Source organism: Onychomys torridus, chromosome 5, assembly GCF_903995425.1.
Source record: "Onychomys torridus chromosome 5, mOncTor1.1, whole genome shotgun sequence".
Lineage (NCBI taxonomy): Eukaryota > Metazoa > Chordata > Mammalia > Rodentia > Cricetidae > Onychomys > Onychomys torridus.
Genome location: NC_050447.1, coordinates 42369837 through 42441925, shown reverse-complemented (window position 1 = coordinate 42441925; position 72089 = coordinate 42369837). Strand labels below are relative to the sequence as shown.

At 43.8% G+C, this 72089-nt stretch overlaps 2 protein-coding genes across 2 annotated transcripts in view; both read right to left on the bottom strand.

The window, feature by feature from the left end:
* Positions 1–12400, bottom strand: part of Wwox (WW domain containing oxidoreductase) — a 934838-nt gene extending 922438 nt beyond the window's left edge. Inside the window, exons 1-4 of the mRNA XM_036188074.1 lie at positions 12177–12400; positions 7433–7497; positions 6169–6226; positions 2923–3101 (exon numbers count right to left, since the gene is read on the bottom strand). Of these exons, the coding sequence (XP_036043967.1) occupies positions 2923–3101; positions 6169–6226; positions 7433–7497; positions 12177–12283 (409 nt within the window). The 5' untranslated portion in view covers positions 12284–12400. The remainder of the gene's footprint in view (positions 1–2922; positions 3102–6168; positions 6227–7432; positions 7498–12176) is intronic.
* Positions 12401–38185: 25785 nt separating this feature from the next.
* Positions 38186–47909, bottom strand: Clec3a (C-type lectin domain family 3 member A). The gene is made up of 3 exons (XM_036187003.1): positions 47795–47909; positions 41544–41627; positions 38186–38577 (listed from the first exon to the last, which is right to left on the bottom strand). The coding sequence occupies exons 1-3, from the start codon at positions 47907–47909 to the stop codon at positions 38186–38188; spliced, it is 591 nt and encodes a 196-aa protein (XP_036042896.1).
* Positions 47910–72089: the final 24180 nt, after the last annotated feature.

Sequence of the window (72089 nt, the reverse complement as noted above, 5' to 3'; positions counted from 1 at the left end):
TCAGATTACACCCAGGGGCTGCAGTTGACCTACACCAATCTAGACAGCTGAGTCCAGTCAACAGGTAAAGCTGGCTAACAACTGTAATGAGAAGGGCTGGGACCTGGGTGTGGTGGGACACATCTATAATCCTGGCATAGAAGGCAGGAAGATCAGGAGTGATATAGCAAGCTCAAGGCAAGAACACAGGGTAAGACATTGTCTCCAAAGCTAATTTTTTTCATGCTCCCCTTGTACTTCTGTATTGCCTCTGAATCATCCTACACTGCAAAACCATCCTGGCCTTTTCACCCTGCATAAAACTGAGAAGTTCTTCAGTTGCCTTAGAAATACCAAGTATCGGCATTCAAAAGTTAGCTCTGCATTGCTATGGCCAGTGTGAGAAAGTCAGTGACAGACCAGTCTGCTCAGAGCTCACATCAAAGGGGACAGGGCCCTAGGAGAACCCGGTCAATTGGTCAAGGGACCACATTCCTCCCTCCACCTTGAGGAGGGAGTGCCTGGAGGGGAGCATGGAAAAGGCGCTGATGCAGCACTCACGGTCCTTCCAATCACAGGGGACCGTGCTCAGAATCAATCCACTCAGCTTCACAGGCTAAAGACCCAACTGCTGATGCACACAACAGTCTACCCGCTGTGGCCCAAAGAAAAGGATGCTGACGACCCTGGCAAAACTTTCACAGAGGGTGACACCAGTGATCCTGGGAGCAGACGCTCACTCCACGCTGCACTCAACTTAAAAATGAAGCAGTGGTGGCCCACTTAGCAATTGTACTGTTCAAGAGAAGGAAGCCTGTGATCTACAAGCCACAGATTATCTGGGCAAGAACACTTTCCAAGACTTCCTGGAAGGACACAAAAGCCAACTATGTTATGACGAAAAGCCAGGTTCCTATCAACCTCCAGCTTCTTCAAGTCCGACATGCCTGCTGAAGAGGGAGAAGGATCTGTACAGATTTGATTACCTGGAATTTGCAATATATTCTTCCAAAACTGAAGAGTCAAAATCTGCAGCACTAGCACAGGCTCATGCTTGCTGAAGCAGAAAGGGAGAAGGAGTGACAGGCAGTGGTAAAGTCAGTCCCTGAGGGAAAGCAGGGGCTGGGAACTGCTGGCTTTCCTATAATCCCCCCCAATCCATCTTGACCTAACCCTGTGACTAGACACATGAGTGAGACCATGCACACCTCCTGCAGTGTCCACACAGTAAACTGTGGGCACAAGAAGGAAGTGTCCTTGTCTCTCTATATCAGAAATCACCCAAATACGAGTCTCATCCTGTCCTCAGCCAAGTCCAAGTCCAAGATGGCAATGCCAAACACCCGGTGCTGCAGATCTTTGCCAAGACAACAGTTGGATTCAAAGGTCTGCTAGCTAACATCAGACCAAGCACCTGACAGGAACCAGTCACACACCTCACTGATTAAAGAAAGTCTATCCTGGGGACTGGAAGGATGGCTCCCTGGTTAAGAACTGCTCATGCAGAGAACCCAAATTAAGTCCCAGCACCAACATGGCAGCTCACAACCATCTATAACTCCAGATCCAGGATATCCAATGACCTCTTCAGGACTCCAAAAGTGGTGCGCATACATACATGCAGTCAGAATAGGGATACACATAAAATAAAGTAAGTTTTAAATAAAAAAAATGAGAGAAAAACTGTGCAACTAAAAGACCAAAGGAATGATGAGATCTTTTCATTAAATTCCTAGTGAGATGAGTGTTAAATAAACAAAGGGGTTTTTCTTAATCCCTCAAATCCTTCTCTAAAACTTACTCTATAGTACCCTGGGTCCACACCCAGAAATGAACATTATAACCAGCACTGCAGCTCCACTGACAGCATGACCATTATCCAGACTTTAACCCAAGGCAGAGACTGAAAGGCTGGACTGAATGTATTCTGAGCTCAGCTGAGGTTTACGAGGGGATTTTAAGGAAATCGCTTCCCATTTTTTAGACAAATTTCCTTTGTCCCTTTACCTTAGTGCAAGTATGGTCAAGACCCTGTCTGTATCTGGAATGGCAATCTCAAGCTCTGAGAGCCTGCCACACCGCACAGTGGCTGATCTGCTGTAGATGGTACTTCACCTCCTACGCTTGCTGGAAAAGGACACTGGGGTCTTCAAAATCAGGAAGGATAGAAAAAAGGTCATGAGAGAGGTCACAGGGGGGCACTATGATAGACAGACAGATGGACAGAGAGAAACCTGACAGAGGACAAGCCAGAGGACATCTGGATGCAATTCTATTATTTAATCTGAAGATGCATATCCTATCTCAAAGCAATTCAGATGCTAATGTCAGATGTCAATGGACCAAAACAAAATAAATCTCCATCCCTCAGGATGGCACAAGTGCCCACTGACCTCACCACAGCCACTGTGGTTAAAGAGCATCAATTAGGAGGGTTGCTGCAGAGGTGAGGACAAGGACAAATTCTCCAGTTTTATGAAGAAATAAGATACGGTTACCAGAAGAAAATGATAGGCTCAATGACCAGTGGAAACCTGCAGTACCCTTGGATCCAAAGTCACAATCTGCTGTTGTCCAGTATCCCATTACCAATCAATTTTGGTTTGAATAACCCAGGTAATTGGAATACATCCATGTACCACACAGACCGGGTCAAAACTCTTAGCCAGAGCCTGTTGTCTCCAGCCCCTGAATACCAAAATAGCCACAGCCTTTTGCTGACTTCTCAGCTTTGAGCAACTTCAAGGTCAGGCCCCACACAGACTCCCACTGTAACCCTGGGATTGAAAGAGGCTGCAATTCTAATGAAACAGCAGCTGAAAAGGCTATGAGACCATCTTTAAACTGGAGATTCACTACCAAAGTTTCATTAGTTATATTTAAGTGAATTCACCGCAGCACTCACCAAAAAAAAGGAAAATAAGATGATAGTAAGTAACTTACCTATTCCTGAATTCGCTCCGGTAACCAGGACCACCTTCCCTGTGAAGTCCCGGCCCTGGAGGATCTCCATGGCAGTGGTGCTACCGTCATATCTCTGTCTGGTGGTTGGCTTTGTTGGATTATCATCCACAGTAAATGCCAATCTTGGGTCCAAGTAGGTAGTTCTTTTATTTATATGGCTGCAAAGAACAGGGAGGACATTGAGCTCTATACAGCAAGGACCAGCAGCTCCAAATACAAGATACTCAAATACTTCAGGCACAGACTATGGTTCATGCACCAAAAGGCTTACTGTCAAACATGGAGAGATCCAGAACCCATTTGATCTATCTTCTAACCTCCAGAAGGACTGTACCTCTGCCTGAGAACACAGCTCTGGAAGCCTCTCAGAACTATCTGAAGGTACTAGGATACACTTGGCCCCTTGGCTCTCCTAACAGCTTCCTGAGAAGACTGTAAGTTTCTACTGAATTCATGTTAATATAAATTCAGCTGTAAGATCTGCCAACCACTCTCATCAATACATGTCCAAGTAATTTCACTGGCCTGTGCAAAGGCCTAAAAACCCTGCTACACAAGGAGAAAGTGGAAATGATGGAAGTCTTTTTTTTTTTTAAAGATTTATTTATTTATTATGTATACAGAAGAGGGTGCCAGATCTCATTACAGATGGTTGTGAGCCACCACCATGTGGTTGCTGGGAATTGAACTCAGGACCTCTGGAAGAACAGTCTATTTGACTCTTAACCTCTGAGTCATCTCTCCAGCCTGATGGAAGTCTTAATAACTATAAAGCAAGCCAAATAGCAAAGTTTCAATGCTTTTCATTTTAAGACCACAGCCAAGCCACCTATAATAAGCACTCTACTTTTGATTTGGAATTGATCTAGAATTTACAGAAACAACACTAAAATATACTGGCACATATAGATTATTAAATTACTCCTTTTAATACCATTTTTACAGTTTAAATGTATTCTTGGGCTGTCAAGATATCTCAGCAAGTAAAGGCACCTGCTACAGCCTGATAACTGAGTTCAATCCCTGAACCCTATGTGATGAAGGAAACAATCAACTCCTGCAAGTTGTCTTGATGGCCAGGTATGTGTGTGCCATGATGTGCATGCACGCATTCTAAATATATAAAATATAATACAAAAATTATGTGTATTCTTGAAATCTGAAATAAAGACCTTGAAAAGTCATAAACATACCTAAAACTATTCAGAACCCTCCTGATACACACAGAAGACTATGATGTAAAATGTGTCTGGGCTTCATGGCATAGGCCCATAGCATTAGTCCCAGCTAACAGGAGGACTGCAATTTCAAGGCCAGTCTGAGCAACTAACTGAGACCCTGTCTGACAACACTGACGTCAGCGGTGCTGGCTGTGCTGCCACTCTGCTCCTGGGTCCCCCTCGGTAGCCTGCAGCTGGCACTGGTAACAGCGTTTGCACATGGAAACCAATCTACACTTCTTTTCCCTGAAGAGCTGGTTGTTGAGCATACACCAGCACACCCCTGCAGCAGGCTAGAGAATAACCAGTCAGGGCAGCCTTGTTCTAGCTTGCTTCCAAAATCCATACTCATTCATTAGAGCAGCACCTGCTTCTGTAGTTTCATCGGGACACAGCAATGGCCATCACTTTTGTATTAAAACAGAAACCATACCCTAAAACACGATGTCTGATCCATTACAGGAAAGTTCAGCTGACCCTCTCTAGAGTAGGCCAGTCAAAGCAGCAGAATTCCCTGGAGGGCACAGGCTGCCAGCTACCACTACCAACACACCCCAACTTGAAATTCAGGTAGCAGGGGGTCTGAGTATGTGTATATCTAATAAGTTCCCAAGAGTTGCCAAAGATAACGATTGGAGAATCCCCCCCTTGGAACCACTGCTCTGAGCCAGTAAAGAGGAAAGCACCCCAGAGAACAGGTTCACAGTCATGTGTGTGCACAGGAGGAGCATACACAGGAGGAGTCTGGCTTCAGGGAGGCTAACAATTTCTACAGCCACGTTCTCCAAGAAAAATGTGGAAAAGGATATTCAGAAAACAAAACTAAAAGAATAATATCCCTATTTTGATAAGGGAAAAGATTTTTATAAATCAAGGGAGAGGAAATCCTTTATAATCTAATAGGCAGCAAAGGATATCCACCCACCCACCCATCTGCCAGGGAGGCTTCCCAGCTGGAGCTCCAATGACTGCTCATTCTCCAAAGCAAGCCCTGGCCTACCTGCTCCCAGTGCCGGAGACATACCAAGAGGGCGTTCATTAGGTTTGCTGACAAACCTTTTACTTCAGGTAAGCCTGTTACTATAACTATTACTACAGGGGTAGTAATAGGTGAGGCCAAAACAAACTGTCACTGTGGTTGTGCAGATCCGAAAACAGAATTCCAGAGACGGCACCAGTTAACAGCCCTTGTTGCCTAGTCATGAGGACTGGAGTTGGGAACTCAGCACCCATCGAACAGGCCAGGAATTCCCTATTTGCACATCTGTAAGCCCAGCTCCAAAGATGGCAGATATAGCAGGATTGCTGAGGCTTACTGGCCACCTGAGCCAAGAAAAAGCAAGTTCCATGTTCAGGTTAGAGACCCGACCTCAAAGGAATTTATAGAAATGATAGTAGATGGACCTGATGTCCGAATACAGTCACAAAGACACATCAATCAACCCTTTGTAAAAATTTAGGAAGCCTCAAAGACAAACCGCTTAAAAGAAAAAAAAGAAGGAAAGAAAGGCAGGCAGGGAGGAAAGTGGAGGGAGGGAGGGAGGGAGGGAGGGAGGGAGGGAGGGAGGGAGGGAGGGAAGGAAGGAGGAAAGGAGGTAGTAGTTCAATCAAACACAATGAAAACATAAGAAAAATTACATAAAATCCCCAACTGCATGGTATCAGACTCTCTGAAAAGTTACTTCTTTGTTTAACCTTAGGGAACGATAGTAGAAACTGTAGCTGTTCTATCAGGGTGTGCACAGGGAATACCACACCATAATCCATGTGGCGGGCTGGAATGTGAAGTGGGGAATCTGGCCTAACCCCAAAACCTTAGTGTACAGAAAAGGGTGAAAACCTGCAGAATGGAAGAAAAAAAATCAGACAGCCAGCGAAGGTGGTTACTCATGCTGAAAAAACAGGTATATATGGCTTCATATTTTTCCTACAGTCAATATAGGAAATTATAATTTAAAATTCCTCTTAAAGGCTATCCTGCCCATGTTTCTACACAGACACTTACTCAACAAAAAACACTTGTCCATTCTCGTCAGTCTCTTGTTCCCATCCATATGGCAAATCTGAAACATAAGAAAGATTGACAGCTGTACATGTAGTGGAATGACACCAAGCCACACCCCAAGGTCAGGAATAAGTTTCATCCTTCTTATCCCATCTCCTAAATGCTCTGGACAGCTTCCCCTGATCACAAGATTCAAGGGTGGCAGCCACAGAAGGCCCAGTATCCCTTCTGGAATCCACATTTCTGCTTCCTGATTTAACAAAAATCCTGTTACTCTCTTGATCACTCTTAAATGTTCACTCAGCTCCTCCTTTTACTGCGAGCCTCAGCAGATGCTCCCATGTACATGAATTCCCGAAGCCCACAACCAGGTCTGCAAGTACACCAGACACTGACCAGTGGAGTGCTGACTTGGCTGCCATGCACCATGTTATAGAGCCATCCATCATTTTCATGTACCAGCTCATCTGTCTTCAACTAGATCCTAAACCCACAGAGGCCAAGGAGCTTCAACACCTTTTGTCTTTATTCAATATTTCTTTTCTTTTTAATAAATAATTTTTTTCTTTATTATTATGTTTTAAATTTTATACATCAGCCATGGGTTCCCCTGTCCTCCCCCCTCCCATCCCCACCTTTCCCCCCCAGCCCCTCCCCTCCATTCCCATGTCCACCAGGATCAAGGCACCCCTGGGGATTCATTTAAACATGGTGGATTCAGTACAGGCAGGTCCTGTCCCCTCCTTCCAGGCTGAGCATGTGTCCCTGTGTAAGCCCAAGGTTTCAAACAGCCAGCTCATCCACTAAGGACTGATCCTGGTCCCACAGACTGGATGCCTCCCAAACAGATCAAGCTATTCAATGGTCTCACTTATCCAGTGGGCTTCTATTCCATTGTGTACTTGTTTGGAAACACCTAGAAGTCACGGTTTTCTCTGTAGGTTTCTGTAAAGCACTGCCATCTGCCTACGCCAAGAGCGATTACCCACAGGGTGCAACTACAGCGAAACGCAACAAGTCAAAGGCCTCAACTGTTTCAATAATCCTTTGTTTAAGGCTATAAGGCATCCTGCTGTCCATCTCAACATCTCATCTCCTCTTCTGCCAAATCCCAGTAGACTCTCACACTGAGAGTCTTGTTCCTTGATGGTCACCCAGACAGCCTTCCCAGGACAACAGGGTCAACTGCTACCTCACCACTGTGACATCTTCCCCAGCTAATCAATGTTTCAGACTCAGGATTCTGGGCTTCTGCCATACAGACCTCCTGCAACTCGTTTTCTTTTGCCGGTTTTCGGATGTTCCCACTGGGTCTTTTCCTCGGTGTGGCTGTAACAGAGACCCAAATAAAAGTAAGTTAACCTGGCTAAATACAGTAATACAGTAATCACTGCGCTAAATTTGACTCTCCCAGATAGAGCTGGAGTAGTAAGAACAGGCCGGGAAAGACATACTCAGAGTCGAAATTTTCCTGGTTACATCAGGTCAGAGACCCCAGGTTGGCAGCTGGAATCAATCCTGAAGGAATTTTGCAGGCCAGGTGGGGAGAGTGGTGGGAAGAGAGCAAGGAGGGACTGGGTGCCAGCTATGAGTCAACTTTACAAAGCTCTGTGAAAGCTCTGTGAATCACAGAGTTCTAGACAGACATTTTTTATTTCTTTTCCCTTCATTTAAGGATATACTGACAAACTTCAGTGTCTGGTTTATAATGCTCATATTTAAATATTAAACATAGCTTAAATACAGCATTGTTAATGTTAATCTGTTTTAGATGTTTATTTTCCTTGTTCTTTTTGTTTGTTTGATTGTTTTTTGTTTGTTTTTTGTTTGTTTGTTTGTTTGTTTTTGTTTTGTTGGTTTTGTTGCTGTTTAGTCTAGTTGTTGTTTTTGTTTTTTGGAGACAAGGTTTTGTGCAGCACGGGCTGGCCTAAACTCACTACATAGCCATGGATGACATTAAACACTTAATTCTTCTGTCTCTACTTCCTAAGTACTAAAATTACAGAAATGACTTTAAAAATGTACATTCTGAGCTGGCAAAATGACTCAAGAGGTAAAAGTGTTTGCCATGCAATCCTGACACAAATCTGCTGCCTGGATCCAAGAGTAGACATAGAGAATGAGCTACTGAATGTTGTCCTCTGACCTCCACCAACACACCATGGCATGCATACACCCTCTCACACACACACATACACACACACACACACACAGAGTTTTAAATGTGTATTCTATCCCCAGGTGTAACTTCAGTGTCTCATTAGTCACTGGGTCCTGAGCACACCCAAAAGGACATTACGAATGCAGTAAGACAGCAGCATAGGTCATCTGCCTATGACAAGATGACCATGGATCTACGAACACCAGATCTGACAAGACCATCCCTGTGCACCACTAGTCCGTCCACTCGCTCCAGCTCTCAGCAGTCACTTCCTGCCATCTGCAGAATGGGGCTATTGAGGACACTGTGCAAACCTCTAATGGAGCAACCATTACAATAAAATCGTGAGCTGTAATACATTCTATTGGTAAACTGGCATGTGCTGTCCAAGCTCACTGAGAGCAGACTCTGGTATCAAGGAGGCTCCCTTACCCCAGGCGCTAGTGTGTTTCTTTCAAGGGTCCTCCAAAAGCCCTCAAGAGACTGATGGGCTCCCTAGTCTGTGACAGGAAGAAAGGAAAGAGCAGACAGCTAAGGGTATTAAAGAAACATCCTGTCCTTGGACACAGCTAGAAGATTCCAAAGTGCCTTCCCTCAGCTACAATATAAAAATGTCTGTAAGGGGAAGCTTGTCTACGGAGAGCATGTACGGGCGATGGGAACACCAAAATTACCTCTCCACAGGGCTCCCAGATGTCTGCTTATGTTGTACACACCTGACTCAAAGCTGCAGCTTTACTTCTCTCTCAGTTGGGTTCCTGCAGTCTGTTTCTGATGGCTCCTGTGAGTACTCCACCAAATAGTGTTTGCTATCTGTGGCTTCTGTCTATCGGCCACTTGGTATGTATTCTTCTACTTTGGCTCAATTCACATTTAATAAACTCATTCCAAACCTAAAGTACAGCTACAATCGATCATTCTCATACAGGGCATGGATCAAAAGCTAGAACCACCTGTCACCAATGACAAAGATTCTACCATCAGGGAAACAGCAGGACACTGAAGGAGGCTTTCGAAGGTGACGCTTCATTTCCTCTCTCAACAAGAGAGTAACTGTATTACTTTATCACCAACTGACGAGATGCCTATTTGAGATGCTAAGGACTAAACACAGTGATAAGTACAGGTGGCTGGAACAGTATGGACCAGTGAGGTCTCGAGGGCAGAGACTCTGCACACAGAGGTCCGGGAAGGAGCAGCAAATGCAGGAGCACTAGCACGCCTATACCCCTGCGCCTCCTGCTCATACAATCCCCCGCTCCCCCAGAGCCACTCCTTCCTTAGGCTCAGGTCGCTCCTGGGCTCCAGGTCATCAGTAGGCTCCAGAGTCGGACAGCAGAGTCTCAGGTCCTCAGTAAGGCACAGAAGGGCCTCTGCAAACAGATTCCCTCCTTGACAGTGTCAGACTTTACAACCTTGCACCACAGACAGAGGCCTGCCTGCGGTCCCTCCTTCCACTGTCCCCTCCACCTGCCTGACTTCCTGCCCCACGAATCCACCTTTACTTGTGCTCTGAGACAGAGGCCAAGTGACAGCTCTCTGAGGCAGCCTCTTACCCACTCACACACACCTCCTGCTGGACAGACTAAACGCACTGGAACCATCTAATTACAAATCATCTGCCCGGTCTTGTGGAGGCTCCTTAGGTTGACAGCTGCAGCTCACTTAGCTGGACATCACCAGTGCCCACCAAGGGGCCTGGCTCTTCAGGGCTATACACCCTTCAACTAATGATTTCTCCGGAGCTTTTCTGGTTTCCGTTTCTTTCTACCTGGCCAGCAGGGGCAGCAGTGACTCATACCCTTGCGTAGCTGAAAATCTCATGGGGAGTTTACAACCTATCAATGGAGAGACTCCAGTGTAGAAACTAAGTCCTAATTTGATGATTCAGGAAAGTTATCTTTTAAATTTTTCTTGAACCAGGTAGGGGTGGAGCAAGCATGTAACTCCTACCTGGAAGGTGGAGGCAGGAGGCAGCAGAATCAGAATTTAATGTCATCCCTGGCTACATAAAGAATTCTAGGCAAGCATGGGTTACAAGAAACACACTGGACAAACAAAACTGTAGCACACGCCACACTAATCCCAGAAGCTAGAGGATCTCTGTGAGTTTGAAGCCAGTGTGGTCTACAATTAAAAAACATTAAATATTAAAAACTAAAAACATAAATTACAGGTGTAATTACAATTTGTTTTCTGAAAGCCAAGTGATAATACACTCATGTGTAAAAAGATTGGTTCTCCTAGTTTTTAAAAACACAAAGCTAGGTGTGCTCCTGCACACTTGTGAACCCCAGGCAGCACTCAGGAAGTGGAGACAGGGGAATCAGGAGCTCAACCTCAGCCACATATCAAGTTAAGGCCAGCCTGGACTACACGAGTCCCTATTTAAAAAGTATCTTACAAACACATAAGAAAGTAGAGGGTAAAAGTATTTGAGAAGAGGAAGAAAGTGGGGGTGGGAAGAGTAATGGGATACTGAATTCTCTGAAAGTGCCCCATATACATATGAAAAAGGACATCATGAAAGTCAGGGACTAGGAGGTAGGAAGAGGGGGCATGGCTAGGTAACTAAAGGCCAGCTTCTTCCTCACCCTCCTTGCCTTAGGCCCCTGCTAATGCTCAACAAGTTCAAGGCCAAATCTGGGCATGTTACCCAAGAGTTGTGGGCCAATCAACCATCTTATCTTTCTTCACACTGACCAACTCTTATATTAGGGGAGGAAAACTCTTCAAAGACTTAAAAAAAAAAAAAAAAAGCCCTCAAAAAGAGGCTGGATTTTTTGGCTTCCAGAGTACCACTCTCTTGCTTTGCAGAGGATCTTTTTTTCTGTGTGTGTCTGCAGTGTGAATGTGTTTCCTCAGACCCCCCCCCCAATAAATGCCTTTCAACTGTTGATTTCTGCCTACTGCTATTTGAGGTATTGGCGATTCTTCCTGCCTTTTAATTTTTTAACTGGCAGAGAAAACGAACCTGATCAACACCCCTAACTGTATCAAAACCCATCATTTTGTGCATTACATATTTTAATTTTGTTAAAAAGAGCAGATTCCCCCAACTACAGAGTCAGCTGCAGTACGTTCTCCATGAAAATTCTGTGTATACCCAGATACTGGGGGTGGGGTCACCCAGGCCAACACACAGTGAGACCCTGTAAAGGCAAGTGGATCTTTGAAAGTTCGAGGCCAGCCTGGTCTATATAGAGAGGCCCTGTCTCAGAAAAGGGGAGGGGAGGAGAAGGAGGGAGAGACCACACAGGTAATTCCAACATCAGGCCGAAGCATCTTTGCCATAGATACAGTCCAACTAATGCCGGCCTGGGCGGGGGAGCTACAACCCACCAGCGTCTACACAGAGTGCCTTATGCACAGCACTGGATTCATTCTTGTGTCAAAACTCATTTTACTGATGGGGAAGACAGACTACCAGCCAGGGCTTTCAGTGGCCCAAGGTCACTGTTAGTAATGGAGAAAAGCTCTGCTACGGCTTCCAACACTTCCCTGGGAGACCACTGTGAGCCATCCAGGACCTCTGTTCAAAAATACAGACTGCTGGGCCTCCAGCCCAGGTGCCCGTGGCGGGAGCTGGGCATGGAAGTTTGCTGGATTTCCTCTTGAGGAGAGTTCAGACCTAAGAGCCATCACCGCATAGTGCAGTGCCACCTAGTGAGCAGCAGGGGGCGTGCTGCAGGCGGCCAGGGGACTCGGTCTTGACCCTGAGCCCACAACGGTGGGGAACCTGGGACAGGTGGCTGGTCATCTGGATGCGCATGCCCGCCGGGCTGGCCGCGCAGGGTCCAGGCCTCGCAGGACACGGGTCCCGGGAGCGCCGCTCCAGGCCGCTTACTTGGCGTAGTACACCCAGCCGTCCTTGGTGGTTCTCTCCTCCCAGCCCGGAGGCAGCTCATCCTCGCTGTCCGTGTCATCCAGGCCCGCGTAGCGGAGAGCTGCCATGGTGGAGACAGAAGTAGTCGCCGGGTGTCCTCAGCAACTCACTCAGCCTTCAACCGCGCCGCGCGCGTCAGGGGCCCTGGACCGCTCGCGCCTGCGCACTGACCGCCCAGCCGATCCGCGGCTGTAATCCAGTTTCCGGTTTTCGCGGCGACGGGCGGGAAAGGGGGCGGAGCCTGAGAGGAGAGGAGGTGGAAGCGCGGAAGAGACCGAACGGCCGTGCGGCTGGAAGGAAAGACAGGAACGGCTCAAAAACTGGATTAAGCTTCTTCACCCTCCTGGAAGGGGCGTGCTCACCCAGTCACGGCGCAGGACTCCGCCCGTTGCTGGGCGACCCGAAATCACTTCCTCATAGTTATACCCAATCATGAATGAGTCCCAGCAATGGGGTATCCTGGGAAATGTAGTCCAGACTCAACAGGACTATAACGTACAGTAAAAGAGAAAGGGTTCTGATGAGGTTGTCCTGGGTTCCAGTCTCTTCCCTTGCAAGCGTGAATGTTCAACCTTTTGACACTGCGACAAGATACTGTGTGACCTTGTCATATACAAAGTTTACGCTGGAGAACCGCTCAATCGAATTCCAAATAGGAAAAAGAAAAGAAAATTTTACAATATTTGAAGTTTGCAATTTTTGTATCGGGCCATATTTATTATTATTATTGCTTTTTTTTTTTCTGAGACAGAGTTTCTCAGCGTAGCCTTGGCTGTCCTGGAACTCGCTTTGTAGGCCAGGCCGTATTTATTATTATCCTTGCCCACAAGCTCGCATGACACACCTGTGAGAATAAATGTCCTGACTTGATACTGTGCAGGGTTTCTCCATTCACAAGCTTTGTTGTGCATGTAAACACGACATTTAGAAAGTATCTATACTGTGGAGAACTTAGAAATACAAGATCTAAACAGGTACAGTGGCTCATGAGTGTAATCCCAGAATTTGGGAGGCTAAAACAGGATTACCAAGAGTTTGAGGCCAGCCTAGGCTATATAAAGTGAGACAATATCCCCAAAGATACAAAAGGTACAAATTCTCATTCCTCCAGATTTCCCAGTAGAGAGGACGGTCTTCCAGCTATAATGTGGTTCTCCTGTTCACAGGCACCACCTAATTACAAACTCACAAAGTAGACTTCACAAGAATCCTGTCTGTGAGTCCTATGTCCACAACTTGAAGCTTACCCTGCAGCTTGACCTTGCTGAAGGAAGTTTTCAAAACACACCCTACTGATAACTTGTTTCCCAACCTTGGGTTACAAAGAAGACTTTTGTCCCAGGACTGAAAGGACCCATGCCTCCATCAAAAGACTGCGTATTTTATGAGTAGGTTAGGGATGCTGTCAGGGTTGCTTCTGTCATCTAGTCCTGAAAATGATCATTGCTGTGGGATAGCTCCTCCCTCTCCATCCTCCTTAGGGGCAGACCCACTTCCCTGAACATAATGAAATTAAAAGCTCACTTAATGAAAACAACATTTAGGTTTTTTTTTTTTTTTAACCCCACATGTGTATGTGTGTAGTGTGCATGTGTATGTGAACACGCATGTGCACACGCTTGAGGAGCCCTGGGGTTGGTAAGAAGAGTAATTTCTTCAAAGGCTTGTTCATTGAAGGAGTGTCTCAGTCGTCTGCTAGCCAACTTGCTCCAGGGATCCTAGTCTCAGCCTCCTCAGCACTGGAATTACAGAAAGACACCACACCCACCCTGAATTTCTGTGGTTTCTGAAACTCCCACTTGGTCCTCATGCTCGCATGTCGAGGGCTTGAACAACTGAGCCATCTCCTCATCCCAACCACTTAGTTGTAATGTCACTGCTCTCCCATTTGATTCCTATGAGAGCATGGTTTTCTTCAAATGTCTGTGCATGTATATCTGCTATTGCTAATCTACAGCACCTCTGCTTACCCTTTCATCTCTCACCTTAGCCTACTGATTCCTCTGATATGAATAGGAAGTGAGATCACAAAGTCCATTGATTGTGCAGAGAAAATGAATAAGGTCCAAATGAAGAATCTTAGTTTCTCTGGTGACCTGTGGCCTTTACTCAAGGTCTGAGGGCTCAAGTTGACCTTGGATTGCCCTAGACAGACAGAGCCTTTCCTGTCACCTGCTTTCAATGATATAATATCAAGCTGTAGATATTGATAATGTATAGTGTCCTTCTGCTGCATTTTGATTCTGAAGAATCCCCAACAGGCTCATGATTTGAATGCTTGGTTTCCAGTTGGTTGGAGCTGACGTTTTCTCCAGTCCTGCCTGACCCACAGTCAGGACAAATCTCTCTCACCCACCAGTCCATGGCCGCTCAGACCCAACCCAGTAAACACACAGAGACTTATATTGCTTACAAACTGTATAGCCGTGGCAGGCTTCTTGTTATCTAGTTCTTCTATCTTAAATTAACCCATTTCTGTTGATCTATATGTTGCCACATGCTGCCTTTGCATGCTGCTCCCTTGGACGGCAGGCTGGCATCTCCTCCCTCTGCCTTCCTGTTCCCCCAATTCTCCTCTCTGCTAGTCCCACCTATACTTCCTGCTTGGCCATTAGCCAATCAGTGTTTTCTTTATCAGTCAATCATAGCAACATATTTTTACAGCATACCAGGGCATCCCACAGCAGTTAGTGGTACCATTTTGGAAGTTTCTGAAAACGTTGGGAGGTAGAGAATAGCAGGAGGAGGTGGGTTGCTTGGCAGGGAAGGTCTAGTAGGAGTATTATGCTCTCCTCTCCATCCCCTCCCTCAGCCCTGCTTCCTACCTTGCTCTTCTAGTTAGTTTTTATTATCAGCTTTACACAACCAAATATCACCTGGCAAGAGCCCAGATGTGATTAGATGATGGCCGTGTCTGTGGGGAATTGCCCTGATTATTTATTGATGTGGAAGGGTCTAGCCCAATAGAGGGGCAACTATTCCTTGGTTAGGTGGTCCTGGACTGAGCAAAACTGGTAGCTCCAAGTGAGCCAGTAAGCAGTGTTCTTCCATGACTTCTGCTTCAGTTCCTCCAGCTCTTGCCCCAACTCTTTTCAATGATGGACTGTGACCTGGAAGTGTAAGACAAATAAACCTGTCCTCTCAACATTGCTTTTGGTCATGGTGCTTGTTGTAGCAACAGAAAGCAAACTAGCATGCTCATTATGATGAGAAGTGAACTACCCCATCATGCTTTCCCGCCTTTGTCTGCCTAGTCCTCTGAAATTTCATCCATTAAGTTGTTTCTGTCAGGGATTTTCTTCACACTGGTGTGAAGTAGCTAATACATAATATACCTACAAGCTATTGGTTCCCATGTGTGGTAGTTTGAATATAATTGGCCGCCATAATCTCATAAGGAGTGGAACTATTAGGAGGTGTGACTTTGTGGGAATGGGTATGGCCTTGTTGGAGGAAGTATGTCACGATGGGGATGGGCTCCCAGGTCTTTTGCTTAAGCTTTGCTCAGTTGTAGTTGGAGAACTTCTCTCCAGGTGCCACCAAGCCCCCGCGGACCCACAACCTATGTATAAAATAATCACTCAGATGCTTATATTATTTATAAACTGTATGGCCGTGGCAGGCTTTTTGTTATCTACTTCTTTTATCTTAAATTAACCCATTTCTATTAATCTATAACTTGCCACATGGCTTGTGGCTCACCTGTACCTTACATCTCACTTGTCATGGCGGCAGCTGACAGCTCTCTCCTCCCCTTCCACTTCCCAGAATTCTCTTCTCTGTTTGTGTGGCCTATACTTCCTGTCTGGCTACTGGCCAATCAGCATTTTATTTATACAGAGTGATAACCACAGCACTCAGTGTTACAGTTAGTTCACTTTCTGTTACCTGCATGATATGTAGGACTTTCAGTTGCTCCACAACACACCTGCCTGCATACCCCCTTGCTCCCCATCATGATGATAATGGACTGAACATCTAAAACTGTAAGCAAGCCACCCCAATTAAATGTTTTCTTTATAAGAGTTGCCATGGTCATGGTGCCTCTTCACAGCAATAAAACCATAACTAAGACACCATGGTAGAATTAGAAACTTCTGGAAGAGTCTGCTGTCCTACCACATTAATAATCCTCTCCAAGGTTCTTCTGTCACTGGCACTAGGATATCTCAACCTCAGCACTACTGACATTTGGGGCAAATTGTAGTGTGGCTATCCTATTCATTGTGAGATGCTCCAATAGCATCCCCTCTCCCAGTTATGACAATGAAAAATATCTCCAGATAAATATATAGTGTGGCAAGCCTGTAATTCTATCACTCAGGAAGCAGAGGCAGGAGGACAGACTGCTGTAAGTTCAAATCCAACCTGGGATATATAGGAAGACCTTGTCTCGAAATACTAAACGGAAAAAAAAAAAAAAATGTGTTCCTAAGTTGCTGTTTGGGTCCTAGTTAAGAAGCATGCATTAATCCAGCCAGGCATGGTGCCACATGCCTTTAATCTCAGCAGAGGCAAGCAGATTTCTGAGGTCAAGACCAGCATGATCTATAGAGTGAGTTCCAGGACAACCCGGGCTACACAGAGAAGTGCTATCTCAAAACAAACAAAACAGAATGCACTTATGTTTACAGTAAGCAACTTGTGTGATATGCCAAGGGTGCTATCTATTCCAAGCTTTTAGTTAAGGTATCATAGAGCAGATTTCTAACAAGAGTTTCAGGATGGTATACCACCCTTGAGGGCTATATTACAGGTTCTGAATGCAAAGTTCTGTAGCATTATCCCATAGATTCTGAGACCCCCTGCAGGACAGAACCATCTGACTGGCTGTTCTACACTCAGATAACAATTTCAGATGACTAGTATGATCTTGTCTTCTTTCACATTCCTTCATCTTATTTGTTGACCTCTGTTTGAGGACTGACAAAGTAAAATATGAAGCCATTAGCTGGGGCTGTAGTTCAGTGGTAGAGTGTTCAGCTCCTGATAATGACAAAAGAAAAAGCACTGGGCCATGGAGAGGGCTCAGTGGGAAAAGGAGATGTTTAATTTTCAGTGTATTAGTTCCTTTTCTATGGTTGTGATAAAACACCATGACCAAGGCAAGTTTTTGTGGAATATTTATGTGAAGATGTGTTACATTTGTTTATGCTGTGGAATATTACTTTAACCGTATGTCTTAGTTTGGGTTTTATTGCTGTGAAGAGACACCATGGCCATGTCAATGCTTATAAAGAAAAAGTTTAATTAGGGTGGCTTGCTTATAGTTTCAGAGGTTCAGTCCATTATCATCATGATGGGGAACATGGCACACAGGTAGATGTGGTGCTGCAGCTCAGAGTCTTACACCTTGCAGGCAACAGGAAGTGGACTGACTGTCACACTGAGGGAAGCTTGAGCAAAAGAGACATCAAGGCCCACCCCCACAGTGACACACTTCCTCCAACAAAGCCACACCTCTTGATAGTGCCACTCCCTTTAGGGACCATTTTCCTTCAAACCACCACATTTCACTCCCTAGCCCCCAAAGGCTTATAGCCATATCATAATGCAAAATGCATTCAGTCCAACTTCAAAAGTCTCCCTGGTCTCTCACAGTCTCAACAATGTTTATAAGTCCTAAGTTCAAAGTCTCTTCTGAGAGCCATGCAATCTCCTAACTGTAATCCCCTATAAAATCAAAATAAAAAATACATATCACATACTTCCAATATATAATGGCACAGGATATATATTACCATTCTAAAACAAGGGAAAGGAGCATAGAGAGGAAACACTGGACCAAAAAGAAGACCAAAACCCAGCTGGGCAAACTCCAAACTATGCATCTTCATGTCTGATGTCAAAACACTCTTGAGGTCCCCAACTACTTTCAGGTTTGTTGGCAGCATACACTTCTTTCTCTTGGGTTGGTTCTACTCTCTGTTAGCAGCTCTTGTAAGCAGGTATCCCACAACTATGGAATCTCTAACATCTTGGGTCCTCCAAGGTAATCCAAGCTTCAACTTCAGGGTTCATGCAATGGCCTCTCTACTAGGTCTCCATTCAGTGACACCTCTGACACATGCCTGGCCTCAGTGCCTTTATTCCATAACTCCTTTCCTATATCCTTAACTCTAAATTCAGAACTGTGTGGCCCAAGCTCCCAAGTTCTGCTGCTTACTATTAGGGTCCTGAAGAAGTCCTATAAAAGTCCACCCTGGCGATGACCCTGAGAGAAGCTCACAAGTTACTTTTAAGCACAACCAAGGGGCATTCCTAGGACAGTTAGGTTACTTTAGATATGATTGACTTAAGCAAGTAGCAATCATATTAGTATATTCTAATTGGCCAGGGCTAATTAGGGACTGGTCAGGGCTACAGTTTTCCATGTTGGGGGCAGGCCTAGACAATTCCCAGACTTTGTCCTTATTTGGTTATTACCTTGAGCTTGATGACTGTGGCTCAGGCCTGAAATATTATACACAGCAGGCCTTTTTGTCCTTGCTGTCAAGGGTGTTAGAGATTGATTGTCCTTTGTTTGTGGCTCTTTCAGAAACTGTTTGTTTAGTCTCAAGAAACCAAAATTGAGGCTTGATCTCCGAGAGAAGACTGGGCATCCTGTTATGGAGTCTGCTCAGTCATCTCACTTACTGGGGCTAGAACATGGCCCCCTCATTCAATTACATCTTCACTAGCTTTCTATTTTCCTTCACTGCCTAAGATTGGCTACCTTGGAACTTTCTCTGTAGACCAGGCTGGCCTCAAACTCAGAGATCTGCCAGCCTCTGCCTTCCAGTGCCAGGATTAAAGGTGTGACCCACGGCTCCAATCTCTAAGCCTTTCTTCAGTTCCTTTTCAAAAATTGGAAACTTAGCTGGGTGGTATCTTGCCTCAAGGTCATCATTCCCCTTATTCCATTTCTTAATCTGTTTATCTCATTGAACAGAGGATTTTGTTCCATTCTACTTTCTGGGAAACATGGTGGCATAGAGTTCATGTAGTACTAGAGCTCAGAATCCTACATCTTACAGGCAACAGGAAGTCAACTGTAGTCACACTAAGGGAAGCCTGAGAAAGCAACCTCAAAGCCCGCCCCCACAGTGATACACTTCCTCCAACAAAGCTACACCTCCTAATAGTGCCACTCCTTTGGGGGTCATTTTCTTTCAAACCACCACACTGTGTAAAGGTGTGTTACATTTGTTTCTGCAACTTTTGTTAATGATGTAAAGATGTGTTACATTTGTTTACACTGCATTTGTTTAATTATGAAAAGATGCATTGCTGCTTAACCTTGCCCGACTAAGGCACCTGATTGGTCTAATAAAAAGATGAAAGGCCAATAATGAAGTAGAAGAGGGATAGGTGGTATTGGTATACAGAAAGAATAAGTAGGAGGAGAAATCCAGACTCAAGAGAAGAAGAAGAGAGGCAAGAACATGGGAGAAAGAGAGGAATATGCCTGGGGCCAGCCAAGAAACAGCCAGCCAGTAGACACAGAGTAGAGCATACAGAAAGAAAGATAAAAAGTCCCAAGGCAAAATGTAGATAAAGAGAAACTGATTACATTATAAGAGCTAGCAAGAAATGAGCCTAAGCTAGGCTGAGCATTCATAAGTAATAGTAAGTTTCCGTGTCAGGATTTGGGAGCTGAGTGGAGGCCCAAAAAGAAAAAGCCTGGTAGAGCAACTTATAAAAGACAACGTTTAACTGCGTTTATGGTTTCAGAGAGTTAAGAGTCTATGATGGTGGAGCAAAGGCATGGCGGCAGGCAGCTGCAGCAGCAGTTGAGAACTCACATCTTGATCCACAAGTAGGAGGCAGAGAGAATACTAGGGATAGGAGGAACCTTTTAAAGCCACAAAGCCAACCCTGTGACACACCTCTCCCAAGAAGGCCACACCTCCCAATCCTTCTCAAACACTTCAACCAACTAGAGACCAAGTATTCGAACATATGAGCCTTGGGGAGGATATTCTCATTCACACCACCACAGTTAGGGAATGCCAGACTTGGTCACTTACAGTTTTAGCTTCATGGCACACTTAGTTTATTCCTTCCTCTATTTCCTTATCATCTCTGGCTCCTAGCCTTCTTTTTATTTTTGTCTCTGATCCAATATGGATCTGTCAGTAGGTAAGTAAGGTGTTACTGAGCTTGAAGACGTTCAAGAGAAAGCCAAAGTCCTCGAAATCTAACCCTAAGATGAGCAGACCACTGGCTTGTTTCTGCAAAAACATCTGAATCACAGTGCTTATTAGATAAGGATTTTTAAATCTCCAAGCATGTGGTTACCAAGCTGCAAGCCAGATGGCTCTATCTGCCCGTGCTTTAAAAAGCCTGCTTTCCTGCTTTCAAACAAGGATGTCTGCCTTTTTTTTTTTTTTTTTTTTTTTTTGGAGTGATTACTTCTTTACTGGCTAGGAATTTATGATAAGATGGACTCATTTTTGCTGAATAAAATTTGACACCACTCAAGAAACAAAATGTTTGCAAGGGGCACAAATTTTAGTAGGATATTCCTACTAAAATACATAGGTCTCTAATGTATCAATACCAGGAAGCTGGTAATGTCAACACCCCCACTCCCCAAACACTCTGCAGACCTGATTTAACTTGAATCATGAATCCTTATAAAGTCAAGCTTAGTGTTTTGGTGCAAATGAGATCTGGGCAGCTTCTGATGTCTCTGGCTAGTCAAAAAGAATATTGAAGCTTAGAGAGGTGGTTCTCACCTGCAATCTCAGTACGTGGAGACCACAGGACTGCTGCATGTTTCAGGCTAGACTGAGCTTCACAATGAGTTCCAGGTCAACCTGGGCTACAGAGACCCCGTCTCAATAATAATAAAATAATAATAATAATAATAATAATAATAATAATAATAATACAGGATGGCTAGGAAAACCTTCTAGTCAGTGTGACCTTACTTAGAAATGTCACAGGTGCAGATTTGAGTCTGGAGTTTCCAGGTCCCTGTACCTCTTCATAATAAATTTTACAGAGACACACATTTATTACAGGAAAGGGACTCATTTATTAAAAGCAAGATTCTGAGGAGCCTGGAGGTGTGCCAGGCCTCAACCTGTGGCCTGCCTCCAAAAGAGCAATAAAGGGAAAAAGGCTGAGGCAAAGCCTGGAGTCAACTTTCCTGGGCCATTGACAAAGTACCCACTTGTCCCAGGCTCACAGGGCTTCTCTGAGCATGCTCTTTTGGTTGAATGAAGCTCAGGTAACTTAAGGGCTCCTGGTCTTTCCTTCTCCACTGTCACACAATGAGGGCATGGGGAGGGCCATCTGAGACCAAGGCCAAAAACAAAATAAACAACAAAAAAGGATAATGGCAGGCACAGTGGCTACACCTTTAACCCCCTGCATTCTAGAGGCAGAGACAAGCTGATCTCTGTAAATTTGAAGATAGCCTGGCCTACATCGTGAGTACTAGTTTAGCCAGGACCTACACAGTGAGATCCTGTCTCAGTTAGAAAAGATAACCCAGTGCCTTAGTTTTCTTGTATTCCGAAAGAAATTAGGAAACAGAAACACATAATGGAAAATGTACCTGTGTACAGTTCAGTAAAGTCTCCCTGCCACCTGTGGCAGTCTTATTACTTATGGAACACCGTGACACAAAAACCAGAAGCTCTGTGGATTTTGCTGTGAGACAGTTTCAACTGTCCACTGGGAAAGGGCTGATATTTAGGTCCGTGTAGCCCTCCTTCTCAGAAAGCTGCCTCCTGCTGCCTGGATTCTCAGAATGGGGAGGCTGTTATATTTTAGCAGTCAACTCTATTGCAAGGTGTGGTGGCAGATGCATGTGATCCCAGCAATCTGGAAGCGGGTGGAGGCAGAAGGGTCAGCAGTTCAAGGCCATTCCTCATTTACTATATAGCAAGTTCAAGTGCCACTTGGACGACATGAGCACATTGCAATCAGCTATGATTACAGCATGAGGGTTCCAAGAGAAGGGAGCGTCTCAGTACTGGGGTTTCCTGTAATTTGTCATTGGAATCTGATCAATGACACATATGAGGTGAGTGACAGTGACCAAGCCCCAAACTTCTCTAAAAACAGTATAGGTGGGGCTGGAGAAATGGCCCAGCAGACAAGAGCAGCCCACAGTTACTGAAACTCCAGTCCCAGGGCCTCCAATGTCCTCTTGTGGCCTCCATAGGCACCTGCCCTCATGTACACACACATAATTACAAATAAAAAGAAATCTTTAAAATAATAAAATAATATTACTGCCTTCCTCAAGCCATGCTGTATCTGTCTGAACTCAGTCAAGAAAATAAACTAGTGTTTCAATAGAAATTTGGAATTTAAAGAGCACTAGAGGCATCGTCAAAGAAGGACATTCTGGGCAAGCAACAATCTTGAACTTGAAAGAGAGAAAATCTCCTTTGTGTTAGTGGTGTGTGTGTGTGTGTGTGTGTATGTGTGTGTGTGTTATACACAAGTGCAAACCTCTGTACATGTGGATAAATGGGGAGGTCACAGTTGCTATTGGATGTCTTCCTCAACCACGTCTCCAATTTACTTTTTGAGACAAAGTTTCTCAATAGACCTGGAACTCACTTTTTCACTAGACTAACTTGCCTGTGATTACCTGGATCAATCTGTCTCCATCTAGTGGGTGCTGGAGTTGTAGGCATGTACCACTACGCTGATTTTTACTTGGGTTTTGAGGGTGTGAACTCACATCCTTGTGCTGTGCAGCCAGCACCTTATCCTCTGAGACAACTCCCCTGCCCAGAAATCCCCAGTTACATATTAGTGTACATTCTTCCTGCTATCTTTGGAGCCCACTTTCCCTATGCCCTGAAGAACATGTCTATTGCATTCTGTATTTTATAGTAATGTTCGTATTACTTTAGCCTCTCAAAAGCCTTCTTTGTTGAGGTGTGTGTGTGTGTGTGTGTGTGTGTGTGTGTGTGTGTGTGAGATTTATAGTACAGTGAGTTCTCTATAGTACTAGTAACACAGAAAATGTTTAAACCTTAAGCTGTTCTTTTGCCAAGGAGGAAAAGTCAACACTGATGGTCATATTAAGATTAGTATGTTAGCAATGAACCAGTAACAGCCAAGATTGGATATAGTCTCAGGTGTCCCTCTGCCAATGCCAAGGGCATAGGTGAGTGATTATGAACTCCATAGGTGTTTATTCAAGCATGTTCAGCTTGATTCATCTAGAGCTGTTGGTATTTATTAGAAATTATCTACGTTAAGAAAGTGACTTTTGCAGGACAGTGGTGGTGCACGCTTTTAATCCCAGCACTAGGGAGGCAGAGGCAGGCGGATCTCTGTGAGTTTGAAGCCAGCCTGGTCTACAGAGAGAGATCCAGGACAGTCACCAAGACCACACAGAGAAACCCTGTCTTGAAAAACAAAAAACAAACAAACAAACAAACAAACAAAACATACCCAAACCAAAACCAAACAAAAAACCCAAAACAACAACAACAAAAAGGACAGTGACTTTTACTGGCCATGGTGGTGCACACCTTTAATTCCAGAACTGGAAAGACAGAAACAGACAGGTCTCTGTGAGTTTAAGGCTAGCCTGGTCTATATAGCAAGTTCCAGGCTAGCCAAGGCCACAACATAAGGCCTTGGTTTTGTCTTTTGTTTGTTTTTCTTTAAAGTATTTTTTAACCAAATGAACTTTGTAGCAGTCAAAGGCCAAACAACAAATTTAAAACACCAGTAGCCATAAATGACCGAATAACCACCAACAAACTAGATAGGGAGGTGATTTCAAGCTGGTAGCTCTGAAAATCACTAAGTGATTTTGCCATTAAGCTGTAACCTGAACTGTCTGCTCATCAATAGAAGTTTTCTCTGTTTCAGCAGTGGTAGTGGTTGTTGGGGACTGAGAGAATCAGCACCATAGATATCATAGAAATGCAGAAAGGTTGGTCTGAACTAAGGGGAGACAAATCCAGGCACACATCAAGAATCCTTTAGTAATTAGTTAACTAGAAAACTTGTCCAAGTTCACCAGGGAAAATTAACTTCTCCAGGGTTCATTTTCTCTTTGTAGAGGTATATTTTATAATGCCTCTCTAGGTTGATTATGGACTGAATCAGTGTCTACAGACTGCTTAGCAGATGCAGAAATACATGTGATGATGCAAGCTCTTCTTGCCTCTTTGCCTGGATTTTGTGACAACAAAGGTTTTACCAGGTGAGGGAGGGGGCATTTGCACAGAAGGGAGATAAAAGTAGTCTACCCAGTTGTGGATTCTATGTGCTAACTACCTAGCTATCAGATCAGATATGTCCACTCCTGTAATAGTGGCATGATTTTATGTGGCAAACTTTTTTCTGATTGAATGTGAAGCCTGTTGCACAGGATGGAATTTGTGTCTAGAGTTGTAATCCTGGTTAAAGGCCTATGGCTGGGGAAGTTTGAGGCATCAGTGGGGAAGCAAGTATTATTATTTTGCTAAATAGACTTAATGTGCTTTACAAACAATGTTCTCAACATTTATGTTTTTACCCCTAGAAGACTGTCTTTGTCATCCTTATTTAGTCGTGGAAGAAAACTCCTTTTTGCAATGAGAGGTATATTGCAGAGACAGATAATTAACAGTCAAGCTCCTGAATAACAAATGACTATGGACGTGGCATAATGGCCCAATGCCTGGTCATAAATGGAGGAAAATCTTCAGACATTAATATCATCCTCTTCAAGGCTCAGGGAGCATAATGATAAGAGCTAGAGGAAAGAAAAGAACACATATAGTGACTTTCTTCTGAATTGAAACACCCTATCCTGTACTGAAGTTCCTTAAGACTCAGGAGTAAACAATTGACAAGTCTCAGAAATTTCCTGAAGCTTAGAAAATACACAAAGCCACTCCCCAGAGTTATACAAGCAGTACAAAATTTCTGGGGAGAAGAGATTCTCTGACCTGTTGAGCTATTTGGTAGTTGTGCTGAGAGCTCCAGAGATGCACCTTATGTGAGTCACCCTCATACTGGAATGGTTTATCTACAGCTCTTGGTATTTGTTCAAAACTGACTATGTTAAGGAAACATTTTTAATCGAATGAGCCTTATAGGGTAGTCAAAAGTCAACCAACAGCCACCCAGAATGAGTGAATAATGACCAGGAAACATAACACCAGGGAGGTTATATCAGGTTGACAGCTCTCTAATTAAAGTAGCTCTTCCATTAAGCAATAAAATGTACTTGCTCAAACTGCCTATCAACAAGAGTTTGCTGTGCTTTAGTTATGGGATTTTTGGAACTGTGCTGGCAATTTTCTTGTAGCTTGAGACAAGCTAGGAAAAGAGAACCTTAACTGAGAAAATGCCTCCATAAGACTGGCCTATGGGTAAGTCTGTAGGGCATTTTCTTAATTATTTATTAACATGGGAAGGCACAGCTCACCATTGGTGTTCCACTCCTGGGCAGATGGTCATAAGTTATATAAAAAAGCAAGCTGGTCCAGCCATAGAGAGCAAGACAGTACACAGAACTCTTTTTTTTTCCCCCAGAGATTTATTTATTTATTATGTATATAGAAGAGGGCACCAGATCTCATTACAGATGGTTGTGAGCCACCATGTGGTTGCTGGGAATTGAACTCAGGACCATGGCCTCTACTTCAGTTCCTGGCTCCTACCTTGAGTTACTGCCCTGATTTCCCTTCATTAAAAAAAAAAGAAAAGTGTTGTTTTAACTTATATGTGTATATGTCACATGTGTGTGAGTACCTGTGAAGGTCAGGAGAGGATAGGAGATACCTTGGAGCTAGAGTTACAGGTGGTGGTGAGCCACCTGATAAGTGTGCTGGGAACTGAACCTAGGTCCTCTGGAAAAGCAGCAAGCTCTCATAACAACTAAAACATCCCTCCAACCCCCTGACTTCTCTTCATGATACACTATAAGGTGTAAGATGAAATAAAGTCTTTCTTCCTCAGGATTATTTGAGTCATGGTGTTTATTAAGAAATAGAAAGCAAATTAAAAGTAAGTAAAAGATTTTAAAATTAAAGAAGCACAAAACATTGACATTCAGATGCTTAAGTAAAATTTCAGCTATAAACGTATTCCAAAAAATGCACTCACACACATAGAGGAATGTTATGGAATTTGTAGGAAGTCATTATAAACAAGACAGAAAAAGTACTTATGGCTGCAAGTGAACAAAAGCATGAGATAATGACATCCATATGGGTCATCTCTCCAGCTATCCGTGGGTGTTGATAAACTTAAGTAGTCATTGTTGGATGAAGATACTGAACAATGTGAATTAGATAAATGAACAAAAAGACCAAAATGAAGGATAACCTGCACTCTGTGTGTGTGTGTGTGTGTGTGTGTGTGTGTGTGTGTGTGTTTCTGTTCTTCAAAGTGTTCTATAATGTGATAGATATATGTATGTATATATAATGAAACAGTTCTGGTTTGCTTTCTATTGCTGTAATAAACACCATGATGAAAAGCAACTTGAGGACAGAAAAGCTTATTTGGATTATGCTTCCAGGTCATTATCATTATTAAAGGAAGCCAGGAACTTAGATACAAGAGCTGAATCAGAAGCCAAGGAAGGACACTGCTTATTGGCTTTCTCTCTTTGACTTGTGTGTTCAGCTATCTTTCTTATATACCCCAGGCCCATCTGCCTAGGAATGGTACTGCCCATAGTGGGCTAGGCCCTTCTTCATTAATTAGCAATAAAAAAAAAATGGGGGGCTGGAGAGATGGCTCAGTGGTTAAGAGCACTGGCTGATTTTCTAGAGGTCCTGAGTTCAATTCCCAGCAACCACATAGTGGCTCACAACTACCTGTAATAAGATCTGGCACCCTCTTCTGGTCTACAGGCATACATTCAGGCAGAACACTGTATACATAATAAATAAATCTTAAAAAAAAAAAAAAAGTCCTGTGAATATGCCTACAGAGCAATCTGCTGAAAGCAACTCTTAAATTGAAATTCCCTCTTTCCAGCTTGTGAAGCTGACAACCAAGAACAGTCACCACAGGTGACGTTTCTTGAGTGTTCATACATTGTCAAGCTAAATCTTATTTCAGTGATCTGTCCTCACTGGTTGATGAGGAAGTAGGAGCTGAAAGTTCATTCTTATCTGCAATCACACCAGTAGGGCAGATTCTAGCCCTTCTGATAGCATGTGTCTTGCCCTTGTTGACTTTGAATGTAGTGTTATAGTCCAGTCTCCAAAACCAGATTCTAGCTCCCTATTGCTCCCCACTTGCTTGAGGCATTTGGAGGTAAAGAATTTCTGTTTGTGTTTCTATTTTTATCTTGGTTTCATGACCTGATATGTCATAGGGATCTTTCGATTGAGTTATTTATTCAAAGAGCAAAGAGGGATGTCTGAGGATGATTCCCTAGTTTGCTTTTCTGTTGTTACGATAAATACCAGAACAAAAAGAAGCTTGGTGGAGGAGAAGGTTTATTTCAGTGTGTGATTCTTGGTCACAGTTCCAACCTTGAGAGAATTCAGGGCAGGAACTTAATGAACTGGAGCAGAAACCATGGATAATGCTGCTCAGTGGATTGCTCTCTCTCACTTAAGCTCAGCCAGTTTTCTTATATAATCCAGGACACTTGCCCAGAGGTGCTACCACCCACAGATGGCTGGCCTCACTACATCAATCAATAATTAAGATAATGCTCCCACAGACATAGCCACAGACTAACCTAATCTATATACTCCCTCAGTAGAGACCCTCTCTTCGCAAGTTATTATAAACTATGTCACACTGACAATAAAACTAAGCAGACAGATGACATTGACCATCCTGTCTGTCTTAGATTCCTTTCCACTACTGTGACAAAATACCATGGCCAAGGCAAATTATAAAAGACAGCATTTCATTTGGGCTAATGGTCTCAGAGGGTGGGCATCCATGTTGATGAAGCAAAGGAACAGAAATAACTTAGAGCTCACATCTTGATCACAAGCAGAAGGCAGAGAATACAATACTCAGAGAAAGGCATGAGTCTTTTGAAACCTCAAAGCTTGCCTGCAGTGACATACCTACTCCAACAAGGTCATATCTTGTAAATCTCCCCCCAAAGTGCCATTAAATGGGTACCACATGTTCAAATGCTCTAGACGATGGGGCACATTTATCTTTCAAACCTCTACAACAGTGTGGTGGTTTCAATGAGAATAACCCCCATATGTTTGAATACTTGGTTCCCAGTTGATAGAATTGTTTGGGAAGGATTAGAAGGTGTGACTTTATTTGAAGAGGTGTGTCATTTGGGGGTAGGCTTTGAAGTTTCAGAGCTTCACATCATTTGGAGTTTGCTTGCTCTGTTTCACACCTGTAGTTAAAAATGCTGAAACAATGCTAATAATTGCTTAGTTTTGACGTTTTGTAATAAGATGAAGAAAAATTACTATTTTATCTGTTCTTGCTTTACTCTACAGTATAGAGGGTCAAGAAAGCAGTATGCATCACAGGCTGGCTTTCACCTTGTAATTCTCCTGCCTTATACTCTTGAATTCGGAGATTACAGGTGTGAGCCACCATGCTCATCTTGACACTGTGTGTGTGTGTGTGTGTGTGTGTGTGTACTTATCTGTTTATGTACCACTTGCATGCAAGAACCCATGAAGACCAGCAGAGAACATTTAGTTCCCTGGGACTAGAGTTAAGAACCACTATGTGGGTACTAGGAATCAAAGCTATGTATCCTGCAAAAGTAGCAAGCACTCTTAACCGCTGAAGCCATCTGTCTGGCCCCCCATCTTAGCTTTCTAACCTAAGTATTTCATGACATAAATTATTCTCAAAATGCTGCTTCATTTCATCTCATGAATTTTGATATATTATATTTTCATTTTTTTAACATTTTCTAATTTCTCCCTTTCTGTTTTACCTGTTGTTTATAGAGAAATATGTCATTTAATTTCCAATATTTAGAGGTTTTTATAACAATTGTTCTGTTATTACTTTCTAGTAACACTGTGGTCAGAGAATATACAGTTTGTTTTGTGGTTTATTTGTGGAAGGCTTCTGTGCTCTTGAAGAGAAAAATGTATTTGTCAAATGAACACTTCTGTAAATGTCACTCAGAGCCAGTTGATTGACAGTGGTGGTGATTGACAATCCTGCAGATTGTTTATCTGTTCAATCAATTACTGACAGTAAAATTGGTGTCTCAAGCAGTCATTGGGGGTGGTCTTTCTTTCATTTCTATAAGTTTTTGCTTAAAGCATCCTGTGGTTATGTTATTAAGGTTAACATCTCATTCTAAATGTTAGAGTCCTGAAATTTTAGTTTGTTCTATCTTCATGGTGTCTATCAATACCTTTATTGTGATGCTATGTATCTTTGACTCCTGTTGCGGGCCACAAGAATATATTATAGAGATTCATCTGTATATTAAAGCTATAACTAGAAATTTCAAGGCATTTTTTTCTACAGGAAGCCATCTATCATGGAATATCGGGTGTTATTTAGCTTTGAATATTTCAGCTGTCTTGTGGGCCCATATACTTTATTGGCAAACAATGTAAGCTTCTCAGACACTGATCCTCTAGGTAACTAACTATCCCCCCCACCCCCATAGGGCCTAGGAGATAAGCAGGTTGTAGATGCATAGCTTCGCTTCTTGTGCAAATGAAGCTCAGACCATCCCTAGCCTTCAAGCCTAGTGGCATTCCAGAGTAATTGACTGAGGACAATAGGACTCTTTGCATAACCAGGTGCAGTAAGAACTGGAGTGGAATTCCAGAGAGTGGTGTGGCAAGGAGAGGAAGAACAAGGCAGTTTTTCTGTAGATGATAGACAGAGCTATGTGGCTGGAGAGAAGAGAGAAAAGCAGAGATTCTGTAGATGGTAAGGCAGACCTCTTGTAGAGTTTTCTCAAGCCAGGAGTAAGGAGCAAGGAAAGAAAGATGCAGGAGGAAGGAAGAGAGGACAAAGATGAGGTCAAAAGCATAGGAGCTTACTAAAACCATGAGGACAGGAAAAGGGGGCACAGAGAAGAGCTGAATGTGAGGATAGAGCTGAAGCTGTATAAATAGAATTTTGTCATAGAGGAATAAAGTAAATGGACAAAGAACTTGGAGTACATAGATTCTTTTCTGTCAGGTAACCCCACACTGGACTTAGCATCTTCCCCAGGACTCTGGTTCTCAGGACAGGGACTTGGGAAAATTTTGTTAGACCCCTGGTGTTTTCGTGGCTCTCTACTCAGCCCATACATTGTCTTTGCTCTCTGGCTGATGGTTTTGCTCTGCATCCCTATGTGTTGTTGAATTTCAGTTATGAATTCTTTGACTCATTGCTTGTGTTTACAAGTCTCACATCTACATGAATTTCCCAGTTTTCCTTCCCTTACTCATTTCTAGACTGTAAAAAAGCAAATGATATACTTCCATCACCATTACAAAAGGGAGGGAAAGGGGTATAGTAAGCAACCACTCCACCAAAGCAAGACTGAAGCCCAGCAGGGCAAGCTCCAAATTCTACAGCTCTATATCCAATGTCGGAGGGCTTAAATGACTCTTTGGGTCTCCCATTCCTCCCAGCTTCCCTGGCTAGAACACTTCTCTCTCTTGGTCTGATTGGCTCCATTTCCTTGGCAAGTATCCCACAGCTGTGGCATCTTCAATATCTTGGCAGTCTCCAACGCAATCCAGAAAGACTTCACCTTCACAGCTTCATGCAATGGTCTCTCCCTGCATCCATTTTGCAGATCGGATGTAAACTCTCAGCTACTGCTACAGAACCACGCCTACTTACCTGCCTGCCTGCCACCACCATGCTCCCCACCATGATGATCAACGACTTACCTTCTGAAACCGTAAGCAAGCTTCCACTTACGTTCTATAACTTGCCATATGTCAGGTGTCTCTTCATAGCAATATAATAATAACAAGTAACTAAGATGATTCCATAGGGATAGGAGTACATCTTGGCAGGGAGGTATGACTGCAGACAGAAGGTATGGTAGCAGGAACAGGAAGCTGAGAGATCATCCTCAACCATCACCATGAAGGGCCAAAGCAGCCTGATCAGGGATGTTAAAGAGGGTGCCTTATGGATAAAATACTGAAAGACCCTGAGCCTTCAGGTCTACCCACCCCACTTGGGAATAAGGAACTAAAACCTGTACTAAAAGCAGAATTGCTAAACCATTGTTCCACCACAGTTAACATTTCTGTTAAGATATGTTCTGGGAAAAACAACTGTAACCTTTGCCCATGCCCTGATGTGTAGCCCACGCTCCCAGAAGTTCTTGAAAAAAACCTCAACTGAACCTAAGGTAACCTTTAAAGTAACCAATCCTGTAGAGTCCTACAATCTTATGTAAAGCTTGTGGTTTTGGCATATAAAAATTGTACGTGACTGCAGTTCGGGGCTTCTCTTACTCTGGAGAGGAGACAGCCCGTTTGTACAAATACCTGAATAAACCCTCTTGCTGCTTGCATCAACTGGACTGGAGTCTGGGTTCTTGGGGCACCCACCTGAGAAGGTAGCTCCCCAAGTCTGGGGTCTATCAATACGTGTTGGCAGCCTGCTCTGCCATTGGTCTTTCCCCACACCTGCTCCTGATTCCTTACACATTTTTCTAATTCAGTCTGTCCTGCGTCCACTGTTGTGGCATACCAGGCCCTTGATCCTGTCTGTCCTTCTGTCTTCCCTGACATCAAATTTATCCACAATCCCTAGTTCTCTTTTGACTCTCCCTTCTCACCCTATTTCTCCACTTAGGGCCTCTTGGGGTTTTCAACTCCCATAGATGAAGACCACAGCTGAGGATCCTCCAATTTCTCTCCTCCTTCAGGAGGGAGGGAGTCTCCAGCACCAATGTGTATAAACCTCTCCTACCTTTTCCTTTCTCACTTCTCCTCTAGTCTATACCCCTATGGACCTCCCCGAGTCCTTCCTACCCCAGAAACTCATGCATCCCAATACATGGTGCTGGATATGGACACAACTGCCAAATCTGAGGCAGATACTTTGCAATTGCACCCACAAACACCCTGCAGCACAGTGAAGAACACTGCCCCTGCCCATTCCCCATTCCCACACCCTTGCTTCCATGCAGCAGAGGTTGGCTGAAAATGTCACTTTCCATTGGCCAACTTAGTGCTCATCCATTCTAGGTTCACTTCAAACTTACTGTGTACCCGATGATGGACTTGAACTTCTGATTCTCCTGCCTCACTCTCTGGAGTGCTGGGATTGCTGGTGTATGACACCATGCGTGTCCAATTAATGCAGTGTTGGTGTTTAAAACCCAGGACTTCCTACTTGCTAGACAAGCGCTTTACCAACCTTGCTATAGCCCCAGCTTCAGAATTATCATTATTATTAGGATTTATTTTTAATTATGTGTATGTGTGTGTATGGCTATGTACATATGATTACCTGTGCCATTGGAGGCCAGAGAGGGCCTCAGATTCCTGGGAGCTGGAGGTATAGGTGACTGTGAACCACCTGGTCTGTGGGTGATGGGAACCAAATTGGATCCTCGGCAAGAGCAAACTGTTCTCTTAACCACTGAGCCATCTTTCTATTCTCTCCAGAATTATTTTGATTGCAAGTGACACCCCCCAACTGTTATCAAACTTTCAAGTTCTTGAGGTGGGGCTATAGCTCAATTGGTAGAGTGCTTGCCTAGCATGTGTGAGATGGCACACACCTGTAATCTCAACACTCAAGAGGTGAAGGCAGGAGGATTAGAAGTTCAAGGTCACCCTTGGCTTCATTGGGAGTTTGAGATCAGCTGGTCTTCATGAGACCTTGTTCATAAAAACAAAACAAAACAAAACAAAACAAAACGCTAACCCCAAATATTCCAGGTCTCCCCCTGCTGGTGTATTTTGGAATTGCACGTGCATTCCTCCCTGTGTAAACGCTGTTTGTCAGACTGCTTACTGTCTACAGAGCTTGCTTTTTCTCCGTTTTGCAAACTGGCATCATTCCACGCAGTTTCTCTTCCACTTGCTTGGCAGCTCACCCTCAGCAGAACCCCATTTAACACACACTCACATCAGGCTGGCCTAAAACTCACTGGCCTCAACCTCTCCATCCTCCTTCCTCCATTAACCCCTGAGCATGTGGCTTTATTTTATTTTATTTCATTTCATTTCATTTTACATAACATTTTTATTGATTCTCTGGGAATTCCACATCATGCACCCTGATCACATTCATTTCCCTGTCCTTCCATGTCTGTCCCCCACCCTTGCAATCCTCTCCCCCGACCCAAAAAAAAAGCAAGCAAGAAAGTGTAGCCATGTTCTGCCTGAAAGCTTAAATCCAGCCACATGTTCCCGCTTGAGCCAAGTATGTTTTTTCTGAGGCCCAATAGAAAGATGGAAGATGAAGAGGACCTAAGAGGGAAGAGAAGCCCCTCACCCTGGGATCAAGTTTCTTTTCTGGCTGACAGCCAAGTAACTGCAACACAGGTGACAAAGCCCAGACTGCCTGCTCTCCTAAGGACATCGCCAACAGTGAGCTATGCCGACCCAGGGCCAGCTTCTTGGTAGCCTTGAGTTTGACTGTTATGGTATCTCTCCCTCATTGCTAACTCTAAATAATAAAACCCGTTTATAAAATAATTATTAAGAAAAGAAAAATAAATTGGGCTAGGGAGATATTTCAACTCATAAAGCACTTGATTTGTGTGTTTTGATCCCAGGAACCCATTTTTTTTAAAAAGAAATAAACTGGGCGGTGGTGGCACACGCCTGTAATCCCAGCACTCGGGAGGCAGAGGCAGGTGGATCTCTGTGAGTTTGAGGCCAGCCTGATCTACAGAATGAGTTCCAGGACAGGCTCCAAAGCTACAGAGAAAAACCCTCTGGAAACAAACAAACAAACAAATGAAAAAAATCAGAGCAGAAACAAACACAGTTTGTTATCCCAGCAGAGGTAGAGACAGGCAGATGTCCAAGGCTTGCTAGTCACTCAGCCTGCTCTAGCACCTTATTTTAAGGGGAAAAATTAAAAACCAGTAGACAGTGGAATAGTACCCGAGGAAGGGCACCTAACATACTCTGACCTCCACAGTCATATGCATGCTTAGGCACACATGAACACACACACACACACACACACACACACACACACACACAGAGAGAGAGAGAGAGAGAGAGAGAGAGAGAGAGAGAAATCAGTTCACACATGTTTATTTAACTTTCAAACTTTACTTACATTTTATGTTTTCCTTAATCTTTAAGCTTATTGTAAATTACATCGTTTGAAGAACCTAACTTAGAAAGTTACAGGTTCATATACACAGGCACTGTGAAGACAGGAAATGTGACTTTCTCTCGAGACGCCTACACCCTTGTCTTAGGATGTGTACTGCCCTTTGCCTCTAGGACCCTGTCTAAACACTTAATAGTCACTAACTCTGTTCCATTCTGATTCATCATGACATTCTTTCCACAGCACAGTAGCCAAAGATCTCACTTTAAGTGAATGGAGTTCTGAAGGGGAAGGGGAATTCCTCCAGCTGCCAATGGTGGCGCTGCTGGCTTGTGTTTTCTAGTTGCTGCTACTACTGCTTTGAGTTCTTGCTTCTTGGAAAGGATGATTGATCCTATCTGACACAATCTCTGGCAATCCAAACTCTGCCATCTACATGTGGTCCTTGACTCCTTAACCCAGTCCTTGCAAAGGGGGTCAAGGACAGCAGCTTCAGAGTCAATGTCTTCTCAAGGTCATCTGTCTGCCCAAATTATGACCCTAAGTAGGGAATCTGAGCCATGAATTGGAATCTGTCCCATCATCTGTTGGGACAGATTTCACCAAGTCACAGCCTCCACGGTTGCTGAGGGTGTGGTGAGTTGGCCTCTACTTCTGGGCCTGTGATCTGGAACTGCTGTCACCTCTCTCGTTGTGTTTTTCTTCTATATAAGAAAATATCTCTGGAGCCTACTTCCCAGTGTTGTTCTGAAGGAAACTGAAAATTGTGTCAAATTTAGCGCAGAATCTGGGATGTGTTGAGCATGTGCTGTTCATTCATGTCTGCTCCATTCATTTCTCTCTTCCTCCCTCCCTCCTGCCCTCCCTTCCTTCCTCTCTTCTCTCTTCCTCTCCACCTCGTGTGTGTGTGTGTGTGTGTGTGTGTGTGTGTGTGTGTGTCTGTGTGTCTGTGTCTGTGTGTGTGTGCAGGTGTACATGAGACACATGTGGAAATCAGAAGATAGGTGGATGTTGGTCCTCAGGAGCCTTTCCGCATTTCTGAGGCAAAATCTTTTATTGGCCTGAACGTTGCCATGTAGGCCATGCAAGCTCGTCCACAAGCTTCCAGGCATCCATCCAACTCTGTCCTCCATTGCTTAGGACTGGGGTTACAGGTGCATAGTGCCACACTCAGCCTTTTATGTGTCTTTCTAGGTCTGAACCCCTTGAAGTAAGTGCTTTAGCGACTTAGCTACTACCAACCTATTAATGTTATTTTTTCAGAAGACAATGATGATGTTGGGGTTGGTGGGATCAACTAGATATAATGGCAATTGGGTATGTTTAAAGTCTCCCCATCTCAAGACTGTGCCTCTTCAAGGCCAGTTAAAATTGTTCTTCAAATACACCAGTGTAACCAGTTTGATCAAATCCAAGCATTTTTCCCTCTTAAATTCTGCCCAGTTTAATATAAATATCATAATCTGAATAATGTAATCAATATCTAAACACTTCCAGACTGATCAGATTTGGGGCTTTATTGTGCAATGAAAAAGCAAACCTAAAATTTAATTCTAAGCATATGCAATTCAGCTCTTGGGAGCAAGACATTATTCACAAAAGAGAAAAGATATTTATTTGAAGGATAGAATATATTCTGAATTGTTTATTTCTCCAAAACCCATTTCCCCTAAGCCTGAAATTTATGCTGCTGTTCTTAAGCAATGAAGTTATTTTTATAAAATCTAGTTAAGCAATTTAATGGAAATAGCATTGTTTGAATAAAAAAATTGCACACATGTGTAACTCTGAAATAGTATTATTTAAGCCCAATTTTTAGCTTCTAATGACAAATTGACCCACACAGAGTGAAATACATAATGATAATCGAAGAAATATATATATATATATATATATATATATATATATATATATATATATATATATATGTAAAGAAAGTAAAAAATATTGTTATCACATAGAAAGGGAGACTATAAGGACACATAAGTGAAGGGAAAGAGGCACTTTTCTTTTGTTGTCTAAACAGGACCTGGTGTATCATCGTAGGTTGCCTTTAAACTTGCAGTCCAGTTGATAGAGCATGACCTTGGATTCCTAATCCTTTTCCTCCACTTCCCCAGTGCTGGGATTATAGGCTTAAGAATCCTGTTCATGTGAAGCCACATCTTCCTGCCTGCTAGACAAGCACTCTGCCTACTGAACTGCACCCCAGCCCTGCCTTGTCTTTCTCTGATTTCTTTTCCTCACCATCTGTTGCCCTTCTCCTGCCTTAGTGTTGTATATTGGCTAGAAGCTGTCATAGAATGCTGAGAGCAGAAATTGATCAAATATGCTGACTCACTTTGGGGAGGCAGTCTTGACTGAGACCCTCCAAGAAAGCTGGAGTGGGAAAATTTGGAGAGTTAGATGAGAACCTCTTTAGACATCCCTGCTCTGATGTCATAGACAGGATCCACATCCCACCAGGGGATGTGACATCTGAAAGCAAGGACCATAGGCTAACAGGGTGGATGAAATTAAACATTGTGCTAGAAAGGTTATGAATTACAGAGCACCTAGAACATCCAACTTGGGAGTCTTATCCACCAACTATATCCACGCACTGCACAACATTTTGACCACTAATAAACTGCATATTTGATGGTAGTCCCAAGGGCTGTGATGAAGCTGAAAAATTTCTGTTCCCTAGAGACATTTTTGGTGTCCTCATGTAGCAAATTATATGTAGCACTCCTTGTGTTCTTGGTGACAGTGCTAAAAGCAAATCTAGCACACCAATAGCCATAAAGTTTAACAAAATGATCAAGCACAACATGTAATACTTGGTAACAATAACAAATGGCAGTGTGTTGGTAATATATCATACACTATAGCTGAAGATCATTTGACTGCTTCTGTCCCCTCAAGGCCCCTGATGTGACAATTTTCAAAGGTATTATGTACCTTAAGGAGATGGATCCGCCTAGGATGTCCTTGGATGATTGGGGACACTCCTTGGAAAGGAGACCCTGCTTGCCATCTCTCTTTCTGCTCTGGTTTGAGAGGCTACCACCAGTTCCCACTAATGATTGGCCACCCTTACCATTGGCCAAGTCACAGGGGTTGCTTAATCTTTGGCTTTGAGCCACTAAAACTACAAGCTAAATAAACATCACAGCGCTTCATATATGTCTGTGTCAGATATCTTATTATAGCGATGGAAAGATAGTATCCTCCACTGTGTTTTCAACTGTTTTTTGATTATGTGTTTATACTTAGAAAGAGACCTATATTGTGAAAGCCTGTCACGTTAGACCAGCAGAATCCACACATAGCTTGTGTCTACTACTTGTCTTAGGGGCATTTAGAGGCCTCCTGAAGTTTTGCCCTACAACATAAGAGTTCATGCAGGGCATACTACAATATTCACACAACTGAAAAATAATCAATGACACATTTCTAAAAATGTATTTCCATTATGACTAATTTTAAGGAGAAATCTTCCAGGCAGCCCAGTCTTGCTTTCCTGTCTTGAAGAAACACATGGCTATTATATTTCTCAAATAGGCCAGGCCTATCCACACCTGAGATGTGGTGGGATTTGACAGCCCATTTTCAGAAGTCCCTTTCTTAACATGAGTCATTCTTTTCTGATCGCCTTTGCTACATGAAGGGTAACATCACAATGAGCTATAGTAGAAACATGGTCTGACTCTATATACCTATGGATATCAATACTGGCATTGCAATTTTGCAATTAATAAATGCAATTTTGGCTTAATTAGGGTGACTACCAGCTTATTTATCATGACCATTCTTACTTGGAAGGGATATTTGGGAGGGGCTTGCTAAGGGATGATAAACTCACATATGTACCTCTTGCTACTTCGACAGGCCTCGTCACTCCATTTTCCCTGAGCTGACTGGGAGAACAGAACACAGTTCTCCCGCTTGCCACCACTGGGCTGGGCACGATCCCAGTTGAGAAAGGAGACGGCAAATCCATGGACATCGAGGAACTTGCCTTCTGTGACCATGTCATTTATGCCCAGCCAAAAGTCATTGACACCTGGCAGACTCCTCTTACTATAGTCTCGGAGGGCGTTGATTTCGTCGGAATTCCTGGGGACAACTAGGGTTCCTCCCTTGGAAATGCAGTCTTCATTGGCTTCATGGTAGTGCTTCAGGCCTTCTGAAGCAAGGTAGCATTTCTTATGGACTTTGGTGCCTCGAAGACAGACTGTGAAGATGGGAAATTTGATAATGTAATAAGATTCCTTGTGTGTGTGACACGCCTAATACTGGTCCAAGCAAGCATTGATAGATGTTTGTGTAATGATTGATGTTTTGGCCGTGATGAGTTACCATTGATGTTTTTATCATGCCAGCCACAATAATAAGCACTTGCAATTTCAACAACCCCACAAAATTGTTACAACTTAACATGCCCCAAAAGAGTTTAGAGAGCATATAATGAATTCATACCCACAAAAGACTCAAAACATAACCTTAACCTAGGTTTCTTTGATATAATTTGTATTCTAGTTTATGTAAGGAACTATATGGTGGGTTTCCTTGGGACTTTTAGAATGGAATGGAATTTAATAATAATTTAAAAAGCAAACACAAACCACTTATGATGGCACATGCCTATAATTGTAGCATTTGGATGGTTGAGACAGAATGCTTGCTATGAATTTGAGGTCAGCTTGATCTACAGTTCTAGGCCAGACAGCCCTACATAGACAGATCTTATCACAAGAATAATAACCAAAAAAAGAAAAACAAAGAAAGACAAAAGGAAGGAAGGAAGGAAGGAAGGAAGGAAGGAAGGAAGGAAGGAAGGAAGGAAGAAAAAAGCAGACAAAAAGTCATTGAGAAATGTGGGTTTCCCCATACTTTGGTTTGTTTGCTTGCTTTTTGACACAGGATCTCTCCCTCTCCACCCCCCACCTTGTGTGTGTGTGTGTGTGTGTGTGTGTGTGTGTGTGTGTGTGTGTGTGTGTGTGTACGTACACCTGCCACAGTGCATTTGGCAGAGGACAACATGTGGGAGTCTGTTCTCTACTTTCATTAAGTGCGGTTCAGGAATCAAACTCAGGTTGTCAGGCTTGGTGATAGGCACCTTTGCCTGCTAAGCCATCTTGCCATTCCTCACTGTGGTTTTTGTAGACATGGTCTCATGTAGTATGGGATGGCACCAGATTCACTATGTAGCTCGGGATGACCTTCAGCTCTGATTCTCCTGCCTCTACCTCCTGATTCTGTGGCATTAGCAGGCATGTGTCACCACACCCTGTTTTTTTATGCAGTGCTGGAATGGGATCCAGGGCTTTGTGCTTGTGAGGCAAGCATTCGATCAATTCAGTTACAGTCATGCCCTAAAAAACAAGACACAGATCCCAGGCTGGCATGGAATTCCCTCTATAGCCTAGTCTGGCCGTGAATGAACCTGTAACTTCTGAGTGCTGGAATTACAAGGCATGCACCACCATGCCCAGCTGGAACTGTGTTTTTCTTATGAAGAGAACTGGGGGCTAGTAATATCGCTTAGGTTATCCAGGGTAAAATAAACCCCCATGTAGTTTAAGGGTTTAGACTGTTGAGCCAAGCTCCAGAGCCATAGTGCATGATTTAAGTCTCCCTCCTCACATTTTAGTATGAATTATTGGGGAAGTCAGTATAAAGTGACTATTCAGCATATATGTTGGAAAATTAATTTTTAGGTAGTAGCCTGGTATGGTGGTACATGGCTATAACCCCAGCATTTGGGAAGTGGAGGCAGAGTGATTGGGAGTTCAAACTCAGCCTCAGCTGTGTAGTGAGTTTGAGCCCATACTGCTCAACATGAGACCCTATCTCAGAATAAAGTATTAATGGTGTCAGAACACACAGAAAAAATAATATTTTTTTTCTCATTGTACAGGATCATTTGCCTTTACTTTAACTTTCCAATTATGTATCCCCAGAAAGCTAGTGAAAGGAGTGTTATCACCTTTGTTCCAAGGCACCATTGTGTATGGTGAAGGTGACCCTGGTTTGGTAACTAACTTGGGTGTAATGAATACTTGATGAGAAGCTGTGATTTCATTTGCCTGAAGGTGCAAACTTTAATAGGTAGGCTTCCTACAGGGACCCTCAAAACTCAACTCTTGAAGTTGGTATGAGAGACTTTGACTCCTGGTATCTTTATAAGCCAGGACTGCTCTGGACCTGCGTATTCTGCTCTCACTCATTCATCTTCTTAGAGCACAGCTCCTGGCCAGAAGTGTGTGCAGCTAATAGGCTGTGGAGTGCTTCTCTTCAGACAAAGTCTGTTAGGAAGCTGTGGCCCTAGCCAATATCCTTCCATGTGCATCGATGTTGGGTGTAGCCTTGGAGAGCCTTGTGGACCTGTTTCAGTCAGATCCCAGTGGCTCCCTGACAGCACTCAGCGAACATCCAGTAATGCTTCATTTGAGTCATTGAACACTCACTTCATTATGTTTCTCCACCTATAGGGAAGGTAGTTAGGGCTGGGCATGGTGATGCATGACTTTAGTCCCAGCAATCTTTGTCAGGGTGAGGCCAGCCTGGTCTATATGGTTAGTTCCAGGAGGACAGCCAGAGCTATGTAGTAAGACCCTGTCTCAAACAAACAAACAAAGAAACAAACAAACAGAAAGTATTTAAGACCTGGCCTTTAAAGTATCTTCTTGTGTGTGTTTCTCTGTGTATCTGTCTCTGTGTGTGTGTTTCTATGTGCATGAGTTTCTCTGAGTGTGTTTCTCTGTGTGTGTTTCTGCATGGAAGCCAGAGGCTGAAGTCATGTGTCTTCCTCAACTGCTCTCCACCTTGTTTTTCTAGTTTTCTAGTAGGTATTTTGCTGTGCCTAGAGCTCCGTGATTCAGCTAGACTGGCTGGCCAGTGAGCCCCAGGGATTCTCCTGTGTTCTCACCCCCAGCTTTAGACCTGGCTGTCCTGGAGCTCAGAGAGCTACCTGTCTCTGCTTCCTGAGTGCTGGGATTAAAGGCGTGTGCTAGCATGTTTGGTTGTCAATGTTTTGTTGTTGTTTTGGTTTGGTTTTGCATCTTGTCTTTTTTTTTTTTTTTAATGAACAGACAAAGCCCAGAACTCAACATGCAATCTAGATGAGTTCAATCCTGGGCAATGCTGAGTCTCACCTGTTCCCCTTCCAGACTAGCCCCTGGTGACTAGCTGTCTCACCTGTCTGCAGAGCCTGCATTTCCTTCAGGGCATTCACTTCTCGCCACAGCTTTTCAACTTGAGACTTCAGGTCACCATCCTTTTCTGGGAGCCGTTGTTGAGTGGGGTAGGGGGCAAGATGGAAAAATATTCAATTAGATGTAATGGAAATGTAAAAAACAAAACAAAAATCAGAATCTATGGGGGATATAGAGGAACCAGCCATCTCCTGTAACCAGGCAAGACTTCCAGTGGAGGGATTGGGACACCAACCCCGACACGTAACTTTCAACTCACAATTTGCCCTGCCTACAAGATGTGCTGGGGTAAAGGTGGTGCAGAAGTGTGAGAGTGGCCAGCCAATGACTGCTCCAGCTTGAGACTCGTCCTGTGAGAAGAAGCCCATCCTGATACTGCCTGGAGGTCCAGGACCCAGAGGCTGGACAGCCTAGAGACCAAGGATAGAACCAAATAGGACTGGGGAAAAAAGTCAATGAAATGATTCCTACTGATACTCTGCTGTACTCAGAGATAGGTGCCTTGCCCAATTGTCATCAGAGATGCTTCACCCAGCAACTGATAGAAACAGATGCAGAGACCCACAGCCAAACATTAGGCAGAGTTCCAGGAATCCTTTGGAAGAGAGGAAGAAATGACTGTAGGAAGCACAGGGTTTAGGGATACCACAAGAAAGCCCACAGAACCAACTAACCTGGGCTCATAAGGGCTCGCAGAGACTGAATCAGCAACCAGGGAGCCTGCATGGAACTGACCTAGGCACTCAGAACATATGTGACAGTTGTGTAACTTGGTCTTCTTTTGGGACTCCTAACAGTGGGAGCAGGGGCTGTCTCTGACTCTGTTACCTGCTTTTGGGACTATTTCTTCCTACCGGGTTGCCTCATCTAGCCTTAATAGGAGAAGAGATTCCTAGTCTCACTGCAACTTGATATACCATAGCTGGCTGACATCCATGGGAGGACTGCCCTTTTCTGAAGAGAAATGGAGGAGGAGCGGATAGGCTGTGGAAGGAGGGGCTGAAAGGAGGGGGAAACCACAGTTGGGATGTAAAAAACAAACAAAATGACAGCTTTGGAATGCAGAATCCGAGGGAGTGGTGGTTCTGATGAAGCCAAGCCAAATGTTTACTGAAAACAATACTCAAAGAGAACCTGGCTGAGAAGGTTCATGGAACTTTGCAGATGGTGTCTGCTCTCACCTCTCCATACCAAGCTTAACTGTGTATTCTAAGCAGACTTTTCTGATAACCCTGGAAATTAGCATCTCCACTGCTAATCTTTCCCAAATCTTATTTATTTTCTTTCAGAGCACCATCTGTATTTTACTTACTTCATTTCCTTGGTTTTATTATCCATGATTCTCCCTATGCTTGGCACAATACTGCGCATGAATCATGCTTGCATTGGGGGCATACACTTTGGATATAAAAAGGTTTATCTTACTTGAATGTTTATGGGAGATGAGTGCAGTGAGCTGAGGGTCATGGGGGATAAGGCCAGGACTCAGACTTCCTGGGACTCACTTCCCTGACCCTGGCATCTTTTCATGACTGATGAGGTATGATGGAGGTGCAGAGGCTCCTGGTGGCACTGGGTGATAAAGGACCATTGAAAACTTTTGTACGGGAACTGATATCACCACCTACTACTTCTCCTTATTCCCTGTTCTCTATCCACCTCATTCCCTTCTTTCTTCTCCCTTCTTTTCATCCTTCTCCCCCTGCCTCTTTCGTGGTATTAGAGATTAAACCCAGGTTATATATCTTACGCATGCTAGGCAAGGGTCCTACCGATAACTATATCCCTAGCCTTAGTTATTTATTCTTTAATGTTCTTAGATGGGGCCAAAAAATCCTCACAATTGTTTTCGCTTAACCTCAGTTGTGTGTAAGTGAGTAGCTGTGGCTGAATCTAAATTCCAGAACCATTTTAGTGATCACTAGGAACTGTGACAAGCTGTACCAAATACTGAACATGTATATATATATATATATATATATATATATATATATATATATATAAAGATATTGTATGCACTAGGCTGTGAGATCATTTCTTTCGCTGTCTCTGAAATATACACTCTAGTCTAGAAGCTTACAGAAGAGAGTGCAGAGAAACAGAAAGCTGAATCCACCCACTGAAGGTCTCCCAATCGGTAAGACACAGAGCTTAAATGTGGGTGTCTCTGGCTTCCAGCCTGTTCTCTCCCATTCCTCTGACCTGCTTCTGCAAAGCAGCTGTCTCCACCTCCTTGGTCCCCAGCACATGGGTTTAGACAGAGATGACACGTAAAGGTGATTATGAACCATCTCCAGCTGTCTCTTCGTGGGCCTGCCATACAGAGACTCTGCTTTGTGGGCTGGGAAGGTGGCTGAGCCAGGAAAGTGCTTGCCAAGTTTGAACTTCCAAAATCCAAGTTTGACCAATGAAGCCAGGCATGGTGGTGTGCTAATAATCCCAGCCTGAGAGGCAGATACAGGCAGATACCTGGGGCTCCCTGGTCAGTCAGCCTAGCCTACTTAAAACTACAGGCCAAGAAAAGACACTTCTTTAAAAAAAAAAATCAAAAAACAAAACAACAACAAAAAACAAGGTGGATGACACCTGGGAAATACTAGAGGGTGTCCTCTGGCCCCTACATGCTTGTGCACACTTGTGAACACATACTGCCACACACGTGTACAGGCACACACACAAAAGAAAATCAGTTTTGTGTCCCTGTGAATTCTCAGGAGAGTGTAAAATCCAGTATCTCAATTCTCTGTCCCCTTAAACTTGTGTTTCACAAGCAAGATGTTTCCACATGTAGGCTAGGAAATTGCATTCTAGGGTATTCAGCACCCCCTCCCCCTACCTCTGTTTCACTTGACATTGTTCTTAAGCATCCAACAGCTCAGCTCAGGAATACAATTACACAAAAAAAATTTTTTTTCCTGTGAGACCACTCAAAGTGGAATAAATAAAAGGGGCATTTAGATGCAAACCCAGCAGCTACTGGGGCCAGGTTTGCAAAGGCCCACTGAGGTCTGGCTTCTAACGTAGAAGCTGTCAGCCAGACACATTTCATCTCCCTTCCTTCCTGCTCAGCTTCCAGCTTCTTCCTATTTAAATAAGTAGCTGTAGACACTATCATTACCACAAAGACACATGTGTCCCCATTAGACTCCTGGGAGATCATTATGGCAGCCATCATCTGGGGGTCTTGGTGGCCTCCATTCTCTGTTGCTCAGGTGGATGAACAGAAGGAATACCCTGAGGAGCTAGCTCACTCTAAAAGGTATATTTTATTCATTAGTATAACATGTAATGTGTAGAGACCCATGAAGTAAGTAATCAGGGAGCACTTGGATTTGGTGATTAACTGCTGTTGCCACTTAAAAGTTCTCCTATTCTTTTGTGATCATACCTGTGTGGCATCAGATCCAAGAGAGAAAAACAAAAAAACATTTCCGGTGGAACCATGGTAGGGTGTTAGGTTGTCTAGCTGAGTGAGAATGGCATAGACTGGTGCTGTCATTTGAAGAGACAGTTGGAGAGTCTGGTTAACAGAGAATGTCGTTTCTAGAAGGTATACCACAGCCTTTTAGCACAAGAATGGACATATGTGCACAAAGGTCTCCTGTGGAACACTGTGTCAAAGAGAGACATATCAGAAACCACATAAACATTGCCAAGAGGGTTGGGGATTTAGCTCAGTGGTAGAGCACTTGCCTAGCAAGCACAAGGCCCTGGGTTCGATCCTCAGCTCTGGCAAAAAAACAAAACAAAACAAACAAAATTGCCAAGAATGAATCAGTTAAGTCAGAGCCTCCCCAAACAATAAAGTAACATATGCAACTGTTAAAATGGGTAAAACATGCCTCCACTTATAGCTATTCAAGACTGAACTCATAAAGTAAATTTATTTACCTGCCAAATATTTGCAATGCCAATCTGGGTGATATTTATCTACTGTTATTAGCCGGTAGATAATTCTGGGTAAGAATTGGAGGGGAAAAGATGGATTTTACTTTTTTACTGTTGTTGGTTTTGTGGTTTTGAGACAAGGTCTTAATGAAGCCCAGGGGAGCTGGAGAGATGGCTCAGAGGTTAAGAGCACTGGCTGCTCTTCCAAAGGTCCTGAGTTCAATTCCCAGCATCCACAGGGTGGCTCACAACCATCTGTAATGAGATCTGGTGCCCTCTTCTGGCCTGCAAAGATACTTGCAGGCAGAACACCGTATACATAATAAATAAATAAATCTTTAAAAAAATATTGTTTAAAAAAAAGGGGCTGGAGGGATGCCTCAGAGGTTAAGAGCACTGACTGCTCTTCCAGAGGTCCTGAGTTCAATTCCCAGCACCCACATGGTGGCTCTCAACCATCTGTAATGAGATCTGGTGCCCTCTTCTGTATATATAATAAATAAATAAATTTTTGAAAAAAAAAAATGAAGCCCAGGCTGCCCTTAAATCTGCTATACAGTTGAGGCTAGTCTTGAACTCACGGTCTTCTGCCTCCACCTCCCTAGCACTGGGATTACAAATATCTGTCACCACGCCTGCCTTGGCTTTCACATTTGTTCTATAAACTTTGGTATTATTTCAAAGTACTCAAAATATTAAAAAAAAATACGAGTGAATAGGTAGGAAAAGAAGCAACTGGCAAATCTAGGCTGATTGCTTTACCTTTTGTATACCTGACTTTCATTAGACTTGAAGGCAGAGATTATTACTTTGGGTCAGGGGGATGGTTAAGATGTGTTTGCAACAATAAAATAACATACCTGCTGGGGGTGATCTTAGGATAGGAGAGAGAGAGCAAGAAGGAGCTAGAAAGAGCAAGAAACTCACATGTATACATTTTTTTACCCTCTCCCCACAGTTCCCACTTCAATAAAGGAGAGGTACAAAAGTGTGCCACATCACTCAGTGTCTTCCCTCTCTTCTGTCCCCACCTGCCATGATATACTTCACCCCCTCATGAGAAATACCTGAAACTTTCACTTAAAGAGCTTGCAAGGATAGGCAATACTTTATAAGGAAAAGTATCTCTGCTTAAGAAACCTTCCCTCAGACCAGGCTTTCATAAACACCCCTAGGAATGACCTTTGAGAATAAGAAAACAAAACAAAACAAAACAGAAAACCCACAAACAACAACAAAAACCCACAGGGGGATCCATCATCCACTTGTGACAAGTGGAATCTAGGCTTTAGTGGAGGTTTTTTTGCTTGTTTTTTTGTTTTTTGTTTGTTTGTTTTTTGTTTTTTGTTTTTTGAACTAGGGACTCAAGAAGCCCTGCCTCAAACTCCCTAGCCAAAGGTGACTTTGAAGTCCTGATCCTCCTGCCTCCACTTCCCAAGTGAGCCAGCCACCCATGGCAGCTTAGCTTTGCGTTTAACAAACTGGAAGTGGTGAGGAAAGAGCACCACATTTATGTTGAAACACCCTGTTAGGAAAATGGCTCAGAGCCCGAGGTAACAAGTCACTGGACCCACCCATTGCCTTTCTCTTCTGCCTTGGTTTCTACCTCAGGCAGGCACAGTCCCATCATTTGTGTTCTTTGCAGCTGTGAAGTTTTTGTCTCTTAACCTAGTATAAACCCACTTCAAATCTAGCTATGCTTGACGAGTGAATTCCATGTCAAAATATCTTTAAATTCTGTCTGATTTCGTGTTGACAGGTTCTTAAATTAAAGAGACATCCAGCACTCCGTGAGATGAAAAATGAGGCACACGGTTTCAACAGCTGTCCCGAGGCTGGTAGAGATGGTACAATAAGCCAACAGGATAGCCAGTGACAAAAGGGAAGCCACAGTTGCCCCAGCCACCTGACTTAATCAGACTACAGTGAGCTTACAAATATATTTGAATGTATTTATACCCAGGAGATCACAGGGCACCGCTAATCAGTGTCTTGCTTTCCCATCATCCATTAAGCCCTATGTCCACAGGTCCATGTGAGCTCTAGCTCAGAAATGTTCCACATTATTGAAACTCATTGGACCAGAGACACACAATAGGAACTGTTTTCATTATGAGAAACTTTTTTCAATAGTAATAACAACAGTAATAATAATTAAAAACTTAGTACATGTTTTCTTTAAATAGCAAACTCCCCAGAGATTCCAAAAGTCACCAGATCCCCTGCAAAGCCACACACCCACAATGTACTGATGGTCTCCTGATGCAGTTTGGGTATGAACCTTGTCCTGCTCTTTCCCTGCCTGAATAAGGCTAGGGTTTTTGCCGGGCAGCAAAGTCTCATTACCTTTCACACGGCGTTTGCTATGTTTCCTGGCTTTCACTCTGGATGGGTAGCTATGGGTCTGGTCCAGGAGTAAGCTGGCCACCAGGATACAAATGACAAGTCCATTCTTTGCCATGGCTCTGGGACAGGCCGGTCTGGCCACTTGGTCAGCAGCGCTGGAACAACTAGCGAGCAGGGAGCCTGTGAGGCCACATCTTGCTCTGGGCTGCCTGGGGCTGACTTTATATAAGGGAGCTCCAAGGTTGGCTAGAAGCCTGCTGACGGAAGGCTGGAATGTTCCTCGGGCCATGGCATAAGGAGGCTCCCTGTTCTTACACCTCACGCTGGGCTCCTGATTCGTTTATTTTTATTTTGTTTGCGTTTTTCCATCAATTTGGCCTTTTCTGAGTGTATTTGAGTTAAAGAAAGATTTGCCTTTTTAAAAACTTCGATATATATGTAATATATGTTTTAGAGCTCTCAAGTGCATCAAATGTCTAGAAAATGGATCGAATTCAGTTTTCAGAGTTAAAAAATGTTTTTGTCCGAATTGCCTGAGGATGGGGCTCCGTGGCACAGTGTTTGCTTGTAAGACACTGGGACCAACTCTCAGCAACAGAAAATAAAGTGATACTGTGACCCTTATTCCCCCAGGGGAGTTCCTGCATACTTGTGTGTCTGTGTGGGAATGCATGTCACAAACACATCAGACGGCAGCCTATAGCAGTCAGTTCTTTCCTTCCACCTAGTAGGTCCCAGACGGCAGACTCAGCTCTTCAGTCTGGTGACAGGCACTTTCACCCCCTCAGCCATTTTGCTGGCCCATTTATTATTGTTTTTAAAACTAGCCGGGTGGTGGTGGCTCACGCCTTTAATCCCAGTACTCGGGAGGCAGAGCCAGGCAGATCTCTGTGAGTTTGAGGCCAGCCTAGTCTCCAAATCGAGTTCCAGGAAAGACACAAAACTACATAGAGAAACCCTGTCTTGAAAAACAAAACAAAACAAAACAACAACAACAAAACAAAAACAAAAAAACTAAAGCCAAGCAGTAGTGGCACACACCTTTAATCCCAGCGTTCAGGAGGCAGAGGCAGGATGATCTCCGTGAGTTTGAGGCCACCCTGGTCTATAGAGGGAGTCCCAGGACAGCAAAAGCTACAGAAAGAGAAACTTTGAAAAACAAACAAACAAAAACCAAACAAACAAAAAAACCAAACAGACAGACAAACAAATAAAACAATTAAAATTTTAGTTTAATTTAGTTTTGAGGCAGTCTCATGTAGTCCAGATTGGTCTCAAACTTGCTATACAGCTAAAAATGACCTTGATATTCTAATCCTCCTGGCTCTCCTTTCAAAGTGCTAGATTGTAGGTATTTGCTACCATTGCCAGTAACACTGCATTTAAACAGGTATGCCTGAACACTCACGTGTCCACACACTCCTGCGTCTGCTCTGTTCTGCTGCAGTTCAGAGATCAGACTTCCAGCAATGATAGAAGTGGAGGATAACTCATTACAAAATAGAACGTTGCCTTCTATTGAGGTTTTGCCAATTTATCAAGAATTGTACTCCTAAACTCTACCTGGTGGTTCAGGCCTATAATCCCAGCTGTTTGGGAGGCTGATTCAGGAGGATCACAAGTTTCAGGCATGGCTTGGGTTACAGAATGAGTTCAAAGCCGGGCAGTCTGGATCATTTAGTGAGACCCTGTCCCAAAATAAAAAAGTAAATGTAAGGACTGAGGGTTGGGGAGATAGCTCAGTGGGTAAAGTGTTTGCTACCCAAATGTGAGGGCCTGAGTTCAGATGTGCAGAATCCTTGTAAACACAGACTGGGTATCATGCGTCTGTAACCCCAGTGCAGACAGGAAAAATCCCTAGAAGGGAGAGGGCCAGCTAGTCTGGAGTACACAGCAACGAAGAACAAGAGACACTGTTCCAAATAAGTTAGAAGATAATGACCGAGGCCGAAAGTTGTCCTTTTAACAACTCCCTGCCACAGCCTGCGTTTACACACACACACACACACACACACACACACACACACACACACACACACACAAATATACACACACACATGCACACACACATACACACAAATATACACACACATACACACACACAAATACACACACACACACACACATACACATGCACATATATACACATACACAAATACACACACACACAAATACACACACACAAATACACACACACACACACACACGCATGTGTACACACACATACACACACAAATACACACACACAAATACACACACACACACACACGCACGTGTACACACACATACACACACAAATATACACACACACATACACACACACATACACACACAAATACACACACATACACACACACACACACACACACACACACACACACACGCTCACATTTACACACACACATGAGCTCACATACTCAAGATTTAAAACAAAGCAAATAGTGTGTGGAGTGTGGCTCAGTGGTAAAGCACTTGCTTAACACGTGCAAGCTGGTAGGCTCAATCCCCAGCATCACACATCTTAGACTAAAAAGAAAATAGTGGTTACATCCATAACAATTAATATAAAATATTAAAAATAGTTATTTCTCAAATCCCCAGCACCAAACACTTTTTCTTGAGGCTTCTTCAAGAAGTGTGCCTGAGAGCACACTGTCAAGTGAATTCTATAAGAAATAGAGGAATGTGATGAGGGGCTGCAGAGACAGCTCAGCAGTTAAGAGAGCTTACTGCTCTTTCAGAGGACCTGAGTTTGGCGCTGAGCAGACATATCTGGTGGCTTACAGCTGCCTGTAATTCCAGTTCCAGGGGGCTCCCACATCACCACAGATACCTGTACTCATGTACACAAACCCTAGCATATACAAAAATACTAAAAATAAAATAGTTTAGGAGTAAATAGAGAAAGATAATCAAAAGCTATAACTGTTCTTAGCTGGCTATCAGTTTTAAGACTAAGTATGTATGTAGGGGTGGGATGGGATGGAGTGTGGGTATGGTGCTTGCTGTACAAGCACTAAGACCAGAGTTTAGATACCCAGGACCCAGGTAAAAGCAAGTGAGTTTGGTAGCCTACCTGTAATCCCAACAGAGGAGAGGCAGCGACCGGAAATCCTTAGAATAAGGATTTGTGTGGCTGGACTAGCTGGAATGTAAGGTCTGGTTCAGCCAGAGACCTGCCTCCATACAGAATGCAGAGGGTGTTTGGAGAAGACATCCAATATCAGTCTGTCTTTCACACATGTATGCTGCCCCCAGACATGTGTGTGTACTCATACATATATACACTGCACACACACACACACACACACACACACACACACACATGCACGCACGCACACAATGAGTACTGAGACTATGCAGGCTTGTCAAAAACAACAGGCCTTTCTACAGGTGTGATCAAGTTGGAACATGTCAGAGCCGTGACAGTTTCTGGATGCTACCCTTGGTGTTATGTGGACGGCCCGGTGCAGTGCTACTTGGCTGGAATATCTGAAGAAGTGATTCCTCCTCCTGCATAAGGAGATCCGTCCACTTCCTCACCATTTCCTCTCAGCCACAGCCACTTTGTAAAAGCCTGTTCTTTCTCAGAGAGGACCACGTGGATGGAAAAGCCTGGTGGTTTAGCAATGCAGATGTATAGTAAAATGTAAATAAATTGTCACCCACCATGCTGACTCTTTGTGCTAACAGGGACTCCATGTGTAGACTGTTGAGGATACTTGCGGACTTCAGGCCAAGCTTCTCATCCTACTGTGACTCACTTATCAGTTGTGTGACCTTGGGCAAATCCCCTCCGTGTGCCTTATCAATGGGGCTAGGAATTCCTGCTCTACCAGGCTGGAGGAAGGGTTAAATGAGGTAACAACCACAAGGGCCTTGGCACAGCATCTAGAAGGAAAGAGTCTCAACAGTGATCAACATGCTTCTGCATATATGCTATGGTTGTGTAGTTTGGTGTTCTTCTGGGACTCCTAACAGTGGGAGTGTGGGGGGATGAGCTGTTTCTGACTCTTTTGCCTGCTTTTGGGACCCCTTTCCTCTTACTGAGTTGCCTCATCCAGCCTTGATATGAGGGTTTGTGCCTGGTCTTATTGTAGCTTGTTATGCTGTGTTTTGTTGATATCCCTGAAGGGAAAATAAAAGAGGAGTGGATCTGGGAGAGAGAGAGAGGAGGAGGGGGCTGGGGGAAGAAGAGGGAGGGGATCCCTTCCCTCCCTCTCCCCCTCCTCCCTTCCCCTTCCCCCTTCCCCTCCCTCCCCCCCTCCCTCCCCTTTTTTTCCCTCCCTCACTCCCACTTCCCTTCCCTCCCACTTCCCTTCCCTCCCACTTCCCTTCCCTTCCCTTCCCTTCCCTCCCCTTCCCTTTCCTTCCCTCCCACTTCCCTTCCCTTCCCTTCCTTTCCCTCCCCTCCCCTTCCCTTCCCTCCCCTCCCCTCTCACTTCCCTTCCCTCCCACTTCCCTTCCCTTCCCTTCCCTCCCCTTCCCTTCCCTCCCCTTCCCTTCCCTTCCCTCCCACTTCCCTTCCCCTCCCCTCCCCTCCCCTCCCCTTCCCTCCCCTTCCCTTCTGTCCTTCATTTCCCCCTTTCTTCCTCCCCCTCCCCTTCTCCATCTTCTCTTCAAGTCGAAGTCAGCATTCATTTAGTGTTTCTTATACATCGGAGGTGTAATTTTAAGCACTTTCATACTAACTCAGCTTACCTTCAAATCAGGCATTACAGTGGTTGCTTTGTTGTAATTTTTCTCACTTATACAGAAGGAAATTAAAGTTCAGGGAGTTTGAGTAACTAAAATTCAAGCCAGAGCCCTGTGACTCCAGAGCTCCACTGTGACTGCGGTGCTGTCTTGTGAGTGTAGGAACCCTGCTGGTAAAGATAACATTCAAGCACTCTGTTGAACAGGCTCCGCCCGGCCACTCCTGTCTTGGCTCCACCTTAGCTAGTAACTAAATGAGAATCAGGAGAGGTTCTGCAACAGCTGTTCATTTGAAACTGTCCCCTGTTCCCCATCCATCCCTCAGCCATCCTCTTCTCACCAGCCCTTAGTGCAAGGAGAAACCCTTTCTAGGACTAGCGTGAACCATGCATGGGTGTCAATCCATTGTGTTGGTGTTATGCCCAGATTGCACAGTCCCCCAAAGACCACCAAGAAGTCAGAATCCTTATGCAAAAGCAACGAACCTTTATTTAAGCAAGCTTGAGCTTGGACCCTCCATGTGGCTGCAGCAGTATGATCAGAGTCCCGAGACCGGGCTGGGCAGGTTTTTTTTTTTTTTTTTTTTATCATAGTAGAGGTTGGGGGTGAGGGAATTATCCAGGGTTCAGAACTCTGATTGGCTGACATTTGTCTATTACCTTGGTAAAAGGGAAATGGGCGTGTGCTGGGCTAAAGGATACCTGGTAATATCTATAATGGTTGGAATGTTAGGTATTTTCCCCTGGGATGTTGATTGGCCTGGTCCTGAGTGGTGTCAGTTATGTCTTTTCCTGGGGCCCCATCCGGTGGTACCTGCCAGTAAGCCTGTCATGGAAGCTGTATCTGGGCCCCAGCTGGGTCATGGCAGCTGTGTGGTCAAGCTGTTCTGGTCCCCTGCCCCAAACACATACATACTGGGATCAACAGAGCAGAAGAAAGAAGGCACAACCCATGGAATGTGAAACCCTACCCCGATGCCCCACCCTTTATCATAGAATCCTTTTGCTCCTTTATGTACCAACGTGGAGATTTGAGGCAGAGTCTCCTTTGCATTCTTTTCAGGACCAGCTTTGAATAAGCCCATTTCTTTCCTCTGATTTCTGTCTCCTGGGTCTGTGATAAAGCAGCAAGCCTTGCCCAATGAGCTCTTGTATGTATATGAGTGGCTGAGGTTCATCAAAGGGGAGTGATGCTAGGAGGTCATATAGCTAGGGAAGCTCCATTTGGAGCTTGTCTTGGATCTGAGAGTTGAGGTTCTGCCTTCTCCGACTCATTCATCAGACCCAATATACACCTGTGTTGTAACTCTGTCCATTCCTAATTCCCCATAGAATTTTCTATAAATCGCTCCACCACCCACTCAAAATCTGAAGTGATCTGCACATATATTTGTGCAGAAGTTTTCAGATCTGATACCGTTAACCCTGTGCCTTAATAATTACACTAGTTATCTGGTTGTAAGTTTGGGTCTTACCATATGTAAGCTCAAAATTTAATAAATAAAACTATGGGCTGGATCTAGTGACACTGTCATTTAGATAAGAGGGTTTTTTTTTCTTTTGAGAAGTCTCATGCAGCCCAAGATAGCCTCCAACTTGCTGTGTAGCCAAGGATGACCTTGAATTTCAGATCCTCCTGTTTCCACCTCCTGAGGGCTGGGATTACAGGCCTCTGCCCTCACGCCTAATGCTGCTGGTTCTTTCTACAGGCCAGGCAAACATTCTACCAACCAAGCCACATCTCCAGTACAACAGCTACATTTTAGATATTAGATATCTCATACAGTATTTTCGACCTATACCAAAAAAAAATATTCTCTATTTGTCTGAAGTTCCAATGGAACTGGGAATCCTATATTTTATGTGGCAGTCCACCAGCAAATAAAGTTGTTGTGTGGGGCCATTTATCTTAGGGGTTGATGGTGATGAAGCATGTGAACTCTGTAGCCAGATGATTAGGGTCCAAATCTTGGCAACAAGTTTCTGGCCATGGAAACAGGGTAAGATACTTACCTTCTAGCCTTAGCTTTTTCCTCTGGGAAACAGTCTCCAATAGTGAGAGAACTCAAGAGTCCACACAGAGCACTTAGCACTGGTCCTTCCCACTGGAATTGATGACTAACTGCTTTTTCATCCTGATGATGGTTTGTGGTGGTGGTGGGGTGATGGCTTGAATGAAATGTTTTCCATGTCTCAAGTATTTGAACACTTGGACCCCAGTTAGTGGTGCAGCGTGTGGAGGTTGTAAAGTGGTGTGTCCTTGCTGGAGGACGTACATCACCGGGTGCTGGCTTTGAGAGTTCATAGCCTCACTCTGCTTCTAGTTCAATCTCTCTGCTTTGTGGTTTTGGTTGAGGATGTGATGTCTTCCTGCTCTTGCTTTTGTACCTACCTCTTGCTGCCATGCCTCTCCACCATGACAGACTCATATCCTTCTGGAACTAAAAGTCAAAAGAACTCTTCCTTCTGTAAATTGCTTCTGGTCACAGTATTTTATCACAGTAACAGAAAAATAGCTACTCCACTAAGGAGCCCTGGGACTCTTCCTTGCATCAAGAACTTCAGGGCATGGCTATGGTCATGGGGGGGGGCACTATATTTTAATCTTTTCTGGGTCCTGGGGACCAAGTAAGGAGTTGATTCTGTAGGGTTCTATCTCAATATGCTTGACAGCAGGAAATAGACTACAGAATTGGTGGGCAGATGCTTACCTGTCCATGTGCGTTTCCTAATGAGGATGAAACAAAACTTCTGTCTTGATGACTCATTGTGGAAGCCTTATCTAGCCAGCCTTTACAGAGAAATGGCTGGCCACAGAAAATAGTGTTAACACCCAGAAGCAAGATCTGCTTCAAAACTGGCAAATAGAGTGGATTTCTTCTTCTTCTTCTTTTTCTTCTTCTTCTTCTTCTTCTTCTTCTTCTTCTTCTTCTTCTTCTTCTTCTTCTTCTTTTTTGTTTGTTTTTTGAGACAGGGTTTCTCTGTGTAGTTTTGTGCTTTTCCTGGATCTCACTCTGTAGACCAGGCTGGCCTCCAACTCACAGAGATCCTTCTGGCTCTGCTTCCCAAGTGCTGGGATTACAGGTGTGCGCCACCACTGCCCGGCTTCAGAGTGGATTTCTTACAGACAAAAGCAGGGTATTAAGTTATATGCACTGCCGAGTCTTCTCAGCCAGAAGTCAGAACCCAAACTTCTGCAGGCTTTGCTGCAGAGGAGCTCTGGGTTGAGTGCCAGGCATGTGCATCTCTAGTGTTCGGTGCTTTAAGTTTTATAAAGAGGCCAAGAAGGCTGCTTTGCCTTTTAAAATCATTCTCAAACTTGCAAATGTCTTTCTTTATTAACAAGAGAATGTCCTCCAGCTCCAAGACTTAGAGGGCCAAGTGTTTAACTAGATTAGAATAACATCTATTGTCGTGGTCATTTTGGTAGTGTTGTGTGTGTACCCAGGAGCTTCAGTATATGTTATGTGTATCAGTAGGAGAAAGTCTAAGGTGTTAGTTAACTTCAGGAATGCTGTCCACCTTCTTTGAGAAGGAGGTCTCTCGTTGGCCTGGTACACACTAGGCTGGCTTGCCCGTGATCCACCTCTCATGGACTAAGATCCTGAAGTATAGGGAGGGAGCCAGGGTGTAGATAGCTCAGTGCTGGGAGCTTTTTTTTTTTTTTTTATTTTACAGAGGGCTTTGTGTTATACCCTGAGCACTGTCAGAAAAAAAGTAAAAAAGAAACATGACTGGCTTTGGGGATCTGGGTGCTAAGGACTTATAGAGTCTCTTTAGGGTACCAAAGTGGTACTTTGAATGTAAGTGGCCCCCATAGGCTCATAGGGAGTGGCACTATTAGGAGGTGTGGCTTTGTTGGAGTAGGTGTGGCCTTGTTGGAGGAAGTGTGTCACTGTGGGGGTGGGCTCTGAGGTTTCTTTTGCTCATGCTATGCTCAGTGTGATACACAGTTCATTTCCTGTTTCCTGCAGATCAAGATGTAGAAATCTCAGCTGCTTCTCCAGCACCATGTCTGCCCACATGCTGCCATGTCCCACCATGATGATAATGGATTAAACCTCTGAAACTGTTAAGCCACCCCAATGAAATGTTTTCCTTTATAAGAGTTGCCATGGTCATGGTGTCTTCACAGCAATAGAAACCCTAACTAAGACAGAAGTTGGTACCAGGGACTGACCATGTTTTTGTTTGGAAGAATTTGGACTTTTGTACTCTCTTAGGGTTTTTATTGCTATGAAGAGACACCACGACCATGGTAACTCTTGTAAAGGAAAATATTTAGTTGGGGCAGGTTGCTTACAGTTTCAGAGGTTCAATACATTATCATCATGGTGGGGAGTATGGTGGCATGCAGGCAGACATGGTGCTGGAGAAGATGCTGAGAGTCCTATACCTGGTAGGCAACAGGAAGTACTCTGAGACAGTGGGTGGTATCCTGAGTATAGGAAACCTCAAAGTCTGCTCCCATAGTGACACACTTCCTTTAACAAGGCCATATTCACTCCAACAAAGCCATACCTCCTAATAGTGCCACTCCCTACAAGATTATAGGGGCAAACTACATTCAAATAACCACAGGTACTTTGGATTATAGTGGAATGCTTTACGTATGGCTTAATGGACCATACTAGTAGGAGCATGGAAGATTGGAACTGAGGGGGCCTGGCTCAAGATGTTTCAGAGGAGAAGAATTTTAGTATGTTGCCTAGAGATTGTTCTTGTGATATTTTGGTGAAGAATGTGGCTGTTTTTTTGCTGAAGGCTTGTCCAAAGAGTGAAGAGATTTGGATTAATTTCATTGGCAGAGAAAAATCTCAAAACAGCCTGGTACAGACTCTGTTGTGTGGTCATTAACTCTAATGAAGATTTATAATGAAAAGGAGCACACTGAGAATGTCAAAACACAAATTGTACAATTTGAGGAGGAAAGGAGCACCAGGAAGTAGGACGGAGCTAAGTTCCACGTTCAAGGAGATAAACAGATTAAGAAATGGAATGAAGAGAGTGATGACCGCAGGGCAAAACCCCATCTGGCTAAATTTCCAACTTGTGAAAAGGAATTAAAGAAAAGCTTAGAGCTGGGTATGGTGGTGCACATCTTTCATCCCAGCACTCAGAAGGCAGAGGCTGGTAGATCTCTAGAGTTTGAGGCCAGCCTGGTCTACAGATCCAGTTCCAGAACAGCCAAGCTTAGGCAATGAATGAAACCACTGAAAACAGAAAGCTGGTGAAGATGTAGTTGAACAAGGAGGCCATGTTCCAGCCCCAGGGAGCAGCAGAACTTGGCAACTACAGTCACGTGGTTCTGCCTTTAGAGTCAAGGACAGAAGTCATGGAAACTTCCTCTGCAACTAAGGAAAGCCACTGAGGCCAGGCATATGTCAGGGATATTCTGAAACTGTGAAAGTGAAGCTTGCATTGCCTTGGAGACTCCAAGATGTTGGATATGCCTGAGTTGTGAGATACCTGCTGAGGAAAGCTGCTAATGGGGAGCGGAACCAGCCCAATTGAAAGAAGTGTGTTGCAGTCAACAAAGCTTAAAGGAGTTGGAGATCTGAAGAGTGTATTGACATCAGACATGGAGATGCAGAGTTTGGAGTTGGCCCAGCTGGTTTTCAGTTTTGCTTTGGTCCAGTATTTCCTCACTATGCTCCCTTCCCTATGTTTTGGAATGGTAATGTATATCCTGTGCCATTATATGTTGGTAATATGTGATCTGCTTTTTGATTTTGATTTTATAGGAGATTACAGTTAAGAGATTGTATAAATCTCAGAAGAGACTTTGAAATTTAGAGTTTTAAGTAAGTTTGAGACTGTTGTAGACTATGGGGACTATTGAAGTTGGATTAAATGTATTTTTGCATTATGATATGGCTACAAGTCTTTAGGGACCAGGGTGTGGAATGTGGTTGTTTGAAAGAAAATGGCCACCAAAGGGAGTAGCACTATTAGGGGGTGTGGCCTTGTTGAGGAAAGTGTGTCACTGTGGGGGTAGACTTTGAGATCTTCTATGCTCAAGCTATACCCAGTGTCACAAACCCAGGTCCTCTGAAAGAGCATCAAGTTCTCTTAACTCCTGAGCCATCTGTCCAGCCCCCATATATTGCTTTTATTGAGACAAGGTTTTACTATGCAGCTCACGCTGGCCTGACACTCACTGTGTAACCCAGGATGGCCTCAATATTAGGCTATTTTATTCTTTCTAGCAAGCCTATGAGGCAGGAATTCCCTGTGTTGTATGTGATTGAAAATGAGACTAGGAAGGCCTAAATGGCCTTGCCAGCATCACTAGGGTTCCAAGGACAAAAGAAGGCATCACAATCTACTTCTTACTGACTCTGGAAGGAAGGCTTGGGCTGTGAAAATGAGTTTTGATTGAATGAGGGAAAAGATCAATGTGTAAAGCAAACATTGGTTTCACAACTGATCAAAAAGACTTCTTGCCATCTTTCCAAATCCTTTCCCCCTCAGAGGGGGAAAATTCCAAATTGTCGAACAATGATGAAAAGCCAAGTATTTTTCTTAAGTCTGTTGAGCTTCCTGTTACCTGTGGATCAAGATGTAGAAATCTCAGTTCCTTCTCCAGCACCATGTCTGCCTACATGCTGCCATGTCCCACCATGAAGATAATGGACTGAATCTTTGAAACTGTAAGCCAGCCCAATTAAATGTTTTCCTTTATAAGAGTTGCTGTGGTCGTGGTGTCTCTTCACAGCAATAGAAACCCTAAGACAACAACCCTCAGCTTGAATATGTCCCATTGATTTTCCTATGTTCACACCTCTCTTCTTAGGCATTCAGTTACTAGTATAGAGTATCCCCAAGGCCTTTCCATGGTCTCTGAGCCCATTTGGTTAGAGTTGAACTCCTAACAACACACAGGGATAAGGTCATGCTCCAAAGGAAGGTCAGGTACAGTGGTCAAAGGGCCTCACAGGTACAAGTATCTGCTGTGCCAGGCTCTCACTTAAGCATTTTGCACCTACTGATTCATCTAATCTGCACCATGATGTTTTAATGGTAAGGGGTGACAGAGGTCACATAGCTGGTAATTATGAGTCAGTATTCAAATCCAGGCTGTCCATCTTCGGATTCCCTGATTCCTATCACAGCTACCAACAGAACATGCCACAGGGCTCCAAACCTTAGCGCAACTGACTCCATGGTGGAAATGACATTCAGGACATACAACTCAGCATGTAGGTAGCACCACCTGCCAAAATGAAAACAAAGGCCTAATCCACTAAAGTCCATAGTCCTGGGAAAGTCTCTAACTGAACTAATCTTGTATTTTGGCTTCTGTAGTTCTGCTTCTGGCTAACTGTTCTTGTTAACTGAAGTATGTCCACCCAGAACATGGGTTTTGTGTTTAAAAGTTCACCCTGAGAAAGGTGGAGTTGGCATATTAATAAAGACTTTCTATTGGCTTAAATCCATGTCCCAGCAGTCTTGTCCGGTGGATACTCCACAATATTTCTGGAGGTCCCACAGAGATCCCCTATCAGGTTTGATCAGCCAAGACCACCTGAAAGGTCTGCGATGACACCATGGCCCAGATGATCTGACATCCAGAATGGTTTCAAGGCAACTGGCTCAGAGGTTCAGCCTAATGGACTACTCTATAATCCTAAAATTTTCTTTGTATCCCCATAAGATACAGCGCCCCCCTCCAGCAGGAAGTAGTAAGAGAAACTACGCCCACATTCCCAAAATTATCAAGCTGGCTTTGGAGATGGAAATGGCTCACTCCTTCTCTAAACCCAGACATATTGCTAAAACAAAAGGTTAAGAGATTCTTGTGTCCCAAATCAGAAGAGCCCTCTGGTGTGGGACAGAGAAAAACCAATATTTTTCTTTAAAGCAGGTTAATTATAAATGAGATCTCTTTCTAAAGAAGAAAGGGGGATATGATATAGATATAATAGGATAAAAGGGTAGATTAAGGAACTTACTTCTAAAGAGCAACAACTTGTTTAAAATGTTTTACATTGGTTTAGATTTTAGTCTATTGATACAAACTTAGTTAATTTTGTTATATTGTGTGTATATTTCTACTCTTGTTTAAGGTATTATGTTTATATAGCTCATTTAAAATTGTAATGGATAATTAAAAATAGATTAATAATTAGTCATCTATGATGATCATACTTGTAGCCATGTTAGTTAAGTCTTCTAGATATACATAGGCATATTTCAGATAGATAGGTAATCTTCAAATACTTCAAAGACCTACAGAATATGACATTTAAAATACTTTTAAAATTTAGACTTTCTGGACAGTGAGACATGTCTGCTCCTGGCAGCACCGATTTACTTCAGAGAGGAGGATGGGCATTGAAGATACTTCATATGGAGTTTATCTTCACCTTGTCAAAAATAGCCATTTGGGCAAGAAACTGTTCTTGCCTGGACTGCTCAATCACCTGGACATGCAGGACCCATAGAAAGGTGACCAATGAACTTTGCTTTCAAAATGGTCCTTCAGGTTCCTGCTTCGCAGAGGAAACTGCCAGACATTCTACAGGACACTGAGAGAAGTGACTGAGAGACTCTAGCCCTGTGGGCTGAAGACAAATGCCCCAACTTTACAAAGGAACATTAGGTGACTGTTCAGGCTGCCAGTTGTCTCTGTCTACCCTACAAGACTCCCGAAAGTTGCTTGCATCCTTTTCCCAGTTCTCAGGTAATATTATATCCTTCTGAGGTCTTTGATGTGGTTAAAGACTAGATAGTTACAATTTCCTCAGTTATGATAAAAGATAAGTTAGATATAAAACCTTAGACTCACAAATATAAGATTGATAGGATATCTTCTTTAATATTGTAAATAATTCTTGCTTGATAATTATTTTGTTATATGTAATTGTACTATGTAAAAGTTAAAACCTTCCTTAAAAAAAAAAGAAAAGGGGAAGTGCTGTGGATATCGCTCTGTGTAAATAAAGTTCTGATTGGCCAGTGGTCAGGCAGGAAGTATAGGCAGGACAAGAGAGAGGAGAATTCTGGGATGTAGAAGGTTGGGGAGAGACACTGCCAGCAGCCGCCATGAAAAGCAACATGTAAAGACACCGGTAAGCCACAAGCCATGTGGCAAAGTATAGACTAACAGAAATGGGTTAATTTAAGATAGAAAAAGTAGATAACAAGAAGCCTGCCGCAGCCATACAGTTCGTAAACAATTTAAGTTTCTGTGTGCTTTCTTGGTTGGGTCTGAGCGACTGTGGGATTGGCGGGTGAGAGAGATTTGTCCTGACTGGGCCAGGCAGGAAAACTCTAACTACAATCCCCAGAGACCAGACCTTGAGACACCAGGAATTTCAGGAGTGGTGAAGAGTATAATGGCTGTGGAACTCCTAGGGGGTGCACAACCTGAGTTCCAGATCCCCAAGACCTTCCTTGGTCAGTTGTTACCCAGCACTTTGGAGGAATCTGACACCTCCACCCCAAACGAAACAAATTAGAAAGTTGCCTGGTCTGTCACCTCTGGAGGTAAGTCTGGTTAAGGCACCTTATGTTTGGACGCATAGGAGAGGCTGGACACAGCTGCTGATCCAGTGTCTGGGGTCCATGTGAGATATCACTGGATTCTGCTTGCTTGTTCAGGTGTGTGAATGTGTGATGGCCCCTCTGGTTGTTCTCTCTCTCTCTCTCTCTCTCTCTCTCTCTCTCTCTCTCTGCATTTATGTGCATGTGTATGGTATGCGTGTGTCTTTCTACGTGTTTCTTTTAGTTCTGTTTCCCTCTGTTAACTAAAGGCTTTCTTTGGTATGAGACCCTCCCCCTGGCTTAAGACCTGTGCCCCCCCTCCGGTTGGGGACCCAAACCTTTTAGCTTTGCCAGGTCACTAGGAGAAACAAACAAACAAAAACAACAGCAAAAACCAAACAAAACAAAACCAAAGACCAGTCAAACAAAACCAACCAAACAGAAACCCTACCTGCCTCACTCTGGAGCTCTATCTTGTTTAGTTGCTTGACTCCTGCTCACAGTCAGAGACATCCTAATGCAGAGAGGGCAGGGCAGGCCTCTCCTCCAGGGTCCCCCTGCCATCTAAGTGGAATGCACACAGGCAGGGAGAAATAGTTCCCCTGAGGTAAGCATTCTGCTCCTTTGCCTGCTCTAAGCAACCCCAGGAAAGGGAAAAGAGGACATTCCACTCCTTTCCTGACTTACTGTCTTCGCTTCACCCAATGATCCATATAATTGAAAACCCCAGAACCTATCATTCTCTGAAAAAAAGTAGAAAAGCCATCCCCAGGCTGGATAGGGGGAATCATGACTAGACAAAGCAGCAGCCTGGATAAAATGGATTTTCTCTTCTGGCCAACACTGACCAAGGAGACTTTAAACTTTTGCTAGGTCCTTTGTAGAAGGATTAAAGATAGCTGCTAAAAAGATTTCCTTTGTCATCCATTTGGCCCCAGATATTAAAAAGTTAGAAAAATGTAAAGGTATAAGTAGATCCCAGTTGCTGGAGGTAGTTCAAATGGTGTTTAAAAAGACAACTGATTGGGACGAGACCTTTTGCATAAACTGAAAGCCCCCCATGACCTCTGATGGTGAGACACTATTAGGTTTACAACACCCAGCAAAATTTTGGTGTCTACTTTCTGTTAGAAGAATGTCTTCTAGCTAAGAGCTCTTCCTCCAATCAAAAGATACAGTTGGACTGTCTCTCAGATTGACAACAAAGGTTCCTGGGGGGATGGGCAGAAACCATCCTCTCAGGACTGGTCCAACACCAGGTTCCTGTAATTATTCAACTAATCAGTTCAGCTACCCCCATCCAGATTAAGCAATAATTCAATGATCCTGGAATGAAAAAAGAAATTGCAGCCTGGTTTGGAGAGACAGTCATCCTGGTGCCCTCCCAGTCATCCTAGAATACACCTCTCCTGCCTGGGAAGAAACCTGGGACCTCTGATTCTCATGAGTCTGATTCTCCCAGAGAAACAGGTGTACACTGTCTTGGACACGAAATATGCATTCTTCATCTCCCATTGGTAGATGTGAGTCAGTCCATTCTTGCTTTTAAATGGCCAGACCCAGAGGAAGGTTATAGTGGACAACTTACATGGAGCATGTTGCCCCAAGGATTTAAGAATTCTCCAACTGTTTGATGAGACACGACATGCTGACCTCCTGACCTTCTATCAGACGTTTCCTGGGAAAACAGATTACAAAAGGGACACTGAGGGACTGCTGCAAGCACTATAGACTTTGGGCTACAGAACGCCAGCTAAGAAAGCCCAGCTTAGTACATCAGAGGCTACCTATCTTGGATACTGGCCGAGGGGAGGCAAAAGGAGCCTGTCTCAGAGTAGGATTGCTGCCATCCTTCAGATCTCAACTCCAAAGACTAAGAGACAGGTTCAAGAGTTCCTAGGAGCAGCTAGGTATTGCTGCCTCTGCATTGCTGAGTTTGTGGAAATAGCAAGGCCCTATACAGAAGCATACAAGGGGGCACTGAGCCCTTCATCTAGACTGAGACTCAACAAAAGGCATTTGAGGCTTTAAAAACAGCTCATGGCCCAGAACTTCCAGGTGTCTCAAAACCTTTTCACCTGTTTGTTCAAGAAACAAAAGACATTACAAAATGAATTTTAACCCAAGCATTGGGATTATAGAAACACCCCGTGACATACCTGTCCAAACGATTGGACCCTGTAGCCACATGATGGCCCACCTGTCTAAGAGCTGTGGTGGTTACTGCTAGCTTAATGAAAAACAAGCTAACTCTGCATCAGGATCCTAAGACTCAGCACCCCATGCTATTGAGGCCCTCCGAGGAACACCAGAACGCTAACTGTCTAATGCCTGTGTGGCCCAGTACCAGGGCCCACTCCTGGACCACCCTCGAGTCTGGTTTGAAGAACCCACCACCATCAGTCCTGCTATTCCTTTGCCTGATGACAACCCACAGGTGCTCATCCGCGACTATCACAAGATGAAAGATAAAACCAGTATGTGGGAGCTGCAGCAGTTACTTTAACTGAGACGGTTTGGGCTCAAGCCAGGTACCTCAGCCCAGAGAGCAGAACTGATTGATCTGACCCAGGCTCTCAAGAAGAGGGAAGTCCACCACCGTGTACGTGGGCAGGTGCTATGCCTTTACCAGAAGGTGTGTCCATGGAATGATCTATAGAAAAAGAGGGCTCCTCACCACTGAAAAAAGGACATTAGACAATTTTGGCTCCCCTTAGAGGCTATTTGGCTTCCCCTACAAATTGCTGTCCTCCACTGCTGAGTTGCTGAACTGGCTGTCTGATGAACGGCCCTAAGACTAGTGGGGCCTATTGGTATTCTGATGACATACGCTGGCCTGGTGCAGCCTGAGACTCCATGGTAAAGAAAGAGTGGAGAGTTCAAACCCACAGGCTGATGGAGGACACCAGAGGGAAAGATCCTTCTCCTGGAAACAGCTGGCAGGACTCTGGTTTCTGACCTTCACCAGGCTACTCATCTGGGGTCCACAAAGCTTTCTGAGTTCCTCAGACTAAGGTATGTTACAGTGTGGGATGTCTTAGTCAGATGTCAGGTTTGTGCTCAAGGAAATCCAAAACAAAGAGCCCTTACCCAGTAAGGGGTGAGGATGAGAGTCCAGCACCCTGGCAAACTGGGAAAACTGACTTCACCAAGTTCCAGCCTGCCAGGGGAGGATAAAAAAGTACTTGTTAGTTTTTACAAGTATCTTCTCTGGTGGGTAGAAGCATTTCCCACCTGGACCCAAACTGCTTTAACGGTAGCTTAAAAGTTCGTGCAGGAACTGGTATCCTGATTTGACCTCCTTGTAGCATTGACTGATGAGACTCTTCATGACTGGGGAAAGCCCATATTAATGTTAGAGGACTTACAACGGGCTGAAACTTGTCTAATATTGAAACCTTTAACTTAGACACTTCTTATTCTGATGCCTCCTATTCTGCCTTATGGGTTAATTCATCTTGATAAAAGCAATATTACCAAGCCCCTGAGATGACTGGGCATGTACTAATGGTTTGACTGAATGTGCCTCTTTAGATGCTTTATGAACTAAGTAGACAGGTTGATCAGGACCTAGATTAAAAGGTATTAGAAGTTTCTTCTTCTGAATTAAAACAATAGGTTCCCTTGCAGAAATAATCCTACAAAATAGAAAAGGCTTAGACTTATTTCTCATAGGAGATAAAGCAAACTATATATGGAGATAAAGAAACCTATTTTTTCCTCTAGATCAGGATTTATTAGAGAAAATCTTGCTATTGCTGTGGAAAGCCTCAAAAATAGAAAGAAACAAAAACATAAATCAAATAATTGATGCCAGTGTCTGTTCTCTTAGTCCCCCTGGTTAATACTCTTCTATCGCACTGGCTGGACCTTTTTTTTTTTTCCCCGAGACAGGGCTTCTCTGTGTAGCTTTGCACCTTTCCTGGAACTTGCTCTGTAGACCAGGCTGGCCTCGAACTCACAGAGATCAGCCTGGCTCTGCCTCCCGAGTGTTGGGATTAAAGGTGCGTGCCACCAACACCTGGCCCAGACCTTTAATTCTCATTCTGATTGGATTAATGGCAGGTTCCTGCATCTTAAACTATACGGCCAATATGCATCGGTTCAGTAAAATTAATGGTTCTTAGGACCAACCACACCTCTTTAGAGCAGGATGAGTTCATGATTTGACTCATTCACTAAGACCAGTGGGTAATATAACAGGGCCCCAGACCTTAATAGGCCCCACATCTTAGCACAAGTTTTTTCAGGCCATAAAACTCAGCATGTAGAGGGTACCACCTGCCACACCATAAACAAAAACCTAATGCACTATGGACCATAGTCCTGGAAAAGTCTCTAAATATATTAAGCTTTCTTCTTTGGCTTCTGTATTTCTGCTTCTGACTAACTGTTATCGTTATCTAAAGTATGTCAACCCAGAATATGATTTTTGTGCTTAAAATCTCACCCTGAGAAAGGCTCAGTGCTACACTGCTGTGGAACAATCTTTGTACACTGTAAATATGTATTACTTTCATTGGTTAATAAAGAGCTGACAGGCTATAGCTAGACAGGAAGAGATGGGGCAGAAGAGCCAGACTATGAGGGCACTGGGAAGAAGGGCAGAGTCTTGGGAGTTGTAAGTGAGACACAGAGAGGAAGCAGGAGATGTACATGCCATGCTGAGATAAGGTACCAAACCACATGGTAGAACACAGATTAAAAATATGGTTTAATTTAAGTTGTAAGAGCTAGTTAGTAACAAGCCTAAGCTATCAGCTGAGCATTTATAATTAATATTAAGTCTTTGTACGGTTATTTAGGAGCCAGATGGCAAGACAGAACTGACCAGAGGTCCTGACAAAAAACTCCAATTACACTACACTGGGATCCTGAACACCCAGTGTAATTGCCTGCCAGCTAATATAGATCTTCTATTGGCTTAAACCCATGTCCCAGCAGTCTTTTTTGATGGATATTCCACAAAAGACACAATTGATTCTTATCAAGAAAACTAAGTCATGGGGAGCCAAGGAAATGGCTCAGCTGTTTGGTTTCTAGCACTGGTATCAGGCACTCACAAACACTTGTAAATTGTAGCTCTAGAGGATCTGAGGCCCTTTTGACTTTTCTGGGCATCTGCATGCAAGTGGCACACACACGTATACTCAAATGCACTTACATACACATAAAATTAAAAACAAGTTAAAAGGAGAAAATCGAGCCTATTTATCATCATTTCATTCCATCTCAGAGACTTTCCTGGCTCTGTTTCAACACTGCTTCTCCCAAGTTGTACACTAGGGTGCTGTTCATTTAAACTTGCCAGCTCTGTCCTATGATTTGTATCTTTACCTCTCTCTGTCTTCCAGGTTCTGTTTGTCTCTAAATCCGTCACAGTATGTAAAACAGAGCCATGCACATAGCCAAAACTTAGTAAATATTTGCATAACTGAACGAAATCTCTTCCATAACATTTGCTTTAACAGAAAGTGACAAGATTTAGAACCTGGGTGGGCAGCATTTGATGTACTCTTAGTTCATCCAGTTAATAATTATACACTCTAAGTGTCAATTTGATGAGACACTGATTTCCTGCCTTACTAATTGATTAATACCGAAGAGTTGATTGGCTGTCCATATGTAGTAGTTAACCTAGAGTGTCAACTTGATGGGATTTCGAGTCATCTAGGAGCCAAAGCTCTGGGTAGGAGGAGTATCTCTGAGGATGTTTCCAGACAAGTTTGAGAAGGGAAGACCATACTGCATGTGGGTGGCACCACCCCATGGGCAGGGGTCCCAGACTATATAAAAAGAAGAGCATCTGAAGCACAATCCTAATTAGTCTTAATAAAAACCCAGAGTCAGATACCAGGGTGAAAGCTGAAAGATCAGAGAAGCAGAGCAGCAGCCACTAGAAACTTCTACCTTTGTAAGTCCTCAGACCGAATGGGGGCACTCCTGTCTTTACACATCCTCAGACTGACTAGGGCGCTGAGATCCTGACTCCACCCACCTTATATCCCTGTCTCCATTTCCCTAGTGCTGGGATTAAGGACATGTACCTCCCAAGTGCTGGGATCAAAGGTGTGAGCCACCATCACCTGGCTCTGTTTCCCTCTTTTTCTTTATTTTTATTAAAAAATTTTTTAAAAATTCATTTTACATACCAACCATCCCTCCTCCCACTCCCCAAGTCCCCGCTCCCTCCTGGGACCTACCCCTCACCCCCTTCTCCAAAAGGGTACGTTCTCCCATGGAGGGACAGCAAAGCCTTGTACATTCAGTTGAGGCAGGACCCAGCCCCTCTGTTCTTCTTTTAGACTGGTTAAATCTCATGTAGTCCAGGGTGGCCTTGAACTCCTGATCTTTCTACTTCTTCCCCCTAAGTGCTAGAATAAAAGGTGTGTGCCACCACTGCCTGGCCTTTATGGTTAACTAGTAGCTAGCTCCACCCTCTGATCTCCAGGCAAGTTTCATTTGTCAGAACATAAACAAAATATCATACAGTAAGCCTATACCTCTCTCTTCTTCCTGATCTGGCACAATGTGACTAGTTGCCTAACACTCTTGTCATTGTACCCACCTCACCTTGATGTACTGTACCCTCAAACCATGAGTCAACATGAACCCTTCTTTCCTTTAGTTGTTTTTGCTAGATGTTTGGCCATAGCAGCACAACTAATAGCCAAGACTTTTGTCCCTCAACACAGAGAGTTTTTGTTTGTGGTTGGTTTTTTTTTTGGTGATGGTAGGAATTGAACCCACAGCTTTGCACATGCCAACCAAGTGCTGGACAGCTGAGCCACATTGACCTGAACTCAGTAACTGGGCATTTAGGCTTATTTTGCAAAGGGTTCACTAGCCACATGTACTGTGTTCAATTTTCAAGGCTTTTTGATGGGCCTTGAAAGGACAACACTTACCTTAAAGGAAAAGGAGTCTCCCTTCCTCCTCAGTGGGGCTCCTTATTGCCTCCTTCCAGTCCTTCTGCCCTAAAGGTTCATAGTTACTCACAAACTAAGCTAGATATAAAAGGCACCCATGCAGTTAGCACCCTGAGTTTATTTTGCCTTCTGGAAGACCTAATGGGCTCCCTCATGACCTTGAGCTGGTGTTCCAAGTTTCTTTACATTCTTGAAGACTTTAAGAGGGTTCCTATGAACCAAAGGTTGGATCAGGCCCTCTGGATAAATGAGACAATTGAATAGCTTGAACTGTTTGGGAGACATCCAGGCTGTGGGAATGGGACCTGTCCTTAGTGCATGAGCTGGCTGTTTGGAACCTTGGGCTTACACAGAGACACTTTGCTCAGCCTGGAAGGAGGGGACTGGACCTGCCTGTACTGAATCCATCAGGTTTAAATGAATCCCCAGGGGAGTCTTGGCCCTGGAGGACATGGGAATGGAGGGGAGGGGATGAGAGGAAGGTGGGGGTGGGGGCGGGAGGGGGGAGGACAGGGGAACCCATGGCTGATGTGTAAAATTAAAACACAAATATAATAAATAAAATAAAATAAAAGTATTCTTAAGAAAACAAAAAAATATTAAAATTACCTAAAACATGTCAAAAAAAAAAAGAGGGTTCCTGTGTTGCCCACCTTCACTAATAAGCTTTAGGGTGGACCCCACTCTTTTCCCCATGTGGCTCTTTGTGTTAGTCTGATTTCCTGTCTCACAGCACAGCCCCTTAAGTCATCAGGGCTTCTTGGCTGTTTCCCTTGGCCTGGGGTAGAATTCTCCAGAGTCGGAAAAACAGTAGTAACCCCTTCTCACTTCCTGGGGAGGCTTTTGGAAACAGAGAGAGGGACTGGCACCTGGAGTTGTATTGACCATGACACCAGTTTAGAGTTTGAGTAAATGTTTCCACAGCATGAAGTGGTTGTGCGTGTTTTCAAAGACCTGGGCATTGGGAGAGTTTGGCTTGATATCTAGAGTGCAACCTCTGGAAACTCAGTTGCTGATTGTATTATTTTGGATATCTTATTTATGTCTCTGATTTTGTACTTTATCATTATAAAATGGGGACACCACCATTTACTTTGTAAAATGGTTAGGAGAAGTTAGCAAATTAAAATCTAAATTGCTATTTTTATTTGGATGTCTCCCAAAGGTGGGTATGAGGGGAGATTTGTATCTAAGCCATGACCTTATACATCTCCATTTCAGTAGGAGAAAATGCAGATGCTAAATCAGTTTTTCCAAAGCATTACCCCCTGTTGGAGAGATTCTAAGGCTTTTGCTCTTCCTCATTGCACTGGAGTTGGGACACACACCTGTGCTGAGGTTGGTTTAGTCACTCCTGCATAAGTTGCTCCTTTCTTTGGAAGTTTGGATACCTGATGAACTATTCAGAGGACATGTTCCTTACCATCTTTGTAGTCAGGGGTTAGCTCAATCTACTTGTGATAGAGAATACCAAGTCACCTGTTTCTTCTTCCATAAACAAATTAGGAAACAAGTAAGTATTGGGATCTATAAATTCTTGGTTGTATTAAGACAGAAGGAAAAAGAGCCTTATAACTTTTTCCTACATATCCATTCTTCTCAGCATTGGCCAGGATGGATAGAAAAGGAAGATGATGTTTCCTAAGAGCTTACTCACTTTAAGTTTCAATTCCAGGTGTTGTTTCTGGATTGTGTTTAGATGTGGCTAGGCACACACAGCACCCTTTGAGGGCAGCCGTGAGATCTATATACAGAACAGAAGTATTAAACATGAAAGGATAAATGAGGAAGTCTCAGTACTGAGAATGTGTAAGACTTTCATTGGCAGTGCTGAGGATGTAGCTCAGTTTGAGGGTCCTTGTCTAGTATGCAGGCAGCTCTGGGTTTGTTGCCCAGCACTGCAGAAACTGGGTGTGGTGGCACATCACTGTAACCCCAGTAATCAGGAGGTGGACAGGGGAGGATCAAAAGTTGGGGGTCATCCTCCACTACACAGTGAGATTGAAGCTAGCTAGCATGGCTATTTGAGACCCTCCGTCAATGAAACCAAACCAGATAACGAGAAATGTCATGATAGTCTCATGATCCTTTCTACTTTGTAAATTGAGACTTATCTGTGGATGGGGCTTGGGACAATGTCTCTGGTTCATCAGCTTCCTGCTGAGAAACATGGGGAAGCACTCAACAGCCTCCAGGAGTGAACTCTTCTTTCTTGAGATGCTGGCCCATGCAAAAGTTTTTTTCTTGATAACCTTGAGAATTTTAGATTGTGAACATGGACATTGTTGAGATTATACAAGCTTTAAAATCAGATTTTTATAGATTACTTGGATGGAAGGCCAGGAGGGGAGCAAAGAGCTTCTCCCCACACGTATTAGTCACTACAAAGTGAAACAAATTTACAAGCACAGCCTTGAAATCAAAGGGAAACAGAATTCCTGAAGGAGTTCCAGTGAACAAGAGACCAAGAGATGGTGATTGGAAATGCATCATGGTAGAGCTGCTGCAAAGGACATGGGGCCTCATGGCAGGAGGGAGAACATTGGATAGAAACAATATCTGGAGATTGATCTTGACATGATGAAGCCTTAAAGGGAAGGCAAGTCTTTCTGAAGCTTTGGAAAAGAGCAAGAGAGAGAGAGAGAGAGAGAGAGAGAGAGAGAGAGAGAGAGAGAGCGCGCGAGAGAGCTGGTTATGGTAGGGATAGTGGGTAGAGGGTATGGAGGAGGTTCTTCTGAAATAAGCCTTCAGGACCAAATTCCTCCAAGGAGTCTTGGGCCAATCCTCAGAACAAAGGAAAGATTTGACTTTTTGTAATCTTTTAGAGCTAATGGGAAATTTCACATCATGTGACTTAGTTGAGCATCGCCTGTGTGATAAAGAGCATGGAGGAGCTGGGTACCATGAACTGAGAGCTGTCAAGTCACAGCACAGGCTGCTTCTATATTTTTCATTCTGGAGAAAAACTTCAGGGAGGTGTGGCCTGATTCAGGCTTTGGTATCTGCTCTAAAGTTGCAGGCCGTGTTGAGTTCTGACAGTACCAATGTTTAAGGTGTGAGACAGTGCCATCAGTGGTTAAGAGCATAGGTTCCCAGAGTGAAAGCCTGGCTGGATCTTGGTGAGTGCTGGCTCTGTCATTTGCCAGCCTTGTGACCTCAGATGGTATTGATACTTCATGCACT

What these genes read in the sequence shown, in the direction of transcription:
- Clec3a (XM_036187003.1), bottom strand. Translation starts at nt 47,909, where the DNA reads ATGGCAAAGAATGGACTTGTCATTTGTATCCTGGTGGCCAGCTTACTC. An exon ending in TAGCAAACGCCGTGTGAAAG is followed by an intron (nt 41,628 to 47,794) that starts GTAATGAGACTT and finishes AACGGCTCCCAG; the next exon opens with AAAAGGATGGTGACCTGAAG. An exon ending in AATGCAGGCTCTGCAGACAG is followed by an intron (nt 38,578 to 41,543) that starts GTGAGACAGCTA and finishes CCATCTTCACAG; the next exon opens with TCTGTCTTCGAGGCACCAAA.